The 60,948-nt window shown below is 36.1% G+C and overlaps 1 protein-coding gene across 1 annotated transcript; it reads right to left on the reverse strand.

Moving 5' to 3' along the window:
• Positions 1-41,908: 41,908 nt before the first annotated feature.
• XKR9 (XK related 9) lies at positions 41,909-60,334 on the reverse strand (the record flags this gene model as incomplete). The annotated part of the gene is made up of 3 exons (XM_082674742.1): positions 41,909-42,537; positions 48,725-48,945; positions 60,063-60,334. The coding sequence occupies 3 exons, from the start codon at positions 60,332-60,334 to the stop codon at positions 41,909-41,911; spliced, it is 1,122 nt and encodes a 373-aa protein (XP_082530868.1).
• Positions 60,335-60,948: the final 614 nt, after the last annotated feature.

The following is a 60,948-nucleotide window of genomic DNA, read 5'->3' on the forward strand; positions in this document are numbered from 1 at the left end:
GTTCAATATACAAAAATCAATCAATATAATACACCATATAATAGAATACAGGTTTTTAAAAGACAGTACAAAAAGAAAAAGCATTTAACAAAATTTATCACCTCTCATGATAAAAACATTCAACAAACTAGGAATAGAAGGGAACTTATTCAACTTAATCAAGGGTATCTGTGAAAAATCCACAGCTAACATAATAATTAATGGCAAAAGACTGAAAGCTTCTCCCCTAAGATGAAGAACAAGACAATAGAAGACTTCTATTCAAAATGTACTGGAAGTTCTAGCCAAAGCAATCAGACAGAAAAAAAGAAATAAAAGGCATCAGATAGGAAGGGAAGGAGTAAAACTATCTCTATTTGCAAATGGCATTAACTTGTATACAGAAAATCCTAAGGTACCACTAAAAAACTATAGGAACTAATAAATGAGTTCAGCACAGTTGCAAGATACAAAATCAATATGCAAAAATTAGTTATACCCTGGCAATGAACAATCTGAAAATGAAATTTATAAAGCAAATTAATCTAAAAAAAGCATCAAACAAAATAAAATACTTAGGTATCACTTAACATAAGAAGTATAAGAATTGTACACTGACAACTACAAAGTCTCATTGAAAGAAATTAAATATATCAATGGTGGATACAGATATTCTGTGTTCATTGATTGGAAGACTTAATATTATTAAGATAGCAATACCCCCCAAATTGATCCAGAGATGCAACAAAATCCCTTTTAAAATTCCAACTGCCTTATTTCACAGAAATGGAAAGCTTATCCTAAAGTTAATATGGAATTACAAGGGATCCAGAAAAGACAAGACAATCTAGAAAAAGAAGAGCAAAGTTTGGGGATTCACACTTCCTGATTTCAAATTCTACTACAAAGCTACAATAATGTAGTCTTGGCATAATGATAGACATATAGATCAATGAAATAGAAGTGAGATTCAAGAAGTAAACCCTATCATATTATGTGAAGTAAGTCAGACAGAGAAAGACAAATATCAATGATATCACTTATATGTGGGATCTAAAAAAAATGATATAAATGAGCTTATTTACAAAACAGAAACAGACTCACAAACATAGAAAACAAACTTATGGTTATCAAAGGGGAAAGCGGGGTGGGGGGGTTAAATAAAGAATTTGCAATTAACAGATATACACCACTATAAATAAAATAGACAAACAACAAGGACCTACTGTATAGCACAGGGAACTATATCCAATATCTTGTAATTACCTATAATGGAGAAGAAGCTGAAAAAGAGATAGATAGATAGAGAGATAGATCATGTATAACTGAATCACTTTGCTGTACACCTGAAAACTAACACAACATTGTAAATCAACTATACTTCAATTAAAAAAAAAAAAGTAGGGCTTCCCTGGTGGCGCAGTGGTTGAGAGTCCGCCTGCCGATGCAGGGGACACGGGTTCGTGCCCCGGTCCGGGAAGATCCCACATGGCGCGGAGCAGCTGGGCCCGTGAGCCATGGCCGCTGAGGCTGCGCGTCCGGAGCCTGTGCTCCGCAACAGGAGGGGCCCCAGCAGTGAGAGGCCCGCGTACCACAAAAAAAAAGTGCAGAGACAATACACAGAATGGGAGAAAATACTGCAAATTATATATCTGATTAGGATCTAATATCCAGATTATATAAAGAACACTTACACCTCAACAATAAAAAGACAAATAGCCCAATTTAAAATGGGCAAAGAATTTCAATAGATATTTTTCCAAAGAAGATATACAAGTGGCCAACAAGCACATGAAAAGATGCTCAACATCGTTGGTCATCAGGAAAATGCAAATCAAAACCATGAGCTACCACTTCACACCCACTGGGATGGCTTCAATTAAAAAAAAAAAAAATTGTTGGGGAAAATGTGGAGAAACTGGAGTCCTCATATCCTGCTGGTGAGATTGTAAAATGGCACAGCTGCTGTTGAATCAGTTTGACATTTCCTTAAAAAGTTAAACATAGAATTATCATATGATCCAGTATATTAGTTTTCTAGGGCTTCCATAACAAATTAACATAAACGGAATGACGTAAAACAATAGAAATTTATTCTCTCACAGTTCTGGAAGCTATAAATCCAAAATCAGGCTGTGACTTCAGGCCATGCTCCCTCTGAAGATTTTAAGGAAGAATTCTTCCTTGGTTCTTCTGGCTTCTGGTGGTTACCAGCATCCTTAGCATTCCTCGGCTTGTCGCTGTATCACTCCAATTTCTGCTTCTGTTTTCCCTCTGTGTATGTCTGTCTCCATGTGGCCTAATTCCCCTCTTCTTACAAGGCCATCCATCACAGGATTAGCATCCACCTTAACCCAGTATGATCTCATCTTAATTTTAATACATCTGCAAAAATCATATTTCCAAACAAGACCATAGCAAAGGCACCAAACATTAGAACTACAACACGTCCTTTGGGGGGATACAATTCAACCCATGACAACCAGCAATTCCACTACTAGGTATATACCCAGGAGAATTGAAAATAGGTGTACAAACAAAATTTTGTACATGAATGCTCATAGGAGCATTATTCATAACAGCAAAAAGAGTAGAAATAGCCCAAGTGTCTATCAATTAATAAGTGGATAAACAAATGTGATATATCCATATAATAGAATGTTATTCAGCCATAAAATAAATGAAGTCCTGAAATATGCTACAACTGGAAGAACCTTGAAAACATATGCTAAGGGAAAGAAGCCAGACAAATGGCCACATAAACAATTTAATTTATATTAAATGTTCAGAATAAGCAAATCCATAGAGAGAGAAAGTAAAGAGCAGTTAGAGGAAGGGGGAATTAGTAACTGCTGATGGGTATGGGGTTTCTTTTGGTGCTGATGTAAATGTTCTGGAACAGATAGTAATTGTACAACCTTGTGAAAATACTAAAAACTACTAAAATATATACTTTAAAATGATGAATTTTATGATATGTGAATTCTATCTCAATATAAAAAATAAATTTAAAAAATTAATTGCAATAGTACATTTTTAATGCTAATCTGTAATGAGATTTTACACATTTTTATCTTTGAAAGTGTCTTTCACACTGATAGGTACTACCAAATACTGATAGCGATCCAAAATCATGTCATTTTGAGTATATTCATCACTTGAAAGGCATTTACAGAATTCTGTTAGATTCTTTTCTTGGTATTTTCCTTTCAGCATGTCATTACATTGCAGATTAATTACTTCCAAATGAAGGTTAGGTGGAAGCTCCTCAGTTGCACAGTTAAATGGATTTTGAAACATGGAAGTTCTCTTGCATTTGCATTATAGTCTTAAAATGCTTCTGGAAAAGATACCTGCTACAAATCTCTGTAGGAATGAAGGTCTCATTGCTTGTTTTAACATTGGACAGTATAGGAAGTGGATAAAGCAGTTTGACATTACTTGAGATTTCAACAACAAAAATCAAAATGACTTTGCCTCATTGTAAGTTACTCATGTAAGCACTGTTTTCCTTGTAATTTTGAATTAAATTCATTAATAAACTTCGTTAAGTTGCAGCAAAAGCTAATTTCCAAAGCCATTCAGTGTTTGATAATAACAATTCAAAGAGGTTCTTCGCTTTCAGAAAAATTGCAATCTTAGCCCTGAACTCAGAAAAATCACAAAAGAACTCTACCACTGCTAAATTATTGAACCATCATGTGGAAGGCCAAGCTAGGATATTCTGCTTCTGTTTCTGACAAAAATTCACAGAACTTAAAACCATTAAGCCCATGAGAGTGAATGAAGTTCACTGTTAACACTACTGTTTCAAAAACAAATAACAGGTTCAAGTATTTTCTGGAAAGTACCGCTGAATAACCAAAGGCTTTAAACAACTTTTATTTTCAAAAGCTTTGTTAATTTGTTCAACCAAACCTTTCCTGCTTCACTCATGTTTTTACCACCATCAGATGTAACACATTTTAGCAAGTACCACCCTTCAGGTTGTACTAAATTAGTGTTTTCATAACTTATTTGAAAATATTCTCACCTGTAGTTGTTCCATGCAGACTCTCCATAGGGCTAATACTTTATCACTTCAAACTTGGTATTGATTCTTTGAAAAAAACAATAACAATTAAGGAATATCAGTAACATTTTTCAACTCGTCAAGAGTCAAGGGAACCTGCTTGACATCATTTGCCTTCTTTTTTAACTACTGATGTTCCTCCTAATGTCCTCAACTCTTTGAGCAACCGATTTTGCCAAACAACTAATTGTTTTAAACAAATGTTTTCTCTGGACACATTTCTTCTTCAGCTGCTACAAACGAGATTTCATTAACTCACCATCAGAAATCTCTGCTTGGCTAACAGATGGACCACTTGAAAACTTACTTTGGTTGCAGCCTCATTTTTTAATCTTTGGAAAGAAATTTTGCCATGATGAGATATTTCATATCAAAATGTCTAATTTTTCCTGACTATTCTCTCCTATGAGTAGAGAATATTGTGGTGAATAGCCTGGTAATGTATAATCAATATATATTGCATTCTTTCAGCACAGCTATTGACTCATTCCACAATAGATAAATGCAGGGAGACCTTCAAGGTGGCGGAGGAGTAAGATGTGGAGATCACCTTCCTCCCCACAAATACATCAAAAATACATCTACATGTGGAACAACTCCTACAGAACACCTACTGAATGCTGGCAGAAGACCTCAGACTTCCCGAAAGGCAAGAGACTCCCCACGCACCGGGTCGGGAAAAAGAAAAAAACAGAGACGAAAGAATAGGGACAGGATGTGCACCTCTGGGAGGGAGCTGTGAAGGAGGAAAAGTTTCCACATGCTAGGAAGTGCCTTCACCGGCAGAGGCAGGGGGTGGCGGGGAGGGAGCTTCGGAACCACGGAGGACAGCGCAGCAACAGGGGTTCAGAGGCTAAAGAGGAGAGATTCCCGCACAGAGGATCGGTGCCGACCAGCACTCACCAGCCTGAGAGGCTTGTCTGCTCACCTGCCGGGATGGGTTGGGGCTGGGAGCTGAGGCTCAGGCTTTGGAGGTCAGACCCCAGGGAGAGGACTGGGGTTGGCTGCAGGAACACAGCCTGAAGGGGGCTAGTGTGCCACAGCTTTTTCCAGAGTCCTGGAAAAGGTCTGGAAAAAGTCTTGCCTAAGGGGCAAGAGACCATTGTTTTAGGGTGCACAAGGAAAGGGGATTCGGAGCACCACCTAAACGAGCTCCAGAGATGGGCACAAGCCGTGGCTATCAGCACAGACCCAAGGCACGGGCATGAGACACTAAGGCTGCTGCTACGGCCACCAAGAAGCCTGTGTGCAAGCACAGGTCACTATCCACATCTCCCCTCCTGGGAGCCTGTGCAGCCCACCACCGACAGGGTCCCAGGATCCAGGGACAACTTCCCCAGGAGAACTCACTGCGTACCTCAGGCTGGTGCAATGTCCCGCCGGCCTCTGTCGCCGCAGGCTCACCCCACATCCATACCCCTCCCTCCCCCCCCGGTCTGAGTGAGCCAGAGCCCCCTAATCAGCTGCTCCTTTAACCCCCTCCTGTCTGAGCAAAGAACAGAGGCCCTCAGGAGACCTACATGCAGAGGCAGGGACAAATCCAAAGCTGAACCCCAGAAGCTGTGCAAACAAAGAAGAGAAAGGGAAATCTCTCCCAGCAGCCTCAGGAGCTGCAGATTAAATCTCCACAATCTACCTGATGTACCTGCATCTGTGGAATACCTGAATAGACAACAAATCATCCCAAAATTGAGGAGGCGGACTTTGGGAGCAACTGTAGACTTGGGGTTTGCTTTCTGCATCTAATTTGTTTCTGGTTTTACGTTTATCTTAGTTTAGTATTTAGAGTTTATTATAATTGGTAGATTTGTTTATTGATTTGGTTGCTCTCTTCCTTCTTTTTTTATACACACATATATATATATATATTTGTTCCTTTTTCTCTTTTTTGCATATGTTTATGCTTCTTTGTGTGATTTTGTCTGTATAGCTTTGCTTTTACCATTTGTCCTAGTGTTCGGTCTGTCCGTTTTTGTTTTTCTTTTTTGTATAGTTTTTAGCACTTCTTACCATTGGTAGAATTGTTTTTTGGTTTGGTTGCTCTCTTCTTTCTTTCTTTCTTTGTTTTTTTATTACTTTCTAAATTTTCTACTTTTTATTTTAATGACTTCTGTATTTTATTTTATTTTCCTTCTTTCTTTTTTTCCTCCCTTTTCTTCTGAGCCATGTGGCTGACAGGGTCTTTGTGCTCCAGCTGGTTGTCAGGCCTGTGCCTCTGAGGTGGGAGAGCCGAGTTCAGGACATTGGTCCACGTAATATCAAATGGTGAAAGCTCTCCCAGAGATCTCCATCTCAATGCTAAGACCCAGCTCCACTCAATGACCAGCAAGCAGCAGTGCTGGACACCCTACACCAAACAACTAGCAAGACAGGAACATAACCCCACCCATTAGCAGAGAGGCTGCCTAAAATCATAATAAGGTCACAGACACCCCAAAACACACCACTGAAGGCAGTCCTGCCCACCAGAAAGATCCAGCCTCATCCACCAGAACACAGGCACAAATCCACTCCAACAGGAGGCTACACAACGCACTGAACCAACTTTAGCCACTGGGGACAGACACCAAAAACAATGGGAACTATGAACCTGCATCCTGCAAAAAGGAGACCCCAAACACAGTGAGGTAAGCAAAATGAGAAGACAGAGAAATATGCAGCAGATGAAGGAGCAAGGTAAAAACCCATCAGACCAAACAAATGAAGAGGAAATAGGCAGTCTACCTGAAGAAGAATTCAGAGTAATGATAGTAAAGATGATACAAAATCTTGGAAATAGAATGGAGAAAATACAAGAAACATTTAACAAGGACCTACAAGAACTAAAGACCAAACAAAGAATGATGAACAAAACAATAAATGAAATATAAAATTCTCTAGAAGGAATCAATAGCAGAATAACGGAGGCAGAAGAACAGATAAGTGACCTGGAAGATAAAATAGTGGAAATAACTACTGCAGAGCAGAATAAAGAAAAAAGAATGAAAATAATTTCATTATTACCCTCAGGGGTAATAATGAGGAGTCTCGGAGACTTCTGGGACAACATTAAATGCACTAACATTGGAATTATAGGGATCCAAGGAGAAGAAGAGAAAAACAAAGGGACTGAGAAAATATTTGAAGAGATTATAGTTGAAAACTTCCCTAATATGGGAAAGGAAATATTCAATCAAGTCCAGGAAGTGCAGAGAGTCCCATACAGGATAAATCCAAGGAGAAACATGCCAAGAAACATATTAATCAAACTATCAAAAATTAAATACGAAGAAAAAATACTAAAATCAGTAAAGGAAAAAAAAAACCAATAACATACAAGGGAATCCCCATAAGGTTAACAGATGATCTTTCAGCAGAAACACTGCAAGCCAGAAGGGAGTGGCAGGACATAATTAAAGTGATGAAAGGGAAAAACCTACAACCAAGATTACTTTACCCAGCAAGGATCTCATTCAGAATTGACAGAGAAATTAAAAGCTTTACAGACAAGCAAAAGCTAAGAGAATTCAGCATCACCAAACCAGCTTTACAACAAATGCTAAAGGAATTTCTCTAGGCAAGAAACACAAGAGAAGGAGAAGACCTACAATAAAAAACCCAAAACAATTAAGAAAATGGTAACAGGAACATACATATCAATAACTCCCTTAAATGTAAATGGATTAAATGCTCCAACCAAAAGACACAGACCGGCTGAATGGAAACAAAAACAAGACCTGTATATATGCTGTCAACAGGAGATCCACTTCAGACCAAGGGACACATACAGACTGAAAGTGAGGGGATGGAAAAAGATATTGCATGCAAATGGAAATCAAAAGAAAGCTGGAGTAGCAATACTCATATCAGACCAAATAGACTTTAAGATTAAGACTATTTCAAGAGACAAAGGAGGACACTACATAATGATCAAGAAATCAATCCAAGAAGATATAACAATTGTAAATATTTATGCACCCAACATGGGAGCACCTCAATACATAAGGCAAGTGCTAACAGCCATAAAAGGGGAAATCAACAGTAACACAATCACATTAGGGGACTTTAACACCCCACTTTCATCAATGGACAGATCATACAAAATGAAAATAAATAAGGAAACACAAGTTTAAAAGATGCATTAAACAAAATGGACTTAATTGATATTTACAGGACATTCCATCCCAAAACAACAGAATACACTTTCTTCTCAAGTGCTCATGGAACATTCCCCAGGATAGATCATAGCTTGGGTCACAAATCAAGCCTTGGTAAATTTAAGAAAATTGAAATCGTATCAAGTATCTTTTCTGACCACAACACTATGAGACTAGATATCAATTACAGGGAAAAATCTGCAAAAACTACAAACACATAGAAGCTAAATAATACACTACTAAATAACCAAGAGATCACTGAAAAAATCAAAAAGGAAACAAAAAAATACCTAGAAACAAATGATAATGAAAACATGACAACCCAAAACCTATGGGATGCAGCAAAAAGCAGTTCTAAGAAGAAAGTTTACAGCAATACAATCCTACCTCAGGAAACAAGAAACACCTCAAATAAACAATCTAACCGTACACCTAAAGCAATTAGAGAAAGAAGAACAAAAACACCCCAAAGTTAGCAGAAGGAAAAAAATATAAAGATCAGATCAGAAATAAATGAAAAAGAAATGAAGGAAACAATAGCCAAGATCAATAAAACTAAAACCTGATTCTTTGAGAAGATGAAAAAATTGATAAACCATTAGCCAGACTTATCAAGAAAAAAAGGGAGAAGACTCAAATCAATAGAATTAGAAATGAAAAAGAAGTAACAACTACCACTGCAGAAATACAAAGGATCATGAGAGATTACTACAAGCAACTATATGCCAATAAAATGGACAACCAGGAAGAAATGGACAAATTCTTAGAAAAGCACAATCTTCCAAGACTGAACCAGGAAGAAATAGAAAATATAAACAGACCAATCACAAGCACTGAAATTGATACTGTGACTAAAAATCTTCCAACAAACAAAAGCCCAAGACCAGATAGCTTCACAGGAGAATTCTATCAAACATTTAGAGAAGAGCTAACACCAATCCTTCTCAAACTCTTCCAACATATAGCAGAGGGAGGAACACTCCCCAACTCATTCTATGAGGCCACGATCATACTGATACCAAAACAGATAAAGATGTCACAAGGAAAGAAAACTACAGGCCAATATCACTGGTGAACACAGATGCAAAAATTCTCAACAAACTACTAGCAAACAGAATCCAACAGCAAATAAAAAGGACCTACAACATGATCAAGTGGGGTTTATCCCAGGAATGCAAGGATTCCTCAAAACACGGATTTTAATCAATGTGATACACCATATTAACAAATTGGAGAAAAACCATATGATAATCTCAATAGGTGTAGAAAAAGCTTTCAACAAAATTCAACACACATTTATAAAAAAACCCCCCAGAAAGTAGGCATAGAGGGAACTTACCTCAACATAATAAAGGCCATATATGACAAACCCACAGCCAACATGGTTCTCAGTGGTGAAAAACTGTAGCCATTTCCTCTAAGATCAGGAACAAGACAAGGTTGTCCACTCTCATCCTATTATTCAACATAGTTTTGGAAGATTTAGCCACAGCAATCACAGAAGATAAAGAAATAAAAGGAATCCAAATTGGAAAATAAGAAGTAAAACTGTCACTGTTTGCAGATGACATGATACTATACATAGAGAATCCTAAAGATGCTACCAGAAAACTACGACAGCGAATCAATGAATTTGGTAAAGTAGGAGGATACAAAATTAATGCACAGAATTCTCTTGCATTCCTATATACGAACAATGAAAAATCTGAAAGAGAAATTAAGGAAACACTCCCACTCACCATTGCAACAAAAAGAAGAAAATACCTAGGAATAAACCTACCTAAGGAGACAAAAGACCTGTATGCAGAAAACTATAAGACACTGATGAAAGAAATTAAAGATGATACAAACAGATGGATAGATAAACCATGATCCTGGATTGGAAGAATCAATATTGTGAAAATAACTATACTACCCAAAGCAATCTACAGATTCAATGCAATTCCTACCAAATTACCAATGTTATTTTTCACAGAACTAGAACAAAAAATTTCACAATTTCTATGGAAACATAAAAGACCCTGAATAGTCAAAGTAATCTTGAGAAAGAAAAACAGAGCTGGGGAATCAGGCTCCCTGACTTCAGACTATACTACAAAGCTACAGTAATCAAGACAGTATAGTACTGGCACAAAAACAGAAATATAGATCAATGGAACAGGATAGAAAGCCCAGAGATAAACCCACACACATATGGTCACCTTATCTTTGATAAAGGAGGCAAGAATATACAATGGAGAAAAGACAACCTCTTCAACAAGTGGTGCTGGAAAAACTGGACATGTAAAAGCTACACGTAAAAGAATGAAATTAGAACACTCCCTAACACCATACACAAAAACAAATTCAAAATGGATTAAAAACCTAAATATAAGGCCAGACACTATAAAACTCTTAGAGGAAAACATAGGCAGAACACTCCATGACATAAATCACAGCAAGATCCTTTTTGACCCACTTCCTAGAGAAACGGAAATAAAAACAAAAATAAACAAATGGGACCTAATGAAACTTAAAAGCTTTTGCACAGCAAAGGAAACCATAAACAAGATGAAAAGACAACCCTCAGAATGGGAGAAAATATTTGCAAACGAAGCAACTGACAAAGGATTAATCTCCAAAATTTACAAGCAGCTCATGCAGCTCAATATCAAAAAAGCACTGAATCCAAAAATGCGCAGAGGACCTAAGTAGATATTTCTCGAAAGAAGATATACAGATTGCCAACAAACACATGAAAGGATGCTCAACATCACTAATCATTAGAGAAATGCAAATCAAAACTACTATGAGGTATCACCTCACACCGGTCAGAATGGCCATCATCAAAAAATCTATAAACAATAAATTCTGGAGAGGGTGTGGAGAAAAGGGAAGCCTCTTGCACTGTTGGTGGGAAATGTAAATTGATACAGCCACTATGGAGAACAGTATGGAGGTTCCTCAAAAAACTAAAAATAGAACAACCATATGACCCAGCAATCTGACTACTGGGCATATACCTTGAGAAAACCATAATTCAAAAAGAGTTATGTACTACAATGTTCATTGCAGCACTATCTACAATAGCCAGGACATGGAAGCAACCTAAGTGTACATCGACAGATAAATGGATAAAGAAGATGTGGCACATATATACAATGGAATATTACTCAGCCATAAAACGAAACAAAACTGAGCTATTTGTAGTGAGGTGGATGGACCTAGAGACTGTCATACAGAGTGAAGTAAGTCAGAAAGAGAAAAACAAATACCATATGCTAACTCATATATATGGAATCTTAAAAAAAAAAATGCTTCTAGTAAACCTAGGGGTAGGACAGGAATAAAGACGCAGACATAGAGAATGGACTTGACGACACGGGAATGGGGAAGGGTAAGCTGGGACGAAGTGACAGAGTGGCATGGACCTATATACACTACCAAATGTAAAATAGATAGCTAGTGGGAACCAGCCACATAGCACAGGGAGATAAGCTTGGTGCTTTGTGACCACCTAGAGGGGTAGGATAGGGAGGGCGGGAAGGAGATGCAAGAAGGAGGAGATATGGGGATATATGTATATGTATGGCTGATTCACTTGTTATAAAGCAGAAACTAACACACCATTGTAAAACAATTATACTCCAATAAAGATATTAAAAATTTTTAAATAAATAAATGCTTCACCACCTAATTTGTTAAGAAATTATTAATTTAAATTGTTATATTCCACTGTGCCTTAAAAGTATGATATTCAAATTCTACTTTTCTCTTCTTTTCTTGTTGTGACCTAATGGGAATGCCCTGGTAATTAAAAAGTAAAAATAATGTCATGGGACAGGGATATGTGATACACAAAATGATATCAAGCTATAACTGTATCACTGCAATTTATAGTGCACTGAGCAGCAGTGGAAGGCAATGGGATCACCACATATGGTTTCTGTCACAACTACTCCATTCTGCTATCATAGAGTCACAGATAATACAAAAATGAATGAATGTAGCCACGCTCCAATGAAACTTTACTTGTGGACACTGACATGTGAATTTCATATAATACTCAGACATCAAGAAATATTATTCTTTTGATTTTTTCAACCATTTACAAGTGTAAAAAACATATTTACCCCCGCAAACGAGTAAAAGTAAGACTGTGGAAATCTGAATAAGGTTTGTGGATTGTATTGATAGCTTGGTTATGATATTGAACTATACAGTTTTGCAAACTTCTACCATTGGGAGAAACTAGAGAAAGTTTACATCGATGCCTTCCTATTGTTTGCTATAACTTCACATGAACCTATACTTATCTCAATAAAAATTTCTATTAAAAAATTCTTAGGGGTTTCCTTGGTGGCGCAGCAGTTGAGTATCTGCCTGCCAATGCAGGGGACACGGGTTTGAGCCCTGATCCGGGAAGATCCCACATGCCGCGGAGCAGCTAAGCCTGTGCACCACAACTGCTAAGCCTGTGCTCTAGAGCCTGCGAGCCACAATTACTGAAGCCTGCATGCCTAGAGCCCGTGCTCCACAACAGGAGAGGCCACTGCAATGAGAAGCCCACGCACCGCAGCAAAGAGTTGCCCCTGCTCGCCGCAACCAGAGAAAGCCCGCATGCAGCAACGAAGGCCCAATGCAGCCAGAAACAAATAAACAAAATAAACAACTTTAAAAAAAAAATTCTTAGCCCACAGATCATGTAAAACAAGCAGCAGGGCAGATTTGGACTACAGGTCATAGTTTGCTGACCTCTGGATTAGGCTAAGATTTCTCAGATATGAAACAAAAAGAATAATCCATAAAAGAATAAATTGATTAATTGGACTTCAACAAAATTAAAAACTTCTACTCTTCAAATGACCCTGTTAAGAGAATAACAAAACAAGACATAGACTGGGAAAAAAATCTTTACAAAGCACATATCTGATAAGGGACTCGTATCCAGAACACATAAAGGGCTCTCAAAATTCAACATAAAAAAAAAAAATCTAGGGCTTCCCTGGTGGCGCAGTGGTTGAGAGTCCGCCTGCCGATGCAGGGGACATGGGTTTTTGCCCGGGTCCGGGAAGATCCCACATGCCGCGGAGCGGCTGGGCCCGTGAGCCATGGCCACTGAGCCTGCGCGTCCGGAGCCTGTGCTCCACAACGGGAGAGGCCACAACAGTGAGAGGCCCGCATACCACAAAAAAAGTAAAAATAAAAATAAATTTAAAGAAAAAAATCTATATTTTAAATGGACAGAAGTTTTCAACAAACACATCAACAAAGAAGATATATAGATGGCAAATAAGCATATAAAAAGTGGCTTATCATCACTCATCACTAGTAAAACCCAAATCTAAATCACACTGAGAGATCACTGTACATCAATTAGAATGTCTAATATTAACAAAATGAACATACCAAGTGTTGGTAAAGATATGGAACAACTGAAAATCTTATGCACTGCTGTTAGAAATATAAAGTGATACAATCATTTTAGAAAACAGTTTGTCAGTTTCTTAAAATTTTAAACATATAACCAGCCATTTCACCCATAGGTATTTACTCAAGAGAAATGAAATATATGTTTATACAAAGACTTGTACACAAATGTTCAAAACAGCTTTATTTGAAAAGCCAAAAACTGGACACAACTCAAATGTCCATCAGTGCACAAATGGATAAGCATAGTGTGGTATATCTATGCAATAAAATACTACTCTGCATTAAAAAAAATAAATTACTGATACATGAACAAGACTCAAATGATTATGAGTGAAAGAAGACAGTTTTTTGAAATATAGTTGACTTGCTACACTATATTAGTTTCAAGTTTACAACATAGTGATTCAATATGCTTACAGATTACACACCATACAGTCATTATAAAATGTTGACTGTATTCCTTGTGCTGTACATTACATTCCCTGTGACTTATTTATTTTATAACTGGTAGTTTGTACCTCTTAATCCCTTTCCATTTCCCCCTCCCCTTACTCCTCCCTATGTGGTAACCATTAGTTTGTTCTTTATATATGAATGTTTCTGATTTGTTATATTTATTCATTTCTTTTATTTTTAGATTCCACATATAAGTGAAAACATACTCTATTTGTCTTTGTCTGACATATTTCACTAAGCTTAATACCCTCCAGGTCCATCCATGTTGTCACAAATGGCCAAGATTTCATTCTTTTTTAGAATATTATATATAATATTATATAGTATTATATTATAATGTCTTTTAAAGTATATATTATAATAGTATGATACAATCTTTTAAGTAATATTCCATTGTACATATATATACTACATCTTCTTTATCCATTCGTCAATAGGCACTTACATTGCTTTCATATCTTGGCTATTGTAAATAATGCTGCTATGAACATTGGGATGCATATATCATTTCAAATTACCATCTTCATTTTCTTCAGATGAAAACCCAGGAGTGGGATTGCTGGACTGAATGGTAGTTCTATTTTTAATTTTTTGAGGAACCTCTACACTGTTTTCCATAGTGGCTGCACCAATTTACATTCTTACCAATGGTGTACTAAGGTTCCCTTTTCTCCACATCCTCGCCAACAGTTTTTATTTGTTGTCTTTTGACAATAGCCATTCTGAAAGGTGTGAGGTGATATCTCATTGTGGTTTTGATTTGCATTTGCCTGATGATTAGTGATGTTTAGTATCTTTACATATGCCTGTTGGCCATCTGTATGTCTTCTTTGGGAAAATGCCTATCCACGTCCTATGCTCATTTTTTAATTGGGTTGTTTATTTTTTGATTTTGAGTTGTATGAGTTCTTCATACATTTTGGAATTAAACCCTTCTCAGTCATATCATTTGCAAATAGTTTCTCCCATTCAGTAGGTTCCTTTTTCATTTTGTTGATAGTTTCCTTCACTGTGCAAAAACTTTTTAGTTTGAATAGGTCCAATTTGCTTATTTTCAATTTTGTTGCCTTGCCTGAGAATACAGATCCAAAAAAACATTGCTAAGACCAATGTCAAAGACCATACTACCTATGTTTTCTTCTAGGACATTTTTCTTTTTGAGATTCCCTTTTATTAATTGTTTTAATATTTTATACAAGTTTTAATATTTTATACAATTTTTAAAGGTTACACTCCATTTACAATTATTACAAAATATTGGCTATATCCCCATGTTGTACAATACATCCCTGTAGCCTATCTTACACCCAATAGTTTGTATCTCCCACTCCCCAACCCCTATGTTACCCCTTCCCCCTCCCCACTGGTTTGTTTTCTATATCTGTGGCTCAAACTCTTTTGAAATGTCAATGTCATGGTGGGGCAGGGGTGGGGGAAAGCAGAAGTTCTCTTCTGTTTTAAATAGGCTAGAGAGACATAATAAAAAAATGTAATGCATATACCTCGATTGGATCCTGCATCAATTACATGACATTTTTTAAAAGGAACAGAAAAATATCAATAGTTGCCAAGGGTTCTGGAGGAATGAAGAAAGGGATGAATGGGTGAAATGCAGGGTACTTTTAGGATAACAAAACTATTATACATGAAACTGTAATAATAATACATTTCATTATGCATTTGTTAAAACCCACAGAACTATACAACGCAAAAAATAAACCTTAATGTAAACTATAAACTATTGTTCATAATAATATTGGCTCATTAATTGTAACAAATGTTCCACACTAATGTAAGATGTTAATAATAAGGGAAACTGTGGGGACAGAGGTAGTGAGTATATGGAACTCTATGTATGAGTTCAATTATTCTGTAAATTTAAAACTGTACAAAAACAATAAAGTTTATTAATTATTTATGAATAAACAATAAAGGAACAAAGAACAGATAGAACAAATAGAAAACAAACTATATTGTTAGAATTAAGCACAAATATATTGATAAATACATTAAATGTAAATGGTCTAAGCACTCCAATTAAAAGGCAGGGATTGTCAGACTGAATAAATTCCAAGACCCAACTATAAGCTATCCACAATAAATTCACATCAAATTAAAAACACTGATAGATTCAAATTTAAAACATGTAAAAAGATATAACATAATAAAGATAAGAGTGAAACACAAAACAAACAAAAGAGAAAAATCAATGAAATATAAGCCAGTTATTTGAAAAGTCTGATAAAATTGAAAAGCATCTCTAGTTTAAAAAAAAAAAAGAAAACTCAGTTACTAATGCTAGGATTAAAAAAGGAAAATCACTAAGATCCTACAGATACTTAAAAGAAGAGACTATTGTAAAATAATTTTAGCAAAATATTTTTGATCAATTAGATGAAATAGACAAATTCCTTAAAGACACAAATTACAAAAACTGATTCTAGAATAAACAGATAATCTGAATAGCCCTCATATCAATTACAGAAACTGAATTAGAATAAACTCTTCTCATAAATAAAATTCCAGGCCCAGATGACTTCACTGGTGAAATATTTTAAATACTAGAGAAAGAAATATTAGTTCTTTAAAAATAATTCTTAGAAAATAGAAGAGGAAGGACATTTTCTCAGCTGATTTTATGACACAAGTCTTTCCCCAATAACAGTAAGAGGCATAAACATCATTCTCAATGGTGAAAAATTGAAACCATTTCCTCTAAGATCAGGAACAAGACAAGGTTGCCCAATCTCACCACTATTATTCACCATAGTTTTGGAAGATTTAGCCACAGCAATCAGAGAAGAAAAAGAAATAAAAGGAATCCAAATTGGAAAAGAAGAAGTAAAACTGTCACTGTTTGCAGATGACATGATACTATACATAGAGAATCCTAAAGATGCTACCAGAAAACTACAACAGCGAATCAATGAATTTGATAAAGTAGCAGGATACAAAACTAATGCACAGAAATCTCTTTCATTCCTATACACTAACGATGAAAAATCTGAAAGAGAAATTAAGGAAACACTCCCACTCACCACTGCAACAAAAAGAAGAAAATACCTAGGAATAAACCTACCTAAGGAGACAAAAGACCTGTATGCAGAAAACTATAAGACACTGATGAAAGAAATTAAAGATGATACAAACAGATGGAGAGATATACCATGTTCTTGGATTGGAAGAATCAACATTGTGAAAATGACTATTCTACCCAAAGCAATCTACAGATTCAGTGCAATCCCTATCAAACTATCAATGTCATTTTTTACAGAACTAGAACGGAAAATTTCACAATTTGTATGGAAACACAAAATACCCCAAATAGCCAAAGCAATCTTGAGAAAGAAAAACAGAGCTGGGGAATCAGGCTCCCTGACTTCAGACTATACTACAAAGCTACAGTAATCAAGACAGTATGGTACTGGCACAAAAACAGAAATATAGATCAATGGAATAGGATAGAAAGCCCAGAGATAAACCCACACACATATGGTCACCTTATCTTTGATAAAGGAGGCAAGAATATACAATGGAGAAAAGACAACCTCTTCAACAAGTGGTGCTGGGAACACTAGACACATAAAAGCTACATGTAAAAGAATGAAATTAGAACACTCCCTAACATCATACACAAAAACAAACTCAAAATGGATTAAAAGCCTAAATGTAAGGCCAGACACTATAAAATTCTTAGAAGAAAACATAGGCAGAACACTCCATGACATAAATCACAGCAAGATCCTTTTTGACCCACTTCCTAGAGAAACGGAAATAAAAACAAAAATAAACAAATGGGACCTAATGAAACTTAAAAGCTTTTGCACAGCAAAGGAAACCATAAACAAGATGAAAAGACAACCCTCAGAATGGGAGAAAATATTTGCAAACGAAGCAACCGACAAAGGATTAACCTCAAAAACATACAAGCAGCTCATGCAGCTCAATATCAAAAAAAAACCCAATCCAAAAACGGGCAGAAGAGCTAAACAGACATTTTTCCAAAGAAGATATACAGATTGCCAACAAACACATGAAAGGATGCTCAACATCACTAATCATTAGAGAAATGCAAATCAAAACTACTATGAGGTATCACCTCACACCGGTCAGAATGGCCATCATCAAAAAATCTATAAACAATAAACGCTGGAGAGGGTGTGGAGAAAAGGGAAGCCTCTTGCACTGTTGGTGGGAAATGTAAATTGATACAGCCACTATGGAGAACAGTATGGAGGCTCCTCAAAAAACTAAAAACAGAACAACCATATGACCCAGCAATCCCAGTAATGGGAATAAACCCTGAGAAAACCGTAATTCAGTAAGAGTCATGTAGCACAATATTCATTGCAGCACTGTTTACAATAGCCAGAACATGGAAGCAACCTAAGTGTACATCGACAGATAAATGGATAAAGAAGATGTGGCACATATATACAATGGAATATTACTCAGCCATTAAACGAAATGAAACTGAGCTGTTTGTAGTGAGGTGGATGGACCTAGAGACTGTCATACAGAGTGAAGTAAGTCAGAAAGAGAAAAACAAATACCATATGCTAACTCATATATATGGAATCTAAAAAAATAAAAATGGTTCTGAAGAACCTAGGGGCAGGACAGGAATAAAGACGCAGACATAGAGAATGGACTTGAGGACACGGGAATGGGGAAGGGTAAGCTGGGACGAAGTGACAGAGTGGCATGGACCTATATACACTACCAAATGTAAAACAGATAGCTAATGGGAAGCAGCCGCATAGCACAGGGAGATCAGCTCGGTGCTTTGTGACCACCTAGGGGGTGGTATTTGGTAGGAGGGAGATGCAAGAGGGAGGGGATATGGGGTTGTATGTATATGTATAGCTGATTCACTTTGTTATACAGCAGAAACTAACACACCATTGTAAAGAAATTATACTCCAATAAAGATCTTTAAAAAAAAAATCTTTAAACTGGAAGAAAATACTGAGGCCTGGGACTTCCCTGGTTGCACAGCGGTTGGGAATCCACCTGCCAATGCAGGGGACACGGGTTCAAGCCCCGGTCCAGGAAGATCCCACATGCTGTGGAGCAACTAAGCCTGTGCGCCACAACTACTGAGCCTGCACTCTAGAGTCCAGGAGCCACAACTACTGAGTCCACGTGCCAGAAATACTGAAGCCCACGTGCCTAGAGCCCATACTCCACAATAAGAGACGCCACCGCAATAAGAAGCCCGCGCACCGCTATGAAGAGTAGCCCCTGCTCGCCTCAACTAGCGAAAGCCTGCATGCAGCAACAAAGACCCAAGGCAGCCAAAAAAAATTTTTCTTTTTAATTAAAAAAAAAGAAAATATTAAAGAAAAAAAAGGAAAATACTGAGGCCTTCAACAATTGTACTAAACTTGAGTATACCTTACATAGTCCATAGAGCAGGCTGATCAAATCCTATTTGAGTGGTAAGTCTGAGTCATTGTATATACTTTGAACACTACACAATGTCTATTGAAATGTCTATTTCATACAAGTAAAGTTTTTCGAATGTCTATTGTAAAAGGAAAGAAAACAATAAGAGGCAAAAACATTACAAGAAAAGAAAATTTAAGACTAAAATGTCTCATATACACAGAAGCAAAAATCTTAACAAAATATAAACAAATTAAATCCAGTAATACATAAAAAGTCTAATACATTATGACCAAGTGGGTTTTTCCCAAGAATACAAGATTGGTATAACATTTGAAAATAAATCAATGTAATTCACCATATTAGCAGAATGAAGGAGAAAAGACATCTGAGCACCTCAATAAATGCATAAAAACATTTGACAAACTTCAATACCCATCCTTAACTTTTAAATCTCAGAAACCTGGGACTAGAAGAAAACTTCCTCAACTTGATAAAAAGCATCTACTAAAAACCTACAGCTACTAAAAACCTACAGCTAACATCACGCTTAATAGTGAAGACAGTATCTTTCCCCCAAAGATCAGAAACAAGGCAAAAATATCTGCTCTAACAATTTCTGTTCAACATTGTGCTTGAGGTCCTACTAGTGAAATAATGGAAGAAAAGAAATAAAAGGCATACTATTTGAAAATGAAGAGGTAAATTATCTTACCATGCAAAAGAAATTATTATATACATAGAAGATACTGAGAAATCTGCCCCCAAAAGCTACTAAAATTTAATAAGTGAATTTAGCAAGTTTATGGGATGCAAGGCCAATATACACAAATCAGTTGTATTTATATATCCTAGCATGAAAATTAGAAGATGAAATTTAGAAAATAATTCCATTTGCATTAGTTTGAAAAATGAAATACTTAGGGATAAATTTAATAGTATACACTGAAAATTATAAAATATTGTTGAGAAAAAATTAAAGACCTAGATAGATAAGGACATATTGGAAAACTCAACTGGGTTAAGATATAAATTCTCCCTCACTAAATTGGCCCAAAGATTCAAAGCAATCCTAATCAAAATCTCAGGAGGCTTCTTTGCAAAGGCTGACAAGTTAATTACAATATTTACATGGAACTGTAAAAGACCTAGAACAGTGAAAACAATTTTGAAAAAGAACAAAGTTATAGGAATTACACTACTTATTTCAAACTTAGAGCTACAGTAATCAGAACAGTATGCACTGGCCTAAGGATAAACATATATAGCAATGGACCAAGACAGACAGCCCAGTAATGGATATATAAAGATGATTGATAGATAGATAGATAGATAGATAGATAGATAGATAGGTAGACAGACGGATGATAGATAGATGATAGATAGGCACACAGATAGACAGATAGTTAATTTGCTATTTACAAATGTGCTAAGATAATTATATGGGGAAAGGACAATCTTTTCAACAAATTATTCTGGAACAACTGGAAATCCACATGGGAAGAAATGAAATTTAATCCGTACCTCATATCACACACAAAAATAACCCAAAATGGCTCACTAAACTAAATGTAAAAATTACAGAGCTTCTAGAAGAAAACATAGGAGAAAAATCTTTGAGACTTTGGGGTAGGCAAATACTGATTTGCTTTGGCCAATAAAATGTGAATGGATATGAGGAGGAAGCTTTAAGAGCCAGGATATGATTTAACATGCTCCCTTTGCCGTGTAATCATGAAAGCGTCTATCCAAATGGAACCTCTGTCAAAGATCCTGCCAATCAATTGTGGACATGTAGCATGAGTGAGGGTTAAACCTTTGTTTTGTTAAGCCACTGAGATTTAAGCATTCTTTGTTACTAAAGCATATTCTAGTCTGATCAGTAATAAATGGATTGGTTACACAATTCAAGTGCTATTTTTCTTAGAAATGTAAAGACTTACTGACACTTCTCATACAGAAAGCTGGCATATCATCAGTTGAGAACTTCCATCAAGCATGAAATTAGAAGTATAACCTCAATGAAGAAATGTGCTATTAAAGGTGACATGTGTTCATCTCCTGGGCAGTGCAAAGAAAAACTGAAAAGTGCTATTAAAGAGTCCAAAAGAATGGCATGGAGTTATTTCTAATGAAGCACTGCTCTAAATTTTAAAGCTCCATATTTTTATTCTGCATAAAGGCAACCCCGTACTAACAGCTATGCTCTGCCTTCTTACTAAATCTAACAAAAATTACAAAGAAATGAAGAGTCCATTGCAACCAACTGGCTTAAGGACTAATTAAATGGCTTGACTTTATGCTGGGCTTTAATTCCAAATATTACAATAACACACTCATTTTTGTCCATTCATTATCTTTGTAGGTAGCAAATAAATGTTTTTGACCCTGAACACTTCCCGTTTTAGCTGACAAATGGAAGTTAGAAATTGTATGCCAACATTGCACCATGAAGCTATCAATTTCCTTCCCAGAGTCTGATCCACACACATTCCAAAAGATTAACACACAAAATTTAATCCAAGTATTTCTTCACTTTCCCCAAACGCACACGTTGAGGGCGCTTTACGGCAACCAGGATCATCCAGTTTTGCATGTGGAGCTTGTTAAGTGCTGAGCCAAAAGTCAGCCTGATGGGAAGAAGAAAAAAAGCTGAGCTGCTCTATGACTACACCAGTAGACTGTATTCAGTTAACTTCTTTCAGGCATAATCCATCATTGACAGAGCCAATTTGTTAATGCACGTTCTCTGGCTGAATTAGGCCACAGACCTGCTGCCCAGCATACCATTATATCCATAGACATGTCAAATAATACTCCTTTTTCAGTTGGGCAACCCAAACTAAGAATCCCTCAAAGACAGTTATGAACTGCTTACCTCACCATATCTATTGGTCAGATCTGTTTATAACCACTCAAGGAACATTTCTGAGCACTCAGTAATCATAATATTCGGGCTTTTTACAAAGTAACAAGACTTCTGTTATAGCACAATGACTATGTGACAGGTTTATCACAAAAATATGTTCCCCTTACATGCACAAATAACCTTTTTATATAAAACAATAATAATAACAATTCTCAAAACACTTATTCAATTGGAACTAACAATGCTTTATTCTTGCCATTAAAATTCTTTAAACTTTCAATACCAAAATATTCCCCTTAGAAATGGGGAAATTTGAAACATTTTCAAGTCCTAAAAAGCAAAGACTTGCAACTCATAAATTAAAAATCAAAGGACTGATTTTGCTGTTCATCTCACAAGGTTTTTTTAATTTTATTTTTTTAACATTTGTATAAATATTTTTTTTAAGTTGCCATGGTATTTCAGTATGATGTTATGACCAGGAGATATCACAATCCAGAGTACTTGTAGTACATCAAATGAAACCTTATACATTTTTACGCTCCTATCAGTATCATAAATGTTATAGAACTCCTGGCTTTGTTAGCTTGTGAAGACTGTGCTAACCAAGGCATTTCATGCTGTTATAAACTAGATTAGATTGCCAAGAAATCTGTTTTTCACCCAAAGCCCTGCCTGTTATTAAGTTGGGCCATTCAAATTCATTTTGGGGTCAACACAAGTTAAAACTCAAATTATTAGGTTCCTTTGTCATGGAGTATTGTCCCAAGCATACAACATTAAAAAGAGATATACATCATTTCCTTTCGGTTCTCTTTCACATGCCTTTTGTTCAGAGATCAGCAAAGATCTAAACAGACAGCAAATACGTGCTAATATTTACATTGTTCCAGTTATCACCTTAGAGTCTGGGATTACAAAAGTGAATAAGACACAGTCTTGGTCTCAAGTTGCTTATAGTCTGGTAGAGAAAACATACTGTAATGATGCAAAGAAAGAGGTATTCTCTTGGTATTATGGCATTAACTTGCCATGTATAATATAAGTTTGGTGCTTGGCTGGACCATCTTAAATAAAGTCTAACTATAAAAGTGTTCAACACCGGTGTCCGTACGTTTGTTCTCTACATCTGTGTCTCTATTTCTGCCCTGCAAAGCGGTTCATCTGCACCATTTTTCTAGGTTCCACATATATGCGTTAATATATAATATTTGTTTTTCTCTTTCTGACTTACTTCACTCCGTATGACAGTCTCTAGATCCAAGGGGGGAAAGTGGCGGGGAAGGGGGTTGTGGTGGGATGAATTGGGAGATTGGGATTGACATGTATACACTAATATGTATAAAATGGATAACTAGGGCTTCCCTGGTGGCGCAGTGGTTGAGAGTCCGCCTGCCGATGCGGGGAACATGGGTTCGTGCCCCAGTCCGGGAAGATCCCACATGCCGCGGAGCGGCTGTGCCCGTGCGCCATGGCCGCTGAGCCTGCGCATCCGGAGCCTGTTGCTCCGCAACGGGAGAGGCCACAACAGTGAGAGGCCCGCGTACCGCAAAAAAAAAAAAAAAAGGATAACTAATAACAACCTACTGTGTAAAAAAATAAATTAAATTAAATTTAAAAAAACATAATTGGATGCATACTGAAGGTAGTTCTGACAAAATTACCATTATCTTATACAATTTCCATATTCTCATATACATATACATATTTGGAGAACTTGGAATTTCTTTATTCTCCTGTAGGAAGAACCTTATTATCCAAGAGATTTACAAAAGAAATACCTGCTATAGGCAAACTGTTCAAATTTTGAGAAGTCATAAGGCCGAAAATAATGGAAGTTCAATCTCATCAAGAATAAAGACTTTTAAAATGTCATTCTCACCTCCTACACAATATACTAATAACTTCTAAAAAATAAAATTAAAATTCCTTCAAAAAAAAAGTGTTCAACATTACACATGGGAAACAAAACATTTTTATTTTGTATATTTTATTTTGTTTATTTAAAACCTATTTACAGTATTTTCTTAGGTTTTTTTTTCATAAGCCAATTTTTATTTATTTTTAAAAAGTTATCTTGCAAAGATTTGTCAATATTCAAAATTCTCTTTTTGCCAGGTCCTAAAAGATTCATTCTACAGCAGGATTGGGCCATTTGCTTTACCCAAATCTTAGGAAATGGGGCTTGACAAGTGAGAATGGATCATCTGAAGGTCAATGTATAAGCTGTCATTAGTGGATACAGTCGAGGGACATTTTAGGTACTACCAGCCTACGAATCAATCAGTACAGGCCACATTTTCTTCTGAGCTAGTCTAACCCTATCTTTACTTACAGGCTAATGTCACATGCAAGGCAGATGAACTAAAACAGTCACTTGATCCATAGATAGCACATATAATATTTTTTGAAATATATTACCAGGCTTTCTTCTTTTACATACCATTTAGACATCCTAAAGTATCCATCTTCCTTGAGAAATGAGGTGAGGAGATCAGAATTATTGCAGCATTAATATAAAGAGAAATAAATGTTTGTAATCACTTGGGCCACCAAATAGAATTTTCAAGTCAACAAAGATAGGAAATAATCTGGCAAGTCAGGCTTTGTATGAGAGAAAAGGATTTTTAAGGTTCTTTTATGGGTGAAGAGGCAGATCTGGCTGACTTGATCAGAGATTTTTACATAACAGAAGTCCAGATAAGACAGCAAGAAGTGTGAAAGCCTATTCCTTCTTTTGCAAGTGGCTTTTGGGAAGAGGAAGGAAGACAGAGAGAAGGGAAGCAGCAAAAGAAAAGTATCTCCTGACCCACCCTCTCCAAGCTGAAGTCTCAGATGGGGAAAAAGAACCTTTAGGTGAGATAAAGGGAAAGTTGAAGGCAAAGGGGTTCTTTGCCCTTTGGGTCTCAGGAACAAAACCACTGCGCAAAAGGCAACACTATGCTAACACGGCACAGCCCCAGCAGAGTAAAGAAGGCAGAAAAGGATAGTCAGGCAGAAAGAAGCCTAATTATCATTCCTAATCTCTCATTTAGCGGAGTAAACTCAAAGATTTCCACATGCGCCTGAGGAAGGAAGCAGAAGTTAACAGGATAGCAGTTATGACAGGGCTTTCTATGCTGTGGAGCCAAGAGACCCACAGAAGCAGCTCAAGGAGGCAGTCAGTGTTCTCTGCAGTTCATGGCAAGAGACTTGAGACAAAGGCAGCATCAGTGAGAGCTGAGGTAAAGCCACGACCCATACGATGAACCAACAGGTCCTAACAAAGCTGAGTCTAAATTTACAGGAGTTGTATCCACTGCAGACTTCGGAAGCAAATGCCAATATATTACCCAGAAATGGAGTCCACTAAATCCAGCTCACCAGTTATCAGCCAGTGTATACTCAAGATCAACACAAGACTAGGGCATAAGTTCCCCTCCCCCAACACACTTGAAGACTAATTTGAACCGCAGCAACACCACTGTTTGCATTTGTACTTCAAATAGGAGACGGAGACAGCTCACTGGCCTTATACTTACTGATACTATAAGATGGCAGGAGAAAAAGAATTTCTTTTTATTTTTTTTCAATAAGTTCTAGATCTGCTTTTTCCTAATTTCTAATCTGAAATTTCCATGTAGGCTAAAAAGTTCAAACACCTATAAATTGAATGCATGCACTGTTTATGAAAATTATTTATTATAAATAGAAGGAAAACATTACTGGGACCTCCCAAGGGCCAGAGCAGCCAATCATAAATTCTATTTCAGGTGAAGCCTACAGGGGGATTCTGACCTCAAACCCAAATCTCTAGAAATGCTGAAAAGTAGCAGAGCACAAACTGACAGGATACCCATAGGTTCTTAAAGAACTTCAGCTGAATGATCCCTGCTCTATCCTACAAAGGCCCAGAAGGTCCCATGACCAAGTATAAGTAAGCAAGACCACTGCCTCGGGACATTTTTCAAAATTAATCACCATTCTTCTGAAGCAGTGGTGAACCATGTTCCACCCCTACATGTCTTAAGCTTTCCCCAAAATTATAGGTAGAGAATATACCAGTGGGAACCCCTTAATTTACCTTACATCCCACAGTTTTCCCTCTCTAATCTTTTTCTCACAGACCCCAAGCTGAGATTCCTTCATGTAAATCCCTTTTTATATCCTCCAATCACAAAATTATTCTGGATCTGATCACAAGATTATTCAGGATCAACCTTTCTTTACCCAAAATCTACCACATATGGTGCATAATTTCAGTAGTGCCTCTATATTTTTTCTTAAAAGGATAACAAGAGCATGAAAGATTTATTTCTGGTTCATAACTCAAATAAATAAAGTACAGCAGACTTGAGAATATTACTAGTGACTGAATTTCCTAAGACTCGGGGACTACAAAGACCCCTTAAGATCAGGGACCTTATCTTATTTATTTTTGTGACCTCAATGGCTAGAACTCTACTTGGAACATGATCAATGTTCTTTAAATACTTATTGATGTGAACAACTGAACTCAACCTGTTTATAAATTAACTTTTTCAAATAATATCATGACTTAGGATGACTCCAATACTTAGCATAAGGAATGACACTTTTAATAAATTTTTAAAGGGGATAGTGAGGTTCCTCAAAAACTTAAACACAGAATTATCATATGATGCAGGAATTCCACTCCAAAAAAGGTGAAGGCAGGGACTCGAACAGATATTTGTACATGAATGTTCATTGTATCATTATTCAAAATAGTCAAAAGGTGGAAACAACCCAAGTGTCCATTGACAGATGAATGGATAAACAAAATGTGGTCTATACATATGATGGGATATTATTCAGCCATGAAAAGAAATAAAATTCTGATGTATGCTACAATATGAATGAACCCTGAAAACATTACAAGTGAAGCCAGATACAAGAGAACAAATATTGTATGATTCAACTACATGGGATACCTAGAATGGTCAAATTCATAAAGAAAATAGAATAGAGGTTACCAGGGCAGGGTGAGGGAGGAATGAAGAATTACTGTTTAATGGGTACAGAGTTTCTGTTAGAGATGATGAGAAAGTTCTGGAAGTAGATAGTGATGATGGTTGCACAACATTGTGAAGTATTTAATGCCACTGAATTGGATACTCAAAACTAGTTACAATGGTAAATTTTATGTTATGTATACCATAACAAAAAAGAGGATAATAACTTTTAAATACTAGAATAATGCTTCATAAGGTGCTTTATAATAATGTACAAAGCGGGCTTCCCTGGTGGCGCAGTGGTTGAGAGTCCGCCTTCCGGTGCAGGGGACGCGGGTTCGTGCCCCGGTCTGGGAGGGTCCCGCATGCCGCGGAGTGGCTGGGCCCGTGGGCCATGGCCGCTGGGCCTGCGTGTCCGGGGCCCGTGCTCCACAGCGGGAGAGGCCGCAACGGTGAGAGGCCCGCGTGCCACAAAAAATAAAAAATAATGTACAGAGTGAAGGCTCCAAGGTACACATGCTGTGTAAATAACATATCTTACTTATTGATGTGAAACTCCAACAGGAACAAAGACTAATCTGTTAAAGAGTAAACAAGTAAAATTTAAAATAAAGATCAATGACGATTCCCTTATCAGAAGCCTTAGCAATTTACAAACTAGTATGTGGGCAGTGTATGTTTTGCTCTTACTTAGAAGTAAATTGAATAAGAATGGATATATGTTGTCATCACAGAATTTGAAATAGCTATGATACCTGCTAAAGATTCATAACTGAATAAGTATTTTTAAGTCACTAGATTCATTTTGTAACAAGTACCTTAACAAGTGAATACTAAAATCTTTATTTGAACTTAAAAACATGAAGGAATATGGTGAAAACAAGCAAGTTAGAACACTAAGTCCTCTAAGGAGTTAAAATAAGCTGTGTTCTCTGAGCAGTCACCCTCTAGAATCGTGTCTTCCTAAATCTGATTCCTTTATAGAGTGTTTTTGATGATAGGCAATTCTTTGTTGAAAGTTAAGTGCTCTTTTATATGAATAAATAGAGAAGGCTTTGGTTTGAACTAATACATTATTTTGACAAATGTTTATTGGAAACCCAATTATGGGTTCATAAATCAGGGTTCTTTGTGGTCCATCAGGTAAGCTCACCAATGCCACCAGATGTCACAGTACATACCAATAGGGTAATTAAAACAACTCCTTGGAATGCTGTCCCGCTCCTACACAATGACAGAAGGAAAAATAGCTTATTATCTTTAATTTAACTTACTAAAAATGTAAGTTGCAAGATGTCATGATCATACCTTCCAGGGGAAAAAAAACATTTGTTTTCTATTTACTGTTGGATTAAAAGGACAAGGTTAAGAATGATGTACGATCTGTCAGACAGATGATTTTCAAACATTCCTCACAATAAAAAGGGAAAAAAATCTCATCTGCATATATCCCATGACTTAGAAAAGTGATTCCTTTTGCTTTTTTTCCTTCCCTTCCTTGTCCTCCACTCCCCTTTTAAAATAGCTGTTATTTCCTGAAGAAGTGAGTCCTGTTAACAACGCGTAGTGTACCTGGGCCAATACACATCAGCTGTATCATTGCATGGACCTGAGCTGGATGAAAAATTCCTTGATAAAAGCTTATATTCTTCATTACCAGAAAGAAAACAGTTGGCAAGACAATTCTGGCAGAACAACAAACCCATTTCAACTGAAAATTGGAAAGACTTTTAATTCTAAAGACTTTTGGAAGTCCCTATATAGCCCAAATGTACTAATCATGAAAAGGGAGGGGATGAAGTATTTAATGAAAGCAGGCATTTGCATATTATAACCAAGAGTGGGAAATTTTCTTGACGTTTGATTTTCAAATCCCAGTGAAAGATGTAGAAAAATCAGACCTGAGTGATTAGCATAAACCTAAGAATTCTGTCTCTTACCAATATTGCCAAATTTGTTAAAACTATCTCTAACTATTTTAAATTTTTCCTTGTTATATAAGTCCTTAACTGACTCAGTTTTGCTTTCTAGGTAGGCAAAGTATCTTTTCCTTTATAGAGAGAATGATACATATGATTTAAGATATTTGAGTATATTCCGTGACGGAAATAGAAATTTTATGTTTCCCTATACAATACAGTCAAAAAGGGCTTCTGCCCTTTTTGTTTACACATCACTATTTAGCAGTGGAAACTCAGAGATCTCTGCCTGTCACAAACTGCTAGACAGACCTCTACATAATTCATCCCTAACCATCACAAGTAACACAGGCCAGAACATCAGGGATTTGCCTCTTGACTAGCCAGGCAGCTCCATGTGAAGTGCCAGTAGGGTAAGGCCACACATGCAGTGCTCTGCTATTACTCTAACTGCACTGCCCAAGCCTGCTGGCTTGGCTATTGCAGATAATATAAACAAGAGGGTGAGCGACAACTTAAAATGCTAACTGTTGAACTACTCTAATCTCAACCCCAAGAAATTATGTCATCAAGACTGACTGACTTAAAAAGGACACTGTCTAAATACAGCTGTTATTTGTGAAAGACAAAAAATGTTACCATTGTATCACAGAAAAGTGTTTAGAAAGATAGAAAGAACTGAAGTGGGAGCTGGGTCTCCTAGAGCATCCTAGATTCAAGTTATCTGAGCAGCTCCATTATGAAGAAGAGTTATGTTTAAATGGGTGCCTGAAGGGCCCTGAATTCCCACAATGGATCAAGGAACTGTCTTATTGGCTTGAGTTTTATGAATCTTCATAATGTCAGGCTAGTGGACAGTTGTCAAGAACAACACACTGCTGTGAATAGTGGCAGGTCGGCATGAAGAGCTCCACCGAATCACTCCCTAGTGAAACTGTGAGAATTATTAAAAAGCAAGCAATTAAAGCCTCTGGAAGTGGTCCTAAGTGTAAACAGCAAATGAAGAAACATCTACTCAAGAAAACCTAAGAAAATTTCTAGAAGAAAGGTGAGAATCTGTGGTATTTGAATCAAGACCACTCTCCCCACTCCACACCCGGCACAATGAAGCAGACACTCCACTCAAGACTCCTGCAGCCAGAAACACAGGGCTCCCTCTTAGCGCTTTCTTCCTGAGAGTTAGCAAGACTTCAGTGTTCCTCATCTTGCACCCAGCTGCCTGTTGCTGGGGATAAGTCTCAGGCAAGCGCAGTCAAGAGGTGGGGTCTCCCTACTTTCACCCCACTCCCACTTATGGAACTGAGGCAGTGGGGCTATCACACAGAGAGAAGCTTGCCATTGTCCCTCCCCACTCAGCTCCAGGGCCCTGGCTCAGAGATTTTACCTGGGGGAGAAGCAGTCATCAACAGATAGCTCCTGATCTCTTCCCATAGAAACTGACTTCATTTGCAACAGAGCTTGGAGAAATTAACCTAAGAGCACTCTCAAGAACAGTGGAGGCTGTGATGAAAGGCACCTGGGAGGAGATTTCTGTGTGTAATAAAGAAAAAGCTTAGAGTAGGCTGGCTAATTTGCAGGAGAGAACTGGGCAATAAGACAGCTAGGAGGAGTCTTTCTGGGGTCAGACAAATATCAAACACTGATCTCAGAAACTTTTCTGTCCAAAAAGCCATAATTTGATTGGATTCATTTGTAGAGCAATTTATGCTCCAGGGCAGTTTTGTAAAAAGTAGAGCAACCAGCCAACACTTAGTAGAGTTTTAACAGCTGAGTGTGGTCAGGGACAGCGAGGAAAAGACCCCTACGAGTGCTGCAGTCGTCCCAAAGTGACTGTGGGCAAACCTAAAGCTGTGCCTAGCAGCATCAGAGGCTTAATACTGCGGGTGGAGGGTGGGGGAAGGATGACGTCACTAAAATGATCCAGCCAATCACTAAACAAATAAGCAAGCCAATAACAAGCCTCAGAACGAAGGGACCAGTGCCCAAAGTTGCTACAACATATTATCTAAAATGTCTAGTTACCAATAAAAATTATGAGGCATGCAAAGAAACAAGAAATTATAACCCCCTACTCCAAAAAAGATAAGAGGCAACAGAAACTTCCTATGAGAGCAACCAAATGCCTGATTCAACGTAAAAACTTTTCAAAGTAACTATTATAAATATGTTCACAGAACTAAAGGAAACCGTATTTAGAGAAATAAAGGAAAGAATACTGACAGTGTTGTACCAAATGGAGAATGCCAATAAAGAGAGAAATTTTTTTTAAAAAGAACCAAATGGAATTCTGGAGTTAAAAGTACAATAACTGAAATAAAAATTTGCTAGAAGGGATCAATGATAGATTTGAACTACCAGAAGAAAAAAATGGTAAACTTGAAGACAGATTGATAGAGATTATGTAAGCTAAAGAACAGAGAGGAAAGAGAAGGAAGAAAAATAAACAGAGCTTCAGAGAAATGTGAGAAACCACTAAGCACGCCAACATACAGATACAGGCAATACCAGAAGGAGAGGTGAAAGAAGATCCATGACCAACTAGGATTTATTCCAAGGATTCAAGGTTGGTTTAGCATTTGAAATCAATTAAGGTAGTACATCATATCAACAGAACAAAAAACAAAAATCACATAATCATCTCAACCACATAATCATCTCAAAAGAATTTGAAAATAATACGTCACCCCTTCATGATAAAAACATTAAACAAACCAGGCATAGAAGGGAACTTCTTCAACCTGATAAAGAGCATCTATGAAAAACCCACAGCTAATATCATAATTAATGGTGAAAGACTGAACTCTTACCCTCTAAAATGAGGAGCAAGACAAGGATGTCTGCTCTTACCACTTCTATTCAACACTGTATGAAAGTTCTAGCCAAGGGAATTAAGCATGAAAAAGAAAAGGCAACCAAACTTGAAGGGAAGGAGTAAAACTATCTCCATTTGTAGCTGACATGCTCTTGTATATAGAAAATCCTAAAAAATCCTACCACTAAAAAGCTATTAGAACTAATAAATGAGTTTAAAAAGGTTGCAGGATTCCAGATCAATACACAAAAGTCAGTTGTATTTCCATACATTGGCAATAAACAATCTGAAAATGAAATCAAGAAAACAATTCCATTCACAATAGCGGCAAAAAAATAAAATACTTAGGAGTAAATTTAACAAACGCATAAAATTCACACTCTGAAAACTATAAAAAAATTGTTCAAAGAAATTAAAGATCTAAATAAGTGGGAAAACATCCTACATTCAAGGACTCTAAGATTTAACATTGTTAAGATGGCAATACTTACCAAACTAATCTATAGATTCAACAAAATTCCTATCAGAATGCCAGCTGACTTCTTTGACAAGTTGATTCTAAAATTCATATGGAATTGCAAAGGACCCAGAATAGCCAAAACAACCCTGAAAAAGAAGAAATAACTAGAAAGACTCACACTTCCCAATTTTAAAACTTACTACAAAGCAACAGTAATCACAACAGTGTGGTACTAGCACAAGGACAGACATACAGACCAATAGAATAGAACTGAGAGTCCAGAAATAATCCGATACCTCTTTGGCCAACTAATTTTCAACAAGGGTGCCAAGACCAGTCAATGGGGAAAGACTAGTCTTCTTAATAAATGGTGCTGAGACAAGTGGATAGCCACATGCAAAAGAATGGCATTGGATTCTTACTTCACACCATATACAAAAAATAACTCAAATAGACTGAAGACATAAAGGTAAGAACAAAAACTATAAAACTCTTAGGAGAAAACATAATGGCAAATATTCACAACCTTGGATTTGGCAAAGGATTCTTAGGTATGACGCCAAAAATATGAGTAGCAAAAGGAAACATTGATGAATTGCACATTATCAAAATTCAAAACTTTTGTGCTTCAAAAGACACCATCAAGGAATTGGAGCAAATATTTTCAAATAATATATTTGATAAGAGACTTGAATCTAGAACATATAAATAAACCTCACACATCAATAATAAAAGGACAAATAACCCAGTTAAAGATTGAGCAAAGATCTGAATAGACATTTCCCCAAAGAAGATATACAAATGGCCAATAATACCTGTATGAAAAGATGCCTGACATTATTCATCATCAGGGAAATACAAATCAAAACCTCAATGAGATACCATTTCTACCCACTAGGATAGCTAAAATCAAAAAGTCAGATAACAATTGTCGGCAAATACGTGGAGGGACTGGAACCCTCATACACTACTGACAGTAAAATGTAAAATGGTGCAGCTGCTTTGAAAAACAGTCTGGCAATTCTTCAAAGAATCAAACATATGACCCAGCAATTCCACTTCTAGGTATATACCCAAGAGAAATGAAAACATGCATCTACACAGAAACTTGTACCAAATGTTTATAGAAGCATTATTCATAATAGCCAAATAGTGGAAACAATCTAAACATCTATTAACGGACAACCAGATAAACAAAATGTGGTATATTCATACAATGGAATATTATTATACATAGAAAGGAATGAAGCACTGATACATGCTACAACATAAATGACCCTGGAAAATGTTACGTTAAATGAAAGAAGCCAATCACAAAAGACCACATATGATTCCATTCACATGGAATTCCAGAATAGGAAAATCTATAGAAAGTAGATTAGTGGTTGCCTAGGGCTGGGAGCAGTGGAAGGGAAGATGGGGAGGCCAGGATTGGGGAGGGTGGGTTATTAGTTAGTGTTCTCCAGAGAAATGAAACCAATAGCATGTGTATATATGGAAAAAGATTTAAGGGATTTACTCATGCAATTATAGAAGCTGATAAGTCCAAAATCTGAAGGGTGGCCAACAGGCTGGAGAAGCAAGATGAGCTCATGCTGTAGTTCAAGTCCAAAGGCCAGAATTCCCTTTTGCTCCGGAAGAGGTCAGTCCTTTGTTCTATTCGGGCCTTCAACTGGTTGGACGAGGCCCACCCATGTTATGGAGAACAATCTGCTTTACTCAAAGTCTACCTATTTAAATGTTAATCTTATATAAAAACATCTTCATAGAAAACCCAAAATAATGTTTGACCACATATCAGGGTACTCTGGCGCAGCCAAATCTACACACCAATTAACCATCACAGGTGTGATAAAGGTACTGAAGTTCTTTCTGAGGTGCTGAAAATGTTCTAAAATTGACTGTGGTAATGGTTGAACATGTCTGTAAATATACTAAAAAACACTGAACTGTACACTTTAAGTAGGTGAGTTGTATGTGACATATCTCAATAAAGCTGTTAAAAAAAAAAAAGAACAGACTACCACAGTAATTTTCCCACAATTTTTTAAAAAGTGCTTTTTATCCATAGACCACCAAAACACACAAATCACTCTCTGGAGTGGTGACCAATCAATTAAGAAACAGGTATTTACTAAGCCTTATCCTACCACCATGCTGAATACATAGACAGCGCTCAGAAGTACAAACTGCTGGATTGATTAATTGCTCCGAAGAGGAATAAGATGACTTTCCTAGTAGTCTATTGAATGAGATATATTCACTTTTCCAGGGGTTCACAAAAAGTAACAGTACTTTGTTGCTATTGGAAACTCCTGAAAACTCTATGCAAAGACCTCCAAGCGGGCACAGAAATACAATCCCCGATCTATACAAGCTTATAGTCTAGTTAGCAAGCATACTGTTAGACACATAACAAAAACTATAAGTAAAACTAATGTTTAATCGTAAAGCAACCATAACTAAGGGGTTCTGTGGTCCAGAAAAATAAGAGAAATAATACTTACCAACAAATATTTAATGAAATCCTACCATTCATTAAGTGCATGCACACATCTACACCCCACACACACATATTCATGTATACTTCCAAACGCCAGAAAATGATTTGCAATTTAAGCTTCATCCTGATTTCAGTACTAATTAGTTGTATTTAGCAGTCCCTGTAGATTATATTTTCTACATATCAGGAACAATACTTACCACACAAGAAAAAACTAATGAAAAACTAAGATGTTACATGCAAAAAAATTAAACTTCTTTGCCATATAATTCCAAACTTTTTATATGAGTATTACTATTTTATATGTGTGGAAGCAATTTTACAAAGGTATAACAATGGCATCAAAACCAATTCAAAATATACTGCATGCTGGTGGAAGTATGTCAAAAATAGAAAATTTCAGAGATAGTAACAATCTATAAAATACTATCATATATAGTATCTCACTGATTTTTCACAGCAGCCCAGAGAGATAGTTGTATTATATAATTCTCGCTCTACATATATAGAGACTGAGACTTAGAGAGATTAAATCATCAAGGTCATCCAGGTAATAATGTCAAGGCACGGAATAACTCAGGTCTTTGGGCTTTCAAAGCAAAAAGGAAAAAGAAAACATAACAACACCGTGCAAACTACATCTTTTGATTTTTCTCTAGTCCTTTTGTACCATCAAACAATATATCTAGGAGAAAATAATTACAAATTCCCTATACTCTGTGAATCTTTATGTTCTGTGAATTGAGGTTAGTGTATACTAGGTTTAACATTTTTTTAAAAGTACTTAGGTCTCATTTTCACACAATAAAAAGTGCATGTCTTAAAACAATAAATACCACTTAAGTATAGAGTTATCTCCATAACAAACTAAACCTATTATCAAAATGTAGTCTCTTTGGGAAACCACAAATTGTTCATGTTAACCCCCAAAACTACTAGGTATATATGCAAATGCCAACTTAGAAAAGTCCAACTTTTAATTTATTGTGATCACGAAACAGGCATCAGCCAGAGTTAGAATTGCATTATACTTCTATGACCCCCACAATCATAAAGACAAGCTTTGATTTATATTACAGTTGAGAATGAGCCTCAAGATATTGTACAGGAAATTAATGTTTGGCTTCGGTTTTCTTATGGCTTGCGCCAATACTGTAACTGATAGCATAAACCAGGGAACCTATGAAGCTGCACATCCAATTTGTCTGTGGTTCCATTGCCCCCTAGTGGCTATTTTAGAACTAGTTATTAACAGTGATATATAACTGTTGCCTTCAAAAGTCAGCAACAGTTCTCAAAGCCGGATGGGCAGATAAGCAGCATTAGCAACAACCAGGAACTTCTTAGACATAACAAAGTTCAAGCCCCACCTAAGACCTACTGAAAAGAAACTCTGTGGATGGTGTACAGTAACCTGTTTTAATGGCCCCGCCATGTGATTCTGATGCACACTAACATTTGAGAACCACTAGTCTAAGGGAAGCATTCTATTTGTATTTGAAGTAAATGTGGAAGTATATAGGTGCATGTAATGGTTAATGTTATGGGTTAACTTGACTGGGCTAAGGGATGCCCAGATAGATGGTAAAACATTGTTCCTGGGAGTGTCTGTCAGGGTGTTTCTTGAAGAGATCAGCATTTGATTTGGTGAACTGAGTAAAGCATTTGCCCAGTGTGCGTGGGTGTCATCCAATCTGTTGAGGGCCTAAATAGAACAAAAAGTCAGAAGAAGGGCAAATTCGCTCTCTCTGCTCAAACTACAACATCTATCTTCGCTTGTCCTCAGACATTGGTTCTCCAGGTTCTCAAGCTTTTGGAGTCAGATCATTGTTTACATCATTAGCCCCATGATTCTTAGGCCTTCAGACTTGGACAGAATTACACCACAGGCTTTCACCAGCTTGCAGAGAGCAGATGGTGGGGCTTTTCAGCCTCCATAACCACGTGAGCTACTTCTTATAATAAATCCTCTCTTACAGGCATCCATATATATCCTATTGTTTCTGTTTCTCTGGAGAACCCTGACTAGGGTAGTGCATATGAGTGCTCATTTATGAGACTATTGCTCATAATTATTCATAATTATTCCTAGGCCCTTCATATGTGCAGAATAATCTAGAAAAAGCTGACAGTTCGTGGGGGATTTAAAAGTGCTATAAATCTATAACTGAATGATATAGAAAATAGGATAAAATGAATAAAGGTAAATTAATTCGATATTAGAAGTTCACTTTAAGAGCTTGCTAACTAGCCAAAACATCTGACCAGGATCCAGGATCGATGTTGGTGTGCTTAACCACTACATTGTTTCTTTGATATAAAATCAATGGAAAAATGTTTGTTGAATGGAATGAATATTCAAGCCAGGTTTGGATGGGGCATTTAATATTCAGACTCTTTAGTAGATGTATATTATTTCTACCCATTTTTCCATTACATAAATTGCTACTTCCCATTACATATATTGTTAGTTGAATTATTCAAACTATCAGTGACACAACCTCAGCCCCATGCTGAACTAAGGCCAAAAAATATTGGGGCCAGACTTTTAAAAAACTGTTTTGTGGGCAAATAAGTAATTTAATAATAGTTTTAAAATCATGTTTAATTTAGTACAGCTCTAGGCTGCTGATGGTCAGTTCATCTATTTATCAGATAAAGAACAGAATGAAAGTAAACTAGACTTGACGTCAAAAGTTATGAGATTTGATCTGTATGAACTTTGGTAAGTTACTTAAATTCTTTGAGGCTTGCTTTTCCCAGCTAAAGGGTAGTGATAATAATAATAACTATATTGCCCAGTTTTTTGTGAGGGTCAAATAAGTAAGGATATGAGAGGATTAAATGTTAAACAAAAGGAATTTACACATCATTTTAAGCAAATATCACAGAAAGAATACAAACATTACAGAAAGATTGCTGAAAATGTTACTGATTAATAAAAAAGATGGGTATAACTCCCACTGTTTAAACTCTCTCACAAACAACCATTGTAAACTCTGGACAAAATATGAAAAAAAACTACCTGAAAACACTTGACAGCAAAAAAGCAGGCAGACATTGGAAAGCGGTCAACATTGGGGAGAAGGAATGGCATTGAGTGAAGATAGACCCCAGTCAGTACACTGTGTACACAAACCCAGATAGAAAAGCTGCAGTCTTAATGGTTTAACGTCCCAGAGGACAGAGTATGGAGTGACCACAGCAACTGAAAAGTGATGGTGAAAATCCTAGAAAGGAGACAGCCAACACAGAGACAGCCTCATTCCATATATTAACTCTTCCCCAATCTCTGACTGACTTTGAACTATATATACATGAGGAGTAGGCTCCAAGTAGTACACTGAAGGTTAAACAAATAAAGGTTGTTTAGAGTTCAGAGTTTAAAGTTCAAGTTAAATGCCTGCTAAAAAAAAAAAAATACTCCTCTATAAAACAAACAATCAAGAGGATTTAAAGTGCACCACTCATAGCATCCAGGACACAATTCAAAATTAGTGGACATAAGAGGGAACAGGAAAATGTAACCCATACTCAAGAGAAAAGGTGATTAATGGAGACCAATCCTGAGATGACCCAGATATTGGAATCAACACACAGGGATTTTAAGCATCTGTTATAAGTATTATCAAAGATATAAAGGAAAGCATGCTCTTAATAAGGAAAAATATAAAATCTTAGCAGAGAAATAGAAGCCATAAAAAAGAACCAAATGAAAATTCTAGAACATAAAAATATCTGAATTTTTTTTAAAAAATTCATTGGATGAGCTTAACAGATTAAATGAATGAATGAAAAAATCAGTGAACTTGAAGACAAATCTAGTATGAAGGACTGAGAAAATAAATTGGAAAAAAATGAACAGAGCCTTCGGGGTCTATGGGATAATATCAGTAGGTCTACCGCATGTTAGTGAAGTCCAAGAAGAGAGATAAAGTGATAGAAAGAATATGTGAAGAATACCAGAAACATTAAATATGGTAAAATGACAGCTTCAAGAATCTCAGAGAACCCCAAGTAGGATAAATACAAGCTATACCCATAAACATAGTAGTGAAACTACTGCAAACCAAAAACTAAGGTAAAATCTCAAAACAGCCAGAGAAAAATAACAAATTACATATCAAGTGACAATGATTTGAATTATTACTAACTTCTCAACAAAAACAATGAATACTAGAAATTAGTTGAATTATCTTTAAAATGCTTAAAGGAAAAGGGGCTTCCCTGGTGGCACAGTGGTTAAGAATCCACCTGCCAACGCAGGGGACACACAGGTTTGAGCCCTGGTCCGGGAAGATCCCACACGCTGCGGAGCAACTAATCCCGTGTGCCACAACTACTGAGCCTGTGCTCTAGAGCCTGCGAGCCACAACTACTGAGTCTGCGTGCCACAACTACTGAAGCCTGCCTAGAGCCTGTGCTCCACAACAAGAGAAGCCACTGCAATGAGAAGTGCGCACACCACAACAAAGAGTAGCCCCCGCTCACTGCAACCAGAGAAAGCCTGTGTGCAGCAACAAAGACCCAACACAGCCAAAAATAAATAAAATAAATAAATGTATTTTTTAAAATGCTTAAAGGAAAAAAGTACTGTCAACCCAGAACCCTATATCCAGCAAAAATAATCCTGTAAGAATGAAGGAGAAATAAAGACATGTTCAGATAAAGGAAAAAGAAAAAAGAATTCATCATCAACAAACCTAAACAGAAAATGCTAAAAGAATTTCTAGTGGCTGAAGGGAAATAACACATGGACATCTAAATCTTTAGGAAGGAATAAAGAGAACTTTCATTTTATGACTCAAAGTCTTTTGGTCTTTTATGACTCAAAGGTTCTGACTCAAGTGCTGCTAAATGAGCCTAACTTTTCCCATCTTCACTGTCTCAAATATACATGTATTCATACACACTAAAACATGCAGAGAGAGGGAGAAATACGGTAAGTGCGGTTCACACATATCAGGATCATGTGCCCAAAGTAAACTCTAGATTCTCTAGCTCCTGCAAGAATAAATGGTTCTTCCACATTGCCTAACTTTCTCAAAGAGTAGTGCAGGGGACATCTGATTGAGGTTTATATACTCTATGTATGTATATAAATATAACCACTTCTGTTATTCAGTATTTATTTGTTTCATTTACTGTAAAATCAAAATTGAAAACAGTAAACATTCAGAAAGTCAGTTTCTATAAATGCTCAGTACGTAACCTTCTCAAGGAACATAACTCTATTCTACATTTGTTTTGTATCCACAACAGTACCTAACAGAATGCTAGGCACAGAGTTAATGCTTAACATACTTATTATTTTCTAATAGCTTTGGTAGTTGAACCCTTCTTCCCAAAAGCTATACAGCAATTTTATATTAAGTTACAAGACTAAATATAGAAATGGACATTTTTTTATCTTGGTGATAGAGAAGGCTATTGTTTGGGGACTCACTGATTAAGAGCTGACCCAAGGAAAAGAAAGGGTAAAGAACTGAAAAAGAAAGGATAATTCGATGGAAAATGTGTCATTATTTCCAGGAGTTCAACCTAACATAACTGGTTTACGTATTACTCCTAGGACCAAAATTTAGTTCTTACTAGAAGGAATAATACATAAAACTATTTAAATATGATTTGGTTACTTCAAGTGGTTTCCCCATTTTTTAGTCAAGTTTTTGGGTGTTTTGTTGTTGAGTTGCAGTTATTTCTATATTCTGGATATTAACCCCTTATCAAATATAGACATTTCCCCAAGGAAGATACACAAATGGCTAACAGGTATATGAAAAGTTGCTCAATATCACTAATAATTAGAGAAATGCAATTCAAAACTACAATGAGGTATCACTTCATACCCATTAGGATAGCCACTATCGCCACAAAAACAAAAAACAACAACAGAAAATAAGTGATGGTGAGGATGTGGAGAAATTGTCATCTTTGTGCACTGTTAGTGGGATTGTAAAATGGTGCAGACATTATACTAAAACGGTACGGAGATTCCTCAAAGGATTAAAAATAGGAAAACCATATGATCCACCAATCCCACTTCTGGGTATATATCCCAAAGAGCTGAATGCAGGTTGTTGAAGAAACATTTGCAAATCCATGTTCATTATAGCATTATTCACAAAAGCCAAGAGGTGGAAGCAACCCAATGATGGATAAGGAAAGAAAATGTGGCATATATATATACAATGGAATATTATCCATCCTTTAAAAAGAAGGAGGGCTTCCCTGGTGGCGCAGTGGTTGAGAGTCCGCCTGCCGATGCAGGGGACACGGGTTCGTGCCCCGGTCTGGGAGGATCCCACGTGCCGCGGCGCGGCTGAGCCCGTGAGCCATGGCCGCTGAGCCTGCGCGTCCGGAGCCTGTGCTCCGCAGTCAAACGGGCCGCGGCGGTGGGAGGCACGCGTACCGCAAAAAAAAAAAAAAATGGTTAAGCTGGGTTAAAACGGTCAATTTTCTGTTTTTTCTTCCTCTTCCCTCCTTTCCCTTTTCCTCTACTCAATCTGTCCCCAACTCAAAATATATTCACTGAATCAAGAAAATAGAGGAAAGAAGAATGAGTATCCTGCTCTTCTCTTCCTTTTATTTCCCCACTACGAGTACATCAGTTTTAGCTCAGAAACAATGAGGGAAAAGTTGGAGGGAAGTTCAATTCCAGCCTTCTAATTATGGGAATGAGACCATTTCTTTCAGTTCAGGCTCAAGATGGCAACTCTACCAGGCCATAGGCAAATATATCTAAGTACCCAAGATCTTCAAAACCAAGTGAGAAATTAACTTAGATAATAAGAACATTATTATACTCTCTAACATACATAATTAATGTACTAGAACTGCCCTCAAATTAGAGAAGGCAAAAATAAGACATAACACACATATACACAAACTTTTTCTTTACTAACCAATGAAACAAAAAATAAGAAAACATTATCTCTTAAGTGAATACCTTATTCCATTAGGAAATACTTCATTCTACAATCTCTTTGAACTGGTTTTCCATCAGCTTCATCCAGTTTTGTTTCTTCACTTCTGTTTGGGTGTAAAGTCCCGTAATAAACAATAAGAAAAATAATTCCAAGGAGAAGAGTAAGAGCTATAGTGATGCTGACAGGTATAAAATAGTCTGAATTAAAAATAGAGAGTGGGTAAGACCAGAACACAATCAATATCCCCAATGTGGCCAATACCCTTACAATATAATAACAAGACATTGGACATTTGGTATTCTGTCCCTTAATATTAAAAAATGTAAAGACAAGAATGAATCCAACAACAATCCTGTATATGAATTCCATACCTATGGAAGCACAAAAATCAGTTTGTTCTTTAAATGCCCACAATATACCTAAAAACCAAAGAAATAACAACAGGAATAAAGCAATCTTAACATTTAAGAACAAAAGAAGCACAACACTCAACATCCAAGATAATAATGTAAACAACTTGTAAAAGAGATATACGAGTTTAGGACAGGGTCCATTAAGGAGGTTTTTATCAGGTAAGGATTTTCTTAAAGCTACTTGATAATCAACAGTCGACCAAGAAATAGCACAGCAAGAGACCATGATGGCTGCATCTACAAAACAAAAATTTTTTTAAGATATAGTTATAGGAATAATAATAGCAATATTAAATTACTATATGCCATACATGCTTCATCTGTATATACACACCCATAAACACATCAGGTACTTTATATACTCATCTCATTTAATCCTTTGAAATAGATATTAATATTCCTATATTACATATGAGGGAATTAATGCTTAGAGAATATATATACATTTCTTGACCCAAGTCACACAGCCACCAAGTTTCAGAGAGATGAGATTTGAACTGAAATTTGCCTGATTCCAAAGTTGGTGTGCTTAACCACTACATTAGACTGCTTTATAAGATGGTGAATAAATTCACTGGACAAATTTTATTGAGCAACTGGTACAATGGAAACTGCATACTCTGGAAGTTCTCTAAGAGACTACAGTTATAGTCCTAGCTTTTCCAGTCTTTTTGGCTTTGACCTTGGGCATATACCTAATTCACTAGGAAATGACATCATGAGAGAGGAGGGCAGGAAGAAAGGAAGGGAGAGAGGTTAAACAGAAAATTTAATGTAAGTATGAGGTATCAACAGCTCAATTTCCCATATCTTTAAGATGATGGATCAAATGAACAAACATGATCTAAAACTTACAAATTTCTGTAGGCTTGGCACCTTTATCCCATTTTTTCCCCAACAAATAACAGAAAAGTAAGTTCATTACTACTTTGGAAAGGCATGTCATTAGCCCCACTCTCAAAGCTGGAGACTGAGATTAGCTCAAGATGGTAGAGTAGAAGGATGTGAACTCAAAGCTGGGGACTTATAAAACTGAAAGCAAAGATATTAGAGAATTAGAAGGAAATAATTTGGAGTAAAATAGAGAATGCTCATCATTCCCATTCAGCCTCACTGGAGGGCTATATATTAGGATAGGAAGGCAGACTTAAGATAGATCCTCTAGTGAAGACGATTATAAATGTCTTTGTCAACTCTCCTGGTTTTAGCATATACCACTCTGAACTGCACAATTAGTTGGGCTTCTTTTCTTTCTTCTTTAATTCAAAAATATTTGAATTAAAACATCACTTTCCCCTAAATTTCCCTGTGATATCTTTTTTATAATTGGTTTTAATTTCTACCAAACCAGTACATATACATTGTTTTTAAAAGTTGGTAAGTGCTAAAGAACTTATAAGAGAATAGCAGTAGACTGCTCTACCCCTTCTCACCTCTTAGCCATGACCCTCAGAAAAAATTACTATCAACTCTTCTACCTTTACTTCTGACATGTATTGCCATATTTCTAAATAAAACACATACTGTGCTATTTCTTATCTACTTTAGACTCTGATTATTAATTTCCTACGTGGGAAGGGGAAATTTTTGCACATGCACACATATATACACACCGTCCTTCCATTTTCCTCTCTCTCCTTCTACCCAAAAGAGTAACATCACAATTTTTGGTAAAATCAATATCCAGTGTTTACCTTATTATGACTACATAAGTACAGCCTCTTTGACTGCTCAGCCAAGTACTACATTCTGATCATATTTCCTTTCTTTTAAAACTTTTCATTGTTACTTACTTTGCTTAGTTTTTCATGACTCATCAGTATTTCTCAGCAAATTCTTCAAATTAATTAATTAAACTCCCCTATATACATCTATTAGGGTTTTTTTGTTTGTTTTTTGTTTTTTAATAATATGATCCTTCTGCTTAAAGGTGGCTGCTGTCAAGGTTTGCTTCCTGTCTTCCCAGAACTTCCCTTCACCTCTCTTCAGTGCTGACTTCCTGTTTCCTGTTCCAATATTTCCTTCTTGCTTCGTTCTCATGGTTTGATCAAGCATTCTCCAGACATTCCTGAGAAAAGTTGTACCTAAGCTAAACTTTTGAGACCATGTATGTCTCAAAATGTCTTTATTCTACCCTCATGTTTGATACACAGTTTCAACAGAAATAGAATTCAAAGTTTAAAAATGTTTTCCATTGAAACTTTGAAGTCATTGATCTATTAAATTCTAATCTCAAGTGTTATGGTTAAGAATTTCAAAGCCATTCAATTTCCCCATCCTTAAATGATCTTTATTTTCTCTCAAATCTTCTAGAATCTTATCTTCATCTTTGCGTCTCTGAAATGTTATAATGATGGGCTTGGTATGGGCCATTTTTATCAACCTTTCAATCTAGTAACCCACATCTTTCAGAGATATGCTGTTTTTATTCTTTGATGGCTTCCCTAGAAATCACAACATGCATATTAAACATATCAAAGTTTAAAGTTAATCAGTATTTTTACCTCACAGGTAGATTTATCATGAAGGTAGTGAAGCTTAAATTTCAGGGACCTACACTTGCCCAGACTCCTTCCAAGCCTGGCAAAGCCCTGGCAATGTGTTCACTTTGTCATATATATTTTATAAAAGTTGGAAAAATAAGGTATTTTCATTGCAGTTACTAAAATCCCCTGTCTCTTACTTTTCCTCTCTCACATTTTCCCTAGGTGCATTGAAGCAAGCTGTGGTCATTTTGGGGATCTGGCTAAAGGGAAATTGAGTTGAGAATAGTTTAGGTTTAGGGGGATATGTTTACAAGATTTGCTTGAATAATTCTGATTAGTAAGTAACAGATCTAGGATTCTCAAGTAGTTTGCCTGATCTTAACACTTCACTATCTTGCTGTCAACAGGCCTTTGATTCCTTAATATTAAGGCATGATGGTCTATCCTCATCCAGTTGGCACTATTAGTTTGACGTTATTTCCCATTTCCCACTTACCTACCTGTTTCCAATATTTTTTCTCCTCATTTTGCTAATCTAATCTGTACATTATACTCTATCCAAAAGGAATTCCTTGTCTTTGCCAAACCACGCCTTTGCTTATGCGTTTCTCCCGATATGAAATGACCTTGCCCAATCACATCTATACAGATTCTAATTAATTTCTTCTGATTTGACACCAGTAAAGAAAACAAAAGACTCCCACTATTCACTAAAGGAGACATTGACAATAAACAAGTGTTGTCAATTCAAACAGTATTTAAAATTAGTTACTTCATCAAAAAAAATCTTGATATACTCTGATCTTATACCACATTATTGAAGACACTGGTAGAGTTGTCCCCAAATGTGACAACAATCAAAAAATATACTTATAATATTATCAATACTTTGTGAAGTTGAAACTTCTCTAAATTAAAAATAAACAAAAACCTAATTTCTATTAACTATGCTAGAAAAAAAGATTGAATTTTTCTTTTCTCTCTGTGGAAATTATATCATAAAATCATTATCAAATCAAAACCCAATCAGAGTACACAGCCAAAAAAATTAGATAAAAGAGTATTAAAATAATAAAAATATATTACTTTTCTTTCTCTTGTGAAATTTGTGGTATTGGTCAGCTTTCTTATCCCTGTAATTTACTGTTCTTTATTTTATTTTTAAAAGAATGCTTACTTTCATGTCTTTTATGAATTGAACTGTATTCTTCCAAAATTCATATGTTAAAGCCCTAACCCCCAATGTGACTATACTTTGAGATAGGGCCTTTAGGGAGACAATTAAGGTTAAGTAAGTTCGTAAAGGTGGGGCCCAAATCTAATAGGACTGGTATCCTTGTAAGAATAGAAAGAGATACCAGAGATCTCTCTTTCTCTCCATACACAGAGGAAAGACATGTGAGGACACAGCAAGAAGGTGGCCATCTGCAACCCAAAGAGAGTCCTCACGAGAAACCAACCCTACTGGCACCTTGATTTTGGATTTCTAGTCTCCAGAACTGTAAGAAAATATATTTCTGTTGGTTAAGCTGCCCAGTCTATAGTATTCTGTTACGGCAGCCCAAGCACACTAACATAATTCTGTTTTCCTAATATTACATTCTTCTTTTCAAAAATAGGGTCTCTCTAATTGTTTTTGTTTTACACGTGGATCCACTTTTGCTTTACCTTTTTCCTGAACTATACAAGGAATTTAAAACAGTTTAACTCCATCCATCTTCCACCTGACTTTCATGCTACTGCTTGTCTTCATTCTTTCTTTTTCTTAGCCACATAGTATTATTTCTGTTTATGCAGTCAAGTTTCATTTAGAGGTAGGTAACTTCACTTTTACCCTGAGGAGGGTGACTTTTGGAGTGCCAGTTTTACGGATTAGGATTTTCTACCAGATGTCCCTCCCTTGTGAAGACCCTGAGTTTTGTCTCCAGTCCTCCACACCCTGGGAAGCCATCAAAACTGATCTGCTTGTTTATAAGGTTCAGTAAAAACCCTCAGGGTATAAAGCCTTCACAGTCCTACTCAACCCTGCTGCATTCCCACTTTCATGCATATTTTTGCCTGTTGTATCAGATTGTTTTAAGCTTTTATGAAGACTTTTGAAAATACTTAACCAATTGTTTTAGATAATTTCAGGGGGAGAGTTGATTCAAATTATCTAGCCTTTTAGTGGTGGTGGAACTGATTTGAATAATCCAAGTTTTCTAACTGCTTTCCATCTCCTAAATATTTGTTGACATTTCTAATCTGCTATTCTACTCTGCATTCTCTTTGTCCTTATGGGTTTATACTGTTTTTACTTGTTACTCTCCTCTTTAGCATGATTTCAGAAGGAACAAAGATAAAAGAATTTGTTCAGTCTTCTGAAGTAGTTCTATATATAAAATGATTTTTTTTTACATTTTGAATTATTCTTCCTGATTATCAAAACAATACATGGTTACTGTAGAAAATTTGGAAATTCAGAAAAGTATAAGGAAGATGAAATAGATAAAATCATTCACAATCCCCCCACACAGAAGCAGCCACAGTTAACATCAGTAGATCTACCATTATACAGGTTGTAAACTCTATATGCTGAACTTTAGCTTCAGGGACTAATAAATCCCAATCCACAAATTCTTTGCATCACAAGGAAAAAGAGGTCTCATACACAGTAGGTTCATTTCAGTGGTGCACTAACAATCAAAGTAAAGGTAAAAATATTAGAAGGGACTACAATCTAGAGGTTTGTGGGAAACTGGGACCAAGAAAACTGTTTGGGGAAATGAAGTGTTCTCACAGGTGAGTCTAGCATAGAGGGAACTCCAGGGGAGAGGACAATCTGTTACTCTGAGGTGAATCCAAGTCTGCATGGAATCCTAGTCACTAATGAAAACTGGGACTATTTTTAGCAAATAAATAGTTCTTTTAACATCTCAAATTAAACACCTATTAAAAGATTTTCTTAATGGAAATACCAAATTGTCCTTTAAAAATGTACATTTAACCCTAATGAGGAAATCTGCTATAAAAGAGCAACGTAAAACTTTCATTAGTTTTGTAGCACTTGCACTTTCACCCAATGATTGCGATTCTGGGAATTTACCCTATGGCTAAACTTCACACATGCAAAAGAATGCATGCATAAGACTATTCACTGCAGCTTTTTTGCAACAGTAAAATATTAGAAACAACCTAAATTAACATAAAAAGGGAGCCTGTTAAATAATTCATGATACATCCATAATTTGTAATACTATGCTGATAAGAAAAATAAATGAGGGTGCTTTTTCTGTACTGATATGTTTAGATCTCCAAGATATGTTAAGTGCAAAAAACAAAGATGGCTTTTATGCTACCATTTCTATAAAAAAAAGAGAGAGAGAGAGAAGGAAAGAGAAAGATAGGCTTTTACATTTTTTTTCCTGAAAGAATCATCAGAAAGCTGACAATAATAGTTTGTTTTACTACTGAATGTAAAATAGTTGGCTGGTGGGAAGCAGCAGCATAACACAGGGAGATCGGCTGGGTGCTTTGCGATGACCTACAGGGGGTGGGATAGGGAGGATGGGAGGGAGGCTCAAGAGGGAGGGGATATGGGGACATGTGTATGCATATGGCTGATTCACTTTGTTGTGCAACAGAAACTAACACAGTATTGTGAAGCAATTATACTCCAATAAAGATCTATTAAAAAATAAAAATAAATAAAAAATGTTCAAAAAAAATAGTTTGTTTTCTGGGCAGACAAAGGAAGGGAAAGGAAGAAGGGAGAGGGAGACAGTATACCTTTATATACCTCAAAGTACCTTTGAACCATGTACTTCTTTTTCAAAAAAAAATACATAATTCTAAAAAGAAAAACAATAAAAATAATTCTAAAACCTGCCAAAGAGTTACACAGTTGACATAAAATATCAGTGGCATCCATCTAAGACAGGCTATTAAGAAAGACCTACACTGAGTGAAATTTTCTTGACCATGTTCCAGAAGGATGTAGAGCTGAAGAGCAAGTTGTGGGCAGCCTTCCAGGTAGGTCTCAAATAGCCTGAGCATGCTCAAATCTGTCACCCTATCTATAACTTCTTTATGAGGATCGATTTGTTCTTCCACGAAGTTATCCGTTTTGCTGGTGTACTTGAAAGCCACATGATAACCCTTTTTCAAGGCAAACCAATACCTGTAAAGTAAACATGAATATTTATCTTCAGTAATAGATTCTTTATAACGTGTGTTAATTTACATAATAATTTTGGAAAAAAAGCAACATGTGTTTAAGAATAGAATTTTCCCACAAACTTTCTCTACTACAAATTTCTCTCAACTATGTAAATATTTCATTGTAGCTTTATTGAGGTTTAAGACTCCACAATTTTTATTGCATGTCTGATGTGCCAGTGTGTGCTAGCACTGTTAAGCATACATGATCTTCTTTCATCTTCACAGTTATTATGAGAGATGAGTAGGTATTATTCCCAAATCACAGACAGGAAAAGTTAGGCTGAGAACAGTAGAGTGATTTGCTGAAAGTTACGCAGAGAGTAAGGGGCAGACCTAAAGTCCAAACCTATATCTTATCATTCCTAGTCTTAACCACTATTTTCTGAAAGACAAACTGCAATTTCCACTTCATGCAATTTATCTTAACTAAAAGACAAATACATGCCCTTATGATAATGTCAAGGTTGAAGATGAGATTGAATCTTCTTTCAGTTTAATCTAGCAAATAATTACTGTTGACCCTTGAACACATGGAGTTAGGGATGCCAACCCTCTGTGCAGTCAAAAAATCTACACATAATTGATAGCTGGCCCTTTGTATCCTCAGTTCCACATCCGTGGATTCAACCAACCTCAGATCGTGTAGTACTGTAGTCTTTACTACTGAAAAAAATCTGCATATAAGTGGACCCACACAGCTCAAACCCATGTTGTTCAAGGGTCAGCTGTACTCCATAATCTACAAGGTGCTAGGCTCTGTGACCATGACCACCCTGGAAAACATAAAATTTCAAAGACTCCTAAAACATCCTTGCTCAGGCTCTTCTTTACAAAGAATTTTTAAATGAACATGACTTATCATCATCCAAGTAAAATTAATAACAAAAATAACTGAAACACTTATTTCAAAAATATCTGAGGCTAGCAATAAGACAACCAGGATTCTAGCCCAAAGCTTATCAAAACTCTTTATCTACACCTCAGTTTCCCCATATATAAAATGAGGGCAGTGATATATATCCTGTTTCAACTTGCTCCTTCTGTCAATGTTTCCCATTTCAGTAAATGGCACTAACATGCACCATGTTGCTCAGACCAAAAATGTGGGAATAATTTCCAACTTCTTTCTTTTTCTCATACCCTATAAAACTTCCTCAGCAGGTTCTGTTGGTTCTTAGCTCTAACTTCAAATATATCCAGATCTAAACACATCTTATCACTTCCACTGCCTCCATCCTAGTTTCAGCAGCCAACATTTCTGGCCTGGATTACTTTGATAGTCTCATAATTGGTCTCTCTGATTCTACTCCTGCTTCCTATACATCCTATTCTCTACACAGCATCTAGATTGAACCTGTTCACCATAATTTAGATGTTACCCCTCCACTCGAAATGTTCCAATGATTTCCATCATACTTAGAATAAAACACAAAGTCTTTACGCCATTTTACAAGGCCCTCCATAATCTGCCTTTCCCTCTCATTTCTCCCACAATTTCAGTGTACCTTTCTTACTGTTTTTCCCAAGTTAAAGGCCTTTGTCTTTGCTACTCCCTCTTCCTGGAACTCTCCTAAACCCCAGAGATTTTGCAAGTTTACTCCTTAACTTCATTCAGGTCTCTATTCAAATACCAGTTCCTCACAGAGGTCTTTCCAGATCACACCATCCATCGCATTCTATCTCTTTATCCTACATCATTTTTCTTTGTCATCACTTGACACATTTTTGCTTATCTGTACCTTCTCACAAGAATGAAATCTGCATGAAAGCCGGGACTTTGTTTTGTTCACTGCTATATCCTGAGAAACTAAAATAGTACCGGTACATAGCCGCTCTAAGAAAATATTTACTGAATGAATGAATAAATGAGAGCTCATGACAATCTTTCCATAAAGATAAAGAGACAGTAGATATGAAAGGACTTTGGAAAGTTGAAAGTAAAACACAAATATAAGATATTCTCATTTTAAACAAGATGTATACATATATGGATATGCAAAGATTCTTCACCTAGCAAATAAAAGTATATTTTTTACCATCACAGTTTTAGAATAACATGGTCCATTATATTCAATGTGGACTAGATGCCAGGGTAGAATGTCTACAAAAATGATGAAGACATGACCTCCACTTTCAATGACCTTACAACCTAATAGGAAGGTCAAGCCTATAAACTGCTAGCTGCAATACAAGGCAGAAGAAATAACCACTCAACAGAAATGTAAATACTATGTTGTAAAAGTATAGGAAAAAAAATGATTAACACTGTCTAGGATTTATAGGTGAGATTTATAAGTGAATTTATGTTTGAGCCTTTTCTGGGTATCTGGCACAATAGGGAGTTCCTGTATGTATATTATTAAGACTGATATGTAATACAGTATGTTCTTAAAGGTATCTATCCTTTTAAAGCAGGAGGATAGATACTGCTAATTGAAAAACTTGAAAAATTCACAAATATTAACAAGTACATACCTAGAACAAAATCAGTACAGACAGCATAGAGTGAGAAAGCCAGCAGAGCACAGTGATTAAGTGTACAGACTCTTAAAAAGCCAGGATGCTTGGATTCAAATCCTTGCTCCCTCACTTCCTAGTGATGCCTCAGTTTCCTCATCTGAAAAAGGGGTAATCATCATATCTACCTCATTGGGTTGATATGAGGATTAAAGGAGTTAATACATGTAAAATGTTTAGACCAGTAACTGGCACATGTTAAGTGGTATATCAGTGCCTGTTAAACAAACAACAACAACAAAAAAAAGATGGAGCTGTTTACAGATGTGCACATTAATATTTCCAGTGACTTTAGAGAGGAATATTTTCCAATTTTGTAGCAATTAATAGCAAACCTATGCAAAGTTCTGCTTATCTGAGGATAATTTCATGAGAAGGGGAGTATGAATATAATTTTTTAATCAATAGGATATTGTTTCAGTTTTATGGGAGAAATGATGAAGAGGCCAAAGAAAAAGAAACAGAAGGAGCTTTCTTAGCATATTTTATCACAATGTATTCTTTTATTTGAGATAAAGAGGAAACAGCTTCCAGTGATGAGAAATTCCCTTGTATCAAGCTCACCTTCCTACTGATGACAATGATAAATTACAGACAAAATATTAAAGAAAACAAGGCACTAAAGAGCAACCAAAAGTAGGAAGAAGGATGAGGGCACTTAACCCTTGAAAGAAGGGAACCATACTGCATGAGATGCATTTATCTGGCTTTTCCTCTACCAGCATCCCACAGTCCAAATGGCAAAAAGTAGATACAGCTCAAGCACAAAGTCGAATTATTACTGGCTCAAAGAGTGAGAGAACTAAGGTTGAATCTGCCAGAGTGGTTAGAAATTAAGAGGGATCCTAGAAAAGAGGGAGCCACAGAGTAAAAAACTTCCCAAATCTGCATATACCCTCCTTAAATCCTTGGCCAACCCCTTACTATGTATAGCTAGGGTGAGGCTCCAAGGAACTGAGGAAAAATGGCAAGAATGAGCAGAGATTTTGGCAGCTGTCTACCACAGGGAAGAGTCTGGAGTTTAAGTTCCACCAAACTGGAGGGGCTTGGTAAATACTTCAAGCATCCCATTGAAATGCCAAAAGGGTGATAAGTTAGGAGTAAAAACCATACTTCAGGTCTGTAAGACTTCCCCTAGGACTAAGAACAAAAGCAAAATAGACCTTCCCTAGCAAAGCCTAAACCAAGCCTCTGTATCACGTCAAGGTAATTTGCCAATAATTTAACTACCTGCTTTCTCTTCAACAGAAGATAACAGAAACCAGAGTCTCTACAAGGTATCAATCACAATGTCCACTACACAATAAAAAATTAAATGATATGCAAATTTAGAGGAAAATGTAACTTATGCTAAAGAGCATAATCAGTTAATAGAAACGTATCAGTTAATAAGAACACACCCACAGATGACCCAGATATTGAAATTAGCAAACAAAACACAGAGAGAAAAAATTAATGAAAAAAATTAACAGAACCTCAATAACAAAGGTGTAATTGAAGTCCCAAAAGAAACAGAGAGAGAGAATGGGGCAGGAAAAAAAAAAACTTGACAACATACTGGCGAAAAATATTTTCCAAATTTGATCAAAAACAACATAAAGCTCAACGAACCCAAACAGAAAAAATAAAACAATATGTAGGCCCAGAAGACAACTATATCAATAATTACAGTAATATATGAAATGTAAATGGATTGAAAGTTTCAATAAAAGATTGTCAAACTGGATAAAAAAATCAAGATTCAACTCTATATGATTTGGAAGAGACTCTCTTTAAACATAAAGACACGGATAGTTTGAGGGACTTCCCTGGTGGCGCAGTAGTTAAGAACCTGCCTGACAATGCAAGGGCCACGGGTTCAAGGCCTGGTAGCGGAAGATCCCACATGCCGCGGAGCAACTAAGCCCATGTGCCACAACTACTGAGACTACACTTTAGAGCCTGAGAGCTGCAACTACTGAGCCCACATGCCACAACTACTGAAGCTCACGCACCTAGAGCCCATGCTCCACAACAAAGACAAGCCACAGCAATGAGGAGCCCGCGCACTGCAACAAAGAGTAGCCCCCACTTACCGCAACTAGAGAAAGCCTGCGCGCAGCAACAAAGACCCAACGCAGCCAAATAAAATTAAAAAACAAAAAAGACACAAATAGTTTGAAAGGAAATCACAAAAAAATAGTTAGTATGGCTATATTAGTATCCCAGACAAAATACATTTCAAATCAAGGAGTATTAACAGAGATAAAGAGTCATGTCATAATGATATAAGAATCAATTTTTCAAGAAGACATCTGAATGTACCTGATAATAGCATTTGAAGATACACGAAGCAAAAATTTTCAAAGTACAAGGAGAAAAAGATAAGTCCACAATATTAGAGTGTTTTAACAGTCATCTCTCAGTAATTGAAAGAAAAGGTAGGCCAAAAGAAAAAAATCAGTAAGAATATAGCAGATTTTAATAATATGTTTAATAATATGTTTTATAATAATATGTTTAATAATATGTTGATACATATTGCCCTAATTTATACATTTATAGAACACTACACTCAACAAGAGCAATTTACAAATTCTTTTCAAATGCACATGGAATATTCACCAAGTTAGACTATATGTTGGGCCATAAAACAAGCCAATAAATGTAAAAAGACTATAATCACACAAATTATGTTGTCTGATCAAAACAATATTTAATGAGAAATCAACAACAATAAGATACCTCGGAAAATCCTCAAATATTTAGAGATTTAAGTAAAGGGCCCAGATCCTCAAGTTTCATAAATATTGCACCCTAGGAAATTTGAACATTACCAGATGACCTCTCTCTAAAGCATTTTAAATAGAAGAATAGGTAAGAAAAAATGTTCAACTATTTAATGCCCATTTAAGAAACTCCATAAAGAGCCCAGGGACCTGCGGAAGGAAGGAGACTCATCTCCATTGTACTTTCTTTCACACGATTTGAACTTTTTTTACCAGTTATTTTAAAAGAGCAACAATAACTTCCATATTTTAAATAATACAAATGCCTTTCATATACCCATCAAAGGAAAAGTCTCCTTTGGCAAGGAGAAAGGTTTTATCACAAATAGTACATAAAATGGAAATACAGAAGTGTCATCTAATTTATATTCTGGAAAATGAAATGTTCTACTCCACAGACCCCTGAGCAGTGAGAACATACTTAGTAGCAACAGGTACTTACACCTAATAAATAATTCATGTTGACATTCCTTGTCTTTCATCTACCAACACAAACTCAATTTATCTATTCTGTAGGGAAGTGAATCTGTAGTTCAGTAAATCTCAGGTTTTTCCATACTTAGTTTAGACAGACCCTTGGATGATTTTCCCATTTTTATGAACTTATGTTTTAAATTAATTACGTTTTAATTTTTGCTCATTTCTCACTATTCATCTCAGTATTCTGCCACTTCCTGCACTAAGAAAATACAAAGAAAAAGAAAAACAAAAAGAGGGAAGTGTCTGTTTATCAAGTATCTGTTTATCACTAATAGCAAACCTAATTCAATTTTTCCTTTTCTTCTTCTTTTGTTTGAATAGGCAAAATATTCAAATAATTCAAAAATTTTTTAAAAAGTTATTCGCTGAAAAAACTCCATGCCACTCCTAGGACCTAACTACCCAGTTTTCACCCTCCCCTATGACCATGAGAATTCAGTTACTACTTTCATGTGTACCCTTCTAGAGTTTCTTTATGCATATACAAGCAAGCATAAGTATATATGCCTTTTCACCACTTCGTTTTACACAGACTGTAGCATATCATATCTGCTGTATGCACCTTGTCTTTTCACTTAAAAGTACATATTGGAGATCTTTCCATTTCAGTACATAAAGTACTTTATCATTCTTTGTAATAGCTATGTAGTGTGCCATTGCATAGGTATACCATAAACTCTACCAACAGACATTTCAATTGTTTCTAATATTTTGCTGTTACAAAGAATACTACAATTGAAAAGCTGTGCATATGTCATTTTACATGTCTGCAAGTACGATAAATTCCCAGAAGAGGAACCTCTGGCCTAAAGGTATGTATGTGTATTTGAAATATGGTCAAACTGCCCTCCACAGGGATGGTGGGCAATCCATACTCCCATAACCAATCCATACTCCCATCAACAAAGTATGAGAATACCTGTTTTCCCATGCCTTACCAAGAGAGCGTATTATCATTTGGATTTTTGCAAGTCTGGTAGGTGAAGAATATCTCAGCGAAGTTTTAATTGGCAATTTTAAAATTATAAACAAGGCTTAGCATCCTTCAGACAACTTAAGAGCCATTTGCATTTCCTCTTCTCTGAACTATCCTCACTGTTTTCCCATGTTTCAATTGGGTGGATGACCTTTTTCTTTTTGACTTCAGAAGCTCTTTAAATACTAAAAGACTAGCCCTTTTTCTATTCAAAATTGCAAATATTTTCTCCTGTTAAAGCTGTTTTCCTTTTTGCTTTGCTTTTGTTTGTTTGGGAGATTTTTGCTTTTTTTAATTAGCATGCATTTTTTATTATCAAATCTATAATTTTTATAGCTTAGGGATTTTAAGTTATGGTTAGAAAGGCTTTCCCCATTTCAAGGCTATAAAGGAATTTTCCCATGTTTTCTTATAATATAAGTATTTTTACATTAAATATTTGATTCATTTGAAATTTATCCTGGTGTCTGGTATTTTACCTAGATGTATAGTCCATAACATGCAATCTGAAATTATCCCAACTCTAAAGTGAATCAAAACCGTTACTGTTCTTATGCTGCATATACTGGCTATTGCTTCCTCTTACTTCCATTCTGGTCAATTTCTACAATCTGTGGTCTGTCCATTTGAATGGCAAACAGGGGAAAAAGCTATTTTCTTGTCCTTGTGGTTTGGGATTTAGTGTTGGGGGTTGGGGAGGGGTGGGGTGCCTAGTGCTACTCCAGAAACAAAACTCTGCCAGTTTATCCTTTCAGATTTTCTTCTGGTTAGGAGGAGTTAGAGCACATGTTCTGTCATATCAAAGACTGGGAAGCTGAAGACATAAACTACAACATTTTAAAACTCTCCCAATACTGTACTCATCTCTATGTTTCTATCAATATACTTCTAAAGATTTCACCTTCATCACAGAACAGGCTAAACTCTTTTCAAGATCACGTGCCATGTTAGAGCATGGGCTAACCCTGAACTTTGTGTGAAGGTCCAGTTATAAGTCACATATTTTTTTCCAAATGGCTACCTACTTGTCCCCACATCCCTAACTCCTAAGCAAAGAAATCAGTAAGAATGAAGAATCTCTGTATGTACAAGGGAACTCCCATAAGACTATCAGCTGACTTTTCCATAGAAATTTTGCAGGCCAGAGGGAGTGGCACCATACAGTCAAAGTGATGAAAGGAAAAAACCTACAAGCAAGAATACTCTACCCAGCAAGGATATCATTCAGATTTGAAGGAGAAATATAAAGTTTTACAGACAAGCAAAAGCTAAAAGAGTTCAGAACCACTAAACCAGCTTTACAAGAAACGTTAAAGGAACTTCTCTAAGGAAAAGAGACCACAACTAGAAATATGAAAATTATGAAAGGAAAAATCTCATTGGTAAAGGCAAATATACAGTAAAGGTAGTAGATCAACCACTCATAAAGCTAGTAGGAAGGTTAAAAGATAAAAGTAGTAAAATCATCTATAGTCACAATAAGTAGTTAAAGGATACACAAAACAGAAAGATGTAAAATATGATGTCAAAACAGTAAACATGGGTGGTAGGAAGCAAAAATGCATGGTTGTTAGAAAGTGTTTGAACTTAAACCATCATCACCTTAAAATAATCACTTGTCAGTATAATGTTCAGATTGTTATACATGAACCTCATGGTAATAACTAACGAAACATCTATAATAGATATATACACAAAAGAAGAGAAAGAAACCCAAACATAACACTAAAGATAGTCATCAAATCACAAGGGAAGAGAGCAAAAGAAGAAGAAAGAAGCCAAAAAGAACTACAAAACAACCCCAAAACAGTTAACAAAATGGCAATAAGACATATCTAACAATAATTACTTTAAATGTAAATGGACTGAATGCTCCAGTCAAAAGACATAGACTGACTGAAAGGACACAAAAACAAGACCTGTATATATGCTGCCTACACGAGACTCACTTCAGATCTAAAGACATACAGACTGAAAGAGAGAGTATAGGAAAAGGTATTCCATGCAACTGTAAATCATAAGGAAGCTGGGGTAGCAATACGTATATCAGACAAGATAGACTTTAAAACAAAGACTGTAACAAGAGGCAAAAAAGGACTTACATAATGATATGGGGATCAATCAAAGAAGAAGATATAACAATATGGGTATACATATGTACCCAACATAGGAGCACCTAAATACATAAAGCAAATATTAACAAACATAAAGAGAGAAATTGACAGTAACACAACACTAGTAGGAGACTTTAACAACCCACTTACATCAGTGGAGAGACATAAGATCCAGACAGAAAATCAGTAAGGAAACACTGGGCTTAAATGACATTAAACCTGATGGACTTAACAGATTATATATAGAACATGCCATCCAAAAGCAGCAAGATATACATTCTTTTCAAGTGCACATGGAACATTCTCCAGGATAGATCACATGACAAGCCACAAAACAAGTCTCAATAAATTTACGAATATTGAAATTATATCAAGCATCTGTTCTGACCACAATGGCATGAGACTAGAAATCAACTATGAGAAAAGAATGCAAAAAACAAAAACAATATGCTACTAAACAATCAATGGATCACTGACAAAATCAAAGAGGAACAAAAAATACCTGGAGACAAATAAACATGAGAACACAATGATCTGTGGAACACAGCAAAAGCAGTTCTATGAGGTAAGTTTATAGTGATACAAGCTTACCTCAGGAATCAAGAAAAATCTCAAATCAACAATCTAACATGTAACAGTCATGTTAGATACAGCAAGAAGGTCTACCTTAAATTTGTTTGGAGTCCCAGAAGGAAAAGAGACAGAAATATGGTAAAGAAAATGTTAGAAAAGATAATGGCTGAGAATTGTGCAGAATTCATGGAAGATAATAATCTATAGTATCAAGAGAACCAGCAAATCCCCAGCAGGAGAAATAAAAGTAAATATATACCTGGATATATCATAAACTTTAGAAACCCAAAGATAAAGAGAAAAATCATAAGAGCAGCCAGAGGGAAAAAAAGAAGACAAAATACTTTTAAAGAGCAACAGTAAGATTGACATTTAACTCTTCAATAGTGACAATGGAAACAAAAAGATGAGAGAATATAATATACAGAGAGAAAATAACTATTCATCTAGAATTCTACTGCCACTAAAATCTTTCTCAGGAAAGATGGCTATTAAAATGGCCCAACTTCAGGGCTTCCCTGGTGGCTCAGTGGTTGAGAGTCCGCCTGCCGATGCAGGGGACACGGGTTTGTGCCCTGGTCTGGGAAGATCCCACATGCCGCAGAGCGGCTGGGCCCGTGAGCCATGGCCACTGAGCTGCGCGTCCGGAGCCTGTGCTCCGCAACGGGAGAGGCCACAACAGTGAGAGGCCCGCGTACCACAAAAAAAAAAAAAAAAAAAAAATGGCCCAACTTCAAAACCTAACTGTAGCAAAATAATACGTTATCCTCTTAATATGTCTTTATTTTTTTTTACACCAGTGTTTAAACTTTTATTTCACACCATGCAAGGTCAATTATAACATTAAAAAGTGACAACAGCTATAAGCTGCAATTTTACATTTATACATTGTAAATGTCCATTTTCAAAAGCTGAATTACCATGTTGCCATAACAGCTAGGCTTCAATTCAACTGTTTATACAGATAAAATTTACTACGAAAAACAATGATTTTATATCTGTCTTTAATTCTTCTCTTTACTTTTAATATATATATCGCTTTGAACAGAATTAAATCTCTTAAGATAATGAAGAAAAGGTCATATGAAATTAGGTATATGGAAAATCACAGAATTCTCAGGGCTTATTTAGATTCTATTTTCTTTAACCAGAAAACAGGCTTTAAACAACATGATTCTTAAGGTTGTTTTTAGTTCTGTGGATGATTCTGTACCAAGCTAACCACATGGTTACTGCGTTATTGCAGTAAAAATTTCACTTCATTAAATCAATGGTACAATTAACTTAAAAAATTAAGTGCTCTATCAGAGTTGCAAGTGAAAGGCTATATTTACATACTCAGTCTTAAAATATAAAATAGATGAGAAAAGATTCAAAAGACATAGAAATGAGTCCTTTTCCTTCTCATAAAAAAGTGATAACATATTAGAAAAAGTAACTTAATTAGGTAAATTAAAATATTATGTTAATGAACCTGGAAAATTCTGAGAGTTCAATGACTCACACAAGTACTGCTAGTGCGAAGCAAGTAACCCTTGTGCTACATGCAAATAGGGAACCTTTGTACATCTGACTACCCAGATACAGAAAGGTAGCTTCTGTCTGAAAAAAAGAATAATAGTGTTAATGATCAAAAGTATATGCTCACCTTGTAAAAACTCCTCCTTGCAAGCAATGAAGTAGAAGAAAACAATGCTGACTTTCTTGGCCTGATTCCTTTAAATCGTCCTTGAACCAAGAATAACTAAAACACTGGACCACAAGTGTTCCAAAGAGCATAAAACTTACTGTTAAAATACCGAAAACATGCTGTCCCTCATAGAAAAATCTGACAGACACCCAGATGTCCACAATTAAATCAGTTACATAGATTATAATGCCAAGAACCGACATCATAAAATTTAACTTAGTATATTTCATTATGAATCACTATATCTCTTGGTTATCTACCTCCTTCTCTCATACAAAAAGAAAAAAAAAGAACAAATATTAGTGCATCCTTTCGTGTAGCACTGAATTTTAATTTCTACTCCCTAAATCTATTTAAAAGAAAGAATAAATATTATGAAATTGGAACACTAAAACCAAAGTGACTAATTTTAACTTTCTTTTCTAAACCTCTAATCCAGTTGTTACAAGGCTTTATTCAATCTTCTGTCTCACAGTGTTCTTCATTACAGCTGACAACACCTAAAATGAAACATCATAAAAGATGCTAAAAATCTTGAGTATAGTATTAAAAACCCTAGGCCATGATTTTATCAAAGTCCTACTTTTTCTAAAAATAATATATTACCACTAAATATACTTTTTATAATATATAGCTTTGGGAAAGTAAAGTGTCAGAGATATACTTAATAGTTGACAACTTCCTCTCAGACTACTTACCTTTTAAAACACATAACCTGCTCACAAAGACATTTACCACAGCACCATTTATAGTGGCAAAAACCTGGAAATCATCTAAATGTGTCAACAAAAGGAGTTAATAAATAATGGTAGAGTCATAAAATGGAATATTACAAAGCTACTAA

Source organism: Grampus griseus, assembly GCF_964374135.1.
Source record: "Grampus griseus genome assembly, chromosome: 17".
Lineage (NCBI taxonomy): Eukaryota > Metazoa > Chordata > Mammalia > Artiodactyla > Delphinidae > Grampus > Grampus griseus.